Here is a 72,089-nt window from a genome sequence, read left to right on the forward strand (position 1 = left end):
CAACATAAAAATACAACAACAAAAAAAAAAAAAAGAGAAAAGGATGGAAGATGTGAGACATTGAACAAATATCAAATCCAAGACAGTCTGGTTCATTGTCCTATCCTCAGGTGTTCTACCACCCCTCTCCTTCTTCCATTCCCTCCCAGGCAGGTAGAAACAGAAAGAGTGATTGGTGATGTTGGCTGGTAAAAAACAGAGAGTCGGTCATTACATGTCAATTCAGGGCAGGAGCTGATTTTCTAAATGTTTTAATGTAAATAATGTAAAGTTTGGCTGGTTTGTTGTCATGACAACTCCTGCACCAGCTAGGGCCAGAGACATATATTAATCAGTATGGTTCTGACTAGGGCTGTGTCCTACTAATGGACCTTAACTAGGGCAAGTCATTTTATGCAAGCAATAGCACTACAAAAAACTGTGATGCCAAGTAGAAAATAATATACTACTTCTTATCAGTAACGTTCTAATGAAAAGGGGAATTGCATCACAAGCTAAATAAATGAAACAGTCAGTAGGACAGCCGTTACAGTAGTAGTTAAGTTAAAAACGCCACAAATTAGTTCAGGGAACGGAAAACAAATAAGGTTTTAATTACTTTGTGGTGACCAACTACAGGTGTTAGCAACTTAGCTATCTAGAAGCATAGCTTGAATGATTGGAGCTTTCCCGTCTATGATGGAACGACGGTGGGAATAGATCCCGGCCACAAAGTGATCACTGGACACGGTGAACCGCAGCTGATCAATGACTTCAGGCATCGTATCGACACCATAAGCTCAGACACGAGACTTACACAACCGTTCAAAAATGTCCTTGTTTTTTAAAGAAAAACTATGTTTTTTGTCCATTTAAAATAACATCAAATTTATCAGAAATACAGTGTAGACAATGTTAATGTTGTAAATGACTATTGTAGCTGGAAACGGCTGATTTTTTTATGGAATATCTACATAGGCGTACAGAGGCCCATTATCAGCAACCATCACTCCTGTGTTCCAATGGCACGTTGTGTTAGCTAATCCAAGTGTATAATTTTGAAGACAAATTTAAAAGGCAAATTGATCAACATCAACAGCCTCTTCACTGTTGACATTGAGACTGGTGTTTTACGGGTACTATTTAATGAAGCTGCCAGTCTGTTTCTCAAACCAGACACTAATGTTCTTGTCCTCTTGCTCAGTTGTGCACCGGGGCCTCCCACTCCTCTTTCTATTCTGGTTAGAGCCAGTTTGCGCTGTTCTGTGAAGGGATTAGTACACAGCGTTGTACGAGATCTTCAGTTTCTTGGCAATTTCTAGCATGGAATAGCCTTCATTTCTCACAACAGAATAGACTGATGAGATTCAGAAGAAAGGTCTTTGTTTCTGGACATTTTGAGGCTGTAATCGAACCCACAAATGCTAATGCTCCAGATACTCAACTAGACTATGAAGGCCAGTTTAATTTCTTTAATTGGTTTTCTAATGATCAGGAAGCCTTTTAAATTATAAACTTGGATTAGCTAACACAACGTGCCATTGGCACACAGGAGTGATGGTTGCTGATAATGGGCCTCTATGCGCCTATGTAGATATTCCATTAAACATCAGTCGTTTCCAGCTACAATAGTGATTTACAACATTAACAATGTCTACACTGTATAAAATGTATGTTATTGTAATGGACAAAAAATATGCTTTTCTTTAAAAGACAAGGACATTTCTAAGTGACCCCAAACTTTTGAACAGTAGTGTATTTGGTAGGGTCTACAGACAATCACGGATTACAAAGGGAAAACCAGCCAAGTCGATGTCTTGCTCCCGGACAAGATAAACACCCTTTTCACCTGCTCTGAGGATAACACAGTGCCACCGACACGGCCCGCTCTCAAGGACTGTGGGCTCTCGATCTCCTTGACTGACGTGAATAAGACATTTAAGCGTGTTAACCCTCGCAAGTCTGCCGGCCCAGACGGCATCCCTAGCCGCATCTTGAGAGCATGGTGCAGACCAGCTAGCTGGTGTGTTTACGAACATATTCAATCTCCCTATACCAGTCTGCTGTCCCCACTTGCTTCAAGATGACCACCATTGTTCCTGTACCCTAGAAAGCAAAGGTAACTAAACTAAATGACTATCGTCTCGTAGCACTTACTTCCGTCATCATGAAGTGCTTTGAGAGGCTAGTTAAGGATCATATCACCTCTACCTAACCTGACACCCTAGAGCCACTTCAAGTTGCATATCCGCCCAATAGGTCCACAGACGATGCAATAGCCATCAACTGCACACTGCCCTATCCCATCTGGACAAGAGCAATACCTATGTAAGAATGCTGTTCATTGACTATAGCTCAGCCTTCAACACCATAGTACCCTCCAAGCTCATCATTAAGCTCAGAGCCCTGGGTCTGAACTCCGCCCTGTGCAACTGGGTCCTGGACTTCCTGACGGGCCACCCCCAGCTGGTGAAGGTAGGAAACAACACCTTCACTTCGCTGATCCTCAACACAGGGGCCCCACAAGTATGCATGCTCAGCTGTACTCCTGTACTCCCTGTTCACCCATGACTGCGTGGCCATGCATGCCTGAACTCAATCATCGAGTTTGCAGATGACACATCAGTTGTAGGCCTGATTACCAACAATGACGAGACAGCCTACAGGGAGGAGGTGAGGGTCCTAGCAGAGTGGTGCCATGAAAATAACCTCTCAACAAAATGAAGGAGCTGATCGGGGTCTTCAGGAAACCGCAGAAAGAGCACGTCTCTATCCACATCGACTGGACCGCATTGGAGAACGTGAAAAGCTTCAAGTTCCTCTGCGTACACATCACTGACGATCTGAAATGGTCCAACCACACAGACAGTGTGGTGAAGAAGGAGCAACAGCGTCTCTTCAACCTCAGGAGGCTGAATAAATCTGGCTTGGCCCCTAAGACCCTCAGCAACTTTTTGAGAACATCCTGTCGGAATGTATCAGTGCTTGCTATGGAAACTGCACTGCCCGCAACCACAGGACTCTCCAGAGGGTGGTGCGGTCTGCCCAACGCATCACCAGGGGTATACTGCCTGCCGTCCAGGATTTTGTGTCCCGCCACCCACCACCCGCCAACCCCTCTTTTACGCTACTGCTACTCTCTGTTCATCATATATGCATAGTCACTTTAACCATATCTAATACCTTTTTTGCACTATTGGTTAGAGCCTGTATGTAAGCATTTCATTCGGTGCACGTGACAAATAAACTTTGATTTTATTTGATCCTTGTTTTCTTACTTTCGTTTTGATTTCCTTTCTGATTTCCTTTCTTGAACACTGAACACTCCTTCATCCTGCCTCCCGTAATTATCCATTTTAGAACCACGAAGAAGAGTATTACGGATTACGGACTAGAAGAGTATCTGCTGGATTACGGACTAGAAGAGTATCTGATGGATTACGGATTAGAAGAGTATCTGCTAGATTACTGACTAGAAGAGTATCTGCTAGATTACTGACAAGATGAGTATCTGCTGGATTACTGACAAGATGAGTATCTGCTGGATTACGGACTAGAAGATTATCTGATGGATTACGGACTAGAATAGTATCTGCTGGATTACGGACTAGAAGATTATCTGATGGATTACGGAATAGAAGATTATCTGATGGATTACGGATTAGAAGATTATCTGATGGATTACGGATTAGAAGAGTATCTGATGGATTACGGATTAGAAGATTATCTGATGGTTTACGGACTAGAAGAGTATCTGATGGATTACGGACTAGAAGATTATCTGATGGATTGCGGACTAGAAGATTATCTGATGGATTACGGATTAGAAGATTATCTGATGGATTACGGACTAGAAGATTATCTGATGGATTACGGATTAGAAGATTATCTGATGGATTACAGACTAGAAGATTATCTGATGGATTACGGACTAGAAGATTATCTGATGGATTACGGACTAGTAGATTATTTGATGGATTACGGACTAGAAGATTATCTGATGGATTACGGACTAGAAGATTATCTGATGGATTACGGACTAGAATATTATCTGATGGATTACGGACTAGAAAATTATCTGATGGATTACGGATTAGACGATTATCTGATGGATTATGGACTAGAAGATTATCTGATGGATTACGGACTAGAAGATTATCTGATGGATTACGGATTAGAAGATTATCTGACGGATTACGGATTAGAAGATTATCTGATGGATTACGGACTAAAAGATTATCTGATGGATTACGGATTAGAAGATTATCTGATGGATTACGGACTATATGGAAGACTTTGCACTAGCATGAAGTAGGACTTTGTTTTTTTAATACTTTTTACATTAAACTGGGGTACTGACAAACAGCCAGGCAAGTGTTATAAAGGGCTTTTGGGGTGAACTTCCCCTTTAATTAAAGACAAAAAATCTGATCAATGCCTCAGAAATAGGAGAGGGGACAATCTTGCAATTTTCAATACCGCTTTAGTTGAAATATGGCAGGAGTGTGTACAAGGCCCAGGGGCAGGTGAAGAATAGAAAACTTCATATCCACTGAGATTGAAGGAAACAATGAGAGGTCAAAGAGGAGGAAGTGGTAGTGGAAAGATTGTGAGAATTGTATTTACTCTCCTTGCCTTATCCAAACCTTATAAATGGTTTGACCATACTTTTACCTCAACAGCGCATTTGTTGCTTGTTTTTCTGCTTCTAAATAGATTAGCTACCTATTTACCTATCTAACTATCTACCTATTTACCTATCTACCTATTTACCTATTTCCCTATCTAACTATCTACCTATTTACCTATCTACCTATTTACCTATTTACCTATCTAACTATCTACCTATTTACCTATCTACCTATTTACCTATTTCCCTATCTAACTATCTACCTATTTACCTATCTAACTATCTACCTATTTACCTATTTACCTATCTAACTATCTACCTATTTACCTATTTACCTATCTAACTATCTACCTATTTACCTATCTAACTATCTACCTATTTACCTATCTACCTATTTACCTATTTCCCTATCTAACTATCTACCTATTTACCTATCTAACTATCTACCTATTTACCTATTTACCTATCTAACTATCTACCTATTTACCTATCTAACTATCTACCTATTTACCTATCTAACTATCTACCTATTTACCTATCTACCTATTTACATATTTCCCTATCTAACTATCTACCTATTTGCCTATCTAACTATCTACCTATTTACCTATTTACCTATCTAACTATCTACCTATTTACCTATTTACCTATTTAACTATCTACCTATTTACCTATCTAACTATCTACCTATTTACCTATCTACCTATTTACCTATTTCCCTATCTAACTATCTACCTATTTACCTATTTACCTATTTAACTATCTACCTATTTACCTATCTAACTATCTACCTATTTACCTATCTACCTATTTACCTATTTCCCTATCTAACTATCTACCTATTTACATATTTCCCTATCTAACTATCTACCTATTTGCCTATCTAACTATCTACCTATTTACCTATTTACCTATCTAACTATCTACCTATTTACCTATTTACCTATTTAACTATCTACCTATTTACCTATCTAACTATCTACCTATTTACCTATCTAACTATCTACCTATTTACTACAAATCCATATTTCTTTAGTAACAATTTATTATATTACCAGATTGGAATGGATTCCTTAAAGTGCTTTAGAGTGCATATACCTGTCATGTTTCTCTCTGGTGGGATTCAAAAGTTGCTGTGAATCCTGCAAAGCATCTATTTCACTGCAGACATGTCTCCACACTCCTCCACTTTAAATGTAAATCTAATTGCATATATTCACTTCCACCCTTAGAGGTTGAGAGAGAGAGAGAGAGAGAGAGGAAGAGAAGAACCACCTAAAAGGAAGCGATTCCCAAACCTTCCATAACAAAGCCATCACCTACTGAGAGATGAACCTGGAGAAGAGTCCCCTAAGCAAGCTGGTCCTGGGGTTCTGTTCACAAACACAAACACACCCTACAGAGCCCCAGGACAGCAGCACAATTAGACCCAACCAAATCATGAGAAAACAAAAAGATAATTACTTGACACATTGGAAAGAATTAACAACAAAAAAAAGAGCAAACTAGAATGTTATTTGGCCCTAAACAGAGAGTACACAGTGGCAGAAAACCTGACCACTGTGACTGACTGAATAAGGAAAGCTTTGACTATGTACAGACTCAGTGAGCATAGCCTTGCTATTGAGAAAGGCCGCCGTAGGCAGACATGGCCCACGCTGGCAGACACTGCCCACAAAATGAGGTGGAAACTGAGCTGCACTTCCTAACCTCCTGCCCAATGTATGACCATATTAGAGAGACATATTTCCCTCAGATTACACAGATCCACAAAGAACTTGAAAACAAATCCAATTTTGATAAACTCCCATATCTACTGGGTGAAATTTCACAATGTGCATCACATCAGCAAGATTTGTGACCTGTTGCCACGAGAAAAGGGCAACCAGTAAAGAACAAACACCATTGTTTGAGAGAGAGGGGGGGAGAGAGAGAGAGAGAGAGAAGGAGAGAGAGAGAGAGAGAGAGAGAAGGGGAGAGAGAGAGAGAGAGAGAGAGAGAGAGAGAGAGAAGGGGAGAGAGAGAGAGAGAGAGAGAGAGAGAGAAGAGAGAGAGAAGGGGAGAGAGAGAGAGAGAGAGAGAGAGAGAGAGAGAGAGAAGGGAGAGAGAGAGAGAGAGAGAGAGAGAGAGAGAGAAGGGAGAGAGAGAGAGAGAGAGAGAGAGAGAGAGAAGGGGAGAGAGAGAGAGAGAGAGAGAGAGAGAGAGAGAGAGAAGGGGGGAAAGAGAGAGGAGTTGTTCACATGAATTTGATATATTACCATAGTTGTCAAATCAGTAAAGTCAGAAAACTACAACAATTACAAACCGCAAGATGAAACATATCTACAAATCACAAATCGGATTTATGTCCGTGTGAACGAGCTGCACAAGCCGTGATTTTGACTTGCCTCAGCATGGTTGTTACTGTGATTATAGTTGCGTGTTTATTTGAGGTTCAACATTCTTATTGATTTAGACTGAAGTTTGGAAATGTTACAAAACGTTTAACTTTGTTTCTGTTGTGATCTGTTACTTCAATCACATATAAAAGCTGGAGATTGACTGGGAGAGGATTAGGAAAGACTGTTAGAACTGATAACTGCACAAACAGTTCTTCTGGCTCCATTTTCTCACATGCCAGTAAATTAAAGTTTTCTCTGTGGGGGTGAGTACATATTTGCATTGGCAAAATGATAAGGTGATGGGAGAAAGGTGATGGGAGAAAGGTGATGGGAGAAAGGTGATGGGAGAAAGGTGATGGGAGAAAGGTGATGGGAGAAAGGTGATGGGAGAAAGATGATGGGAGAAAGATGATGGGAGAAAATCACTTCATTGATAGGACAGAGATTCTTTATGTTGACAGCAGCTGTTAGATACTGTAGATAGGCTGCATTTTCAGTCTTCATTGCAAACTAATAACATGTCGGAGGTCAGACTCCAGACCTGGGTTCAAATACTATTAAAAATCTTTCTAATAGTATTTGAACCCAGGTCTGGCAGGCAAACAGAAAACCAAGAGGAAATGTGGAGGGCTAGGATTCAGCAGTATGTCACTGTGTGAGTGGACGTGATGACAAGACAACAGCCCTACTCATGCCTGGCTGGGCTTTCACTCTCACATAGTGATTCTGTCCATAGGATGTAAATCACATAGACGTGGGCAGAAAATGACTCTCCCAGTCTCACGGAGTTTGGCACAAAAGCTGTCTCATTTGAGGGCGGTCAAGTCATGATGTCGGAGGCCTATTTTAGTAAATAAATAATAAACATGATGAAAAGATGAGTTGGTTCTGTAACCCTTTGCTTGTGTAAGTAAGATTGTGTTGATTACATCCTAGGTGTCTGCTGTGGTATTACATCTGGCATTAAGAAAGCTGTTCAGATCCTCTGACTACGACTCAAACAGCATCCTATTCCTATTGGGTAGGCAATTAAGGAGCAGCCTAAGAAAGCATTACAGCGTTTTCTCTCATCTATCGCCACATCATGAGAACCAATCCCAGAATGCATTGTGTTATAGCCCAATAACCCTCCCTCCAAAATCTACTGCACTATCCCCTGGCGACACTCAGAGAGCACAGAGATTCAGAGGACTTAATGGGAATGTATATGGTTTTATCCATATAAAATAACTTCCGGACATCAGGAATGTGATTACTCACCATGGACAAGCAGAATCCTTTTTTTTCCTTTAACAAGTCTGACGAGCCGACGCAAATGATATACTGCTTTCTCGGGAACAGGCCCAGATCCCCGTGATTTGCATGAAGAGGAGACAGAGAAAAAGGGGCCAGAGGGGGCAGCTTTCTGAGAATTTGTAGGCGATCGAATACAACCCCACTTCCTTCCATTCTGCTATCAAACGTGAGAGAGAGAGAGAGCGAGAGGGGGAGAGAGAGAGAGAGAGAGAGAGAGAGAGGGGAGAGGGGGAGAGAGAGAGAGAGAGCGAGAGGGGGAGAGAGAGAGAGAGAGCGAGAGGGGGGAGAGATTTTTTCTGATTTTACTCCCATAACCAATTATAAAAAGGAAACTAATTTTGAGAATGTTAGCTTTCGAAGTAAGATTTTTATTATGGTCCTGTTGTTTTGAAATTAAATTCCCAACCATTGCCATTCGTGTTTTATTATAAAGAGTGACACTAATGAAAATGGGAGAGAGAAAGGGACAGAGCTTATGGAGAATCTGCATTGGAAAAAAATAATGACTTTTTTACAGGGAGGTGGTATCACTGACGAAGCTGTTGCATCTGCTGCTGCTTGGCATCTGAGGTCAAAGTGGAAGTCCCTCCAGGATTCCGCAGTTGCAAAATCAACAATTCCCTTCATATTATGGACAAAATCATTGCATATTGTCAAATGTCAGATTGCCGCAGCAAAATCAAGCATGTGTTGCTCGCAAATATCCCCAAAAATCCCAGCCAAATCCTGTGGGGAGAGAGGGGGAGATAGAGAGGGGGAGGATAGGGCGAAAGATAGAGAGAGGGTCTGTGTGCATCAAACAAACGTTTGAATAATGGGTCATTATTTTCTCTCCCTCTGTCCCTCTCTTCTATTTCCCCTGCTTCTCTGTCCTTCACTCAGGAGGATGAATGAATAATCAGGAAACAGAAAGTGAGCGTTTTTGATAGTCCATCTTTCAGGAGAAAACGTCTGATGTGTACTTTGTCCGTCCATGGTCCATTTAGTGTGTCCTTGAAAAGCTAGCTGAAATAATAGTTGCATGGAGATAATGAAGATATGGATTGCTGTCTACCCACTAAAGTATTCTAAAGGGTTATGTTATGCAGTCTGGCTGGGCCTAAATGTCACGGCTTGAAGTTCAACCATTTTATGACTAATTGAACAAAGTGCAGTATTTGGAAATATATTTATCTTTACCGTCAGATGTATGAAAAACACGTAAGACTGTAGTGTGAAATCGTTCTACTTCTCTGCTTCTTGTCATCAGAGACACAAAGTCAATACCATAAAATCTTAAAATAATCATACAAAACTTTTCCCATCAGCCCACTCGTCCACTTTTGTGCTTTGCTATAATGCGTATGTGTGTGCTTGTGTGCGTGTGTGTGCGTCATACTTTAGATGGTTGTCATCATACTTTAGATGGTTGTCATCATACTTCAAATGTTATGTGTTATCTGCAGTCAGGGCCCGTCTATAAAAATGTAATTTCAAGAGCCCTTTTATGACATTATTAAAGATGAATAAACACAACATATTCAGGGTTCTGTTTCTATAGGGACAGCTGCATCACAGCTGCAGCAAGGTCCTTTTTTGGTTTGTAAGTACGCAATACGCTGTTCCTTGTTCCTCTGTGTGTGTGTGTGTGTGTGTGTGTGTGTGTGTGTGTGTGTGTGTGTGTGTGTGTGTGTGTGTGTGTGTGTGTGTGTGCGTGTGCGTGTGTGCGCGCAACTAATGCGGGTGGCTTCATAAGAACTTGGAGATTGTGGTTAAATGAAAGCAGAATTGAACAGGGCGTGCTACCAAAAGCCTGGAAGGGATGAGAGAGCCAAGACTATGGGTTCGTAGCTTTAACCCCGCAGAACACACACACACTCATTAATGGACGGCTGAATGTATATTGTTTTCTCTTGCTTTGTTCGTTTCCGTATTATGTCTAACGCTGACAAGCAATGCCCAGCATTGTCTCAGGGTAGTAGGTTGGTAGTCTGCTGATATCCCTCTAGTGGTGTGGGGGCTGTGCTTTGGCAAAGTGGGTGGGGTTATATCCTGCCTTGTTGGCCCTGTCTGGGGGTATCGTTGGACGGGGCCACAGTGTCTCCTGACCCCCTCTGTCTCAGCCTCCAGTATCTATGCTGCAATAGTCTATGTGCCGGGGGGCTAGAGTCAGCCTGTTATATCTGGTGTAATTCTCCTGTCTTACCTGGTGTAAATTTAAGTATGCTCCCTCTATGGACCATGCCTCAGGACTACCTGGCCTGATGACTCCTTGGTTGTCCCCAGTCCTCTGAATGCCCGGCTATGAAAAGCCAAGTGACATTTACTCCTGATGTACTGACCTGTTGCACCCTCTACAACTACTGTGATTATTGTTTGACCAGGCTGGTCATCTATGGATGTCAAATCAAATTGTATTAGTCACATGCGCCGAATACAACAGCCTTACAGTGAAATGCTTAACCAGTGAGCCCCTAACAGTGAGCCCCTAACAGTGAGCCCCTAACAGTGAGCCCCCAACAGTGAGCCCCTAACAGTGAGCCCCTAACCAACAATACAGTTTAAGAATATGGATAAGAATAAGAATTAAAAGTAACTATTAATTAAAGAGCAGCTGTAAAATAACAATAGCGAGACTATATACAGGGGGGTATCAGTACAGAGTCAATGTGCGGAGGATCCAGTTAGTTGAGGTAATATATAGGTAGAGTGACTACGCATAGATGATAACAACAGAGAGTAGCAGCAGTGTAAAAGGGGGGAATAGCCTGGGTAGCCATTTGATTTGTTGCTCATTTTTGTATTCGGGAGTAATGACATTGTACTAGTAATATCAATGCAGATTTCAGGTTATGGGTTAGATTTCAGGTTATATTTAAAATGCTGTCTCTGTCCTCATCAAATTAAATACAAGAACACTGGATTGACAGGTTTGACTTGTGATATATCAGGAACAAGTAGTAAGAAAGGTTGTTGTATTCACTCCTGTAAATCATTTGGCCACAACAGCCAACAAATATACACCTGCTTGCTTTTGCTTTAATTAAAGGTTACAAGTAAGTAATTACACAATGCTTGGCACTCAATTTTACAGTGTTCATATTGTCAAGTTAAAGGTTAGTGTGTGTGTGTGTGTGTGTGTGTGTGTGTGTGTGTGTGTGTGTGTGTGTGTGTGTGTGTGTGTGTGTGTGTGTGTGTGTGTGTGTGTGTGTGTGTGTGTGTGTGTGTGTGTCTGTCCTTCTCAGGTACAGAATGACAGAGCAAGGGCATTTTCCTCAACTACTCGGTCAAACAGAGTAATAGGATGAACAGCTTACATTCAGCCCATGGCAGCATTTCTATATACTGAAGAGAGACTCTGAGTACCCCCCTGTGGAAAGGACCTTGTACAGTATGTACTACATGAGAAATACTTGAGTACTACATGAGAATACTGTCTTCCTCATGTCATAATGCGTTGCTATTGGTTACTCCACATTGTTGTATTGTTCGTGTCTATTTCGAGGAGAAGGTTGACATGGAATATAAAATAAAACAGTTTTTCTCTGCCATTTTCCTCCCTAGTGAGTGGACCTGGCTCCCTAGTGGGTGGACCTGGCTCCCTAGTGGGTGGACCTGGCTCCCTAGTGGGTGGACCTGGCTCCCTAGTGGGTGGACCTGGCTCCCTAGTGAGTGGACCTGGCTCCCTAGTGGGTGGACCTGGCTCCCTAGTGGGTGGACCTGGCTCCCTAGTGAGTGGACCTGGCTCCCTAGTGGGTGGACCTGGCTCCCTAGTGGGTGGACCTGGCTCCCTAGTGGGTGGACCTGGCTCCCTAGTGGGTGGACCTGGCTCCCTAGTGAGTGGACCTGGCTCCCCAGTGGGTGGACCTGGCTCCCTAGTGAGTGGACCTGGCTCCCTAGTGGGTGTACCTGGCTCCCTAGTGAGTGTACCTGGCTCCCCAGTGGGTGGACCTGGCTCCCTAGTGAGTGTACCTGGCTCCCCAGTGGGTGGACCTGGCTCCCTAGTGGGTGTACCTGTGCCCTCCCAGGCCCACCCATGGCAGCACCCCTGCCCAGTCTTGTGATATCCAGAGATTAGTACCTAATGAATTTATTTATGACTGATATATTTATATGAACTGAAACTCAGTCAAATCTTAGAAATGGTTGCATGTGCATTTATATTTTTTGGTCAGTATATAGTCTGGCGGTCTCCATAAGAAGATAAGGTAACATAAACCTACAGTCGGATAGCCCAAATTTGACAGTGTGTTAACCACCTTCTTCACCTGTTTCTTGAATGTCAAGTTGGAGTCCAAAATGATGGCGAGATACAACTTTCCGTTTCTCCCCATTGATAAGAACAGATCGTTGGGAAGAGTCAATGCTCTTCTTGGAGAATAACATACAAACAGTCTTGTCAATATTTAAATATAGGCATGAAGAGAATTATACACAAATCATTCAACATTAATGCCTCTCATGACTGCTATCTGGTTACATGAGACATTACTAATCTAATGCAAAGGTATTAGCCAGGTGGAATGAGCCTGATCGCTGTGTATATTGTTATTAGAAACTGATTGATAGGAGGCCATTTCATTGGAGAGACCTGACCTCCTCTGGTGATTATGACCTGTAGAAATGACCTTCAGTGGCACATCAACACAACCCACACAACCCACACAACCCACACAACCCACACTGCCATTACCTGTCCCTTTCACAATAATACTTTTATACATGCTTTATGTGAATGGGCTAACTATTCCTTTCATCTGGAGAAAGAGAGAGAGAGAGAGAGAGAAAGAGAAAGCGAGTGAATGAGGTTATAGAGAGTGGTATATTCTGTGAGACTGACCTCGAGGGGTGAGCGCTTGGATCAACAGAGAGAGACGCCTACGTTGCCAGCGGAGCAGTCACCAAGGGGGATATAGCTAGATACAAACCAATAGCCCAAATCAAGGTGGGGAATCAATTGCTATGTTGGATTTGACCATGTTTGTCCTTAGGAAAATCATTAGGAAAAAAGGCTGCTTAAAAGGAGTGGAATAATCACTCATGGCCCTCTTAGGAACTATATCCCTGGCAAATCCCTGACACATCTTTGATGGGCTTTGACTGAGCTATTTTGGACCACTTTATTGTAGGGGAAAGACAAAGTATAGTCAAGGAAGAAAGAAAGAAAGAAAGAAAGAAAGAGAGAAAGAAAGAAAGAAAGAAAGAAAGAAAGAAAGAAAGAAAGAAAGACAGAAAGAAAGGAAGAAAGACAGAAAGAAAGATAGAAGAAAAGGGTTACAGTAGTTTTGTGCTTGTGTTTTTTTTACACATGAATTCCAATAACGATCTTCGCATCTGACATGTCCTACCGTGCTGTACGATATAAGAGGTTGATAATGTAGTGAAAGGAGCGGCACATACCCATGTCTTGAAAACAGCCATTGGCCATTCCCATTTTTTACACCAGTGAAATATATTCAGAGTACATCCCAAGTGGCACCGTATTCCCTATTATAGTACACTACTTTTGACCTGGGCCAATAGGACTGTAGTACACTACTTTTGACCTGGGCCAATAGGACTGTAGTACACTACTTTTGACCTGGGCCAATAGGACTGTAGTACACTACTTTTGACCTGGGCCAATGGGGTGTAGTACACTACTTTTGACCTGGGCCAATAGGACTGTAGTACACTACTTTTGACCTGGGCCAATAGGACTGTAGTACACTACTTTTGACCTGGGCCAATGGGGTGTAGTACACTACTTTTGACCTGGGCCAATAGGACTGTAGTACACTACTTTTGACCTGGGCCAATAGGACTGTAGTACACTACTTTTGACCTGGGCCAATAGGACTGTAGTACACTACTTTTGACCTGGGCCAATAGGACTGTAGTACACTACTTTTGACCTGGGCCAATAGGACTGTAGTACACTACTTTTGACCTGGGCCAATAGGACTGTAGTACACTACTTTTGACCTGGGCCAATGGGGTGTAGTACACTACTTTTGACCTGGGCCAATAGGACTGTAGTACACTACTTTTGACCTGGGCCAATAGGACTGTAGTACACTACTTTTGACCTGGGCCAATAGGACTGTAGTACACTACTTTTGACCTGGGCCAATAGGACTGTAGTACACTACTTTTGACCTGGGCCAATAGGACTGTAGTACACTACTTTTGACCTGGGCCAATGGGGTGTAGGGTGCTATTTGGGATTCAGACAGAGTATCTCAATTCAAGCTGCTATGATGGACAGGAACAACTGATCTGGGAGAAGGTAAATAACAAATGGGAGGCAACATCTGTTCTCTTTACAACTTTATCTTCTGGTTTTAAAAGAGACCAAATAACAGAGAAAAGAGAATATATCTTAATTTTGCCTTGCCATCTTCCGGCAGATTCATTGTTTGTAGCCACTACATGATAAGAGAACAAACATCTCACTTTGGGCAACGGCTGTTATGTTTTGAGGAAAATATGGATACCCGCAGATCCACTCAATGCTGAATACCCCATGGTATATGCCTAAATTACAACGAAAATAAGAGAGAGAACATGTTTAATTCTTCATTTGTTTTGATGTCAATTTGTCTCACCATTCATTCGGTATGGAACAATCAGAATGACTGATTAGAGATGGGAACAGATGTTGCTATAGGAACTAGTTTTGATTAACTTCAGTCTTCAGTCACTGCAGTCTCTCACTTGGTCTTTTAGCAGGAGGATTGTTGACATCATACTTCCCTCACTTCAACCCACTGATCAAGCTGCTAATCCTTCCTGTCTGTCAGGCAAAGCAAAGCCATGTTCTCACTCACCACTCTGCATTAGAGATCCATTTGCACCTGCTGGCTTCCCTCAGCAGTCCAGCAGGTCTGTGGTATCTTCTGTATCATATCCAAATCAAAAGAAAAATGCTGTTTGTCACATGCTTCGTAAACAGGCGTGGAATAACAGTGAAATGCTTACTTACGGGGCCTTCCCAGCAATGCAGAGAGAAAGAAAATAGAGAAACAATAGAAAAGTAATAACACAAAATAATACAAATAATAATAGATACATAATTCGTAAGGATAACTTGGCTATATACACTGAGTGTAGAAAATACCTGCTTTTTCCAGGACATACACTGACCAGGTGAATCCAGGTGAAGCTATGATCCATAATTGATGTCAACTGTTAAATCCACTTCAGTCAGTGTAGATGAAGGGGAAGAGACAGGTAAAATAAAGATTGTTAAGCCTTGAGACCATTGAGACATGGATTGTGTGCCATTCAGAGGGTGAACGGGCGAGACAAAAGATTGAAGTGTCTTTGAACAGGACATGGTAGCAGGTGTCAGGGTCAGGGTCATCTACACTGACCTGTTTGAGTGTGTGAAGAACTACAGCGCTGCTGGGTTTTCACGCTCAAAAGTTTCCTGTGTGACATGCAGCCAACTTGACACAACTGTGGGGAGCATTGGAGTCAACATCGGCCTGCATTCCTGGGGAACACTTTTGACACCTTGTGGAGTCCATGCCCGAGGATTTGATCAAAAGGGGGGTGCAACTCAATATTAGGAAAGTGTGTCTCATTTTTTTACACTCAGTGTATACGAGGTACCAGTACCAAGTTGATGTTCAGGGTCATGAGGTATTTGTACATATAACGAGGAGTAAAGAGAGAGATTATAAACAGTAGAGCAATGTGTTTTATGAGTCATTTAACCAGGCAAGTCAGTTATTAAGAACAAATTCTTATTTTCAATGACAGCCTAGGAACAGTGGGTTAACTGCCTGTTCAGGGGCAGAAGGACAGATTTGTACCTTGTCAGCTTGGGGGTTTGAACTTGCAACATTCTGGTTACTAGTCCAATGGTCTAACCACTAGGCTACCCTGCCACCTATTTGGTGAACTATTTAACTAACTATTTATCAGACTGATGGCTTAGTGATAGAAGCTGTTCAGGGTCCTGGTAACTGTTTGTTAACTATTTAACTAACTATTTATCAATCTCATGGCTTAGCGCTAGAAGCTGTTCAGGGTCCTGATAACTATTGGTTAACTATTTAACTAACTATTTATCAGTCCGATGGCTTAGTGATAGAAGCTGTTCAGGGTCCTATTGGTTCTAGACTTGGTGTATCAGTACAGCTTTCCATGCTGTAGCAGAGAGAACAGTCTATGTCTATGACTGGAGTCTTTGACAATTTGTAGGACCTTCCCCTGACACCGCCTGGTGTAGAGGTCCTGGATGGCAGGAAGCTTGGCCCCAGTGATGTACTGGGTCGTTCACATTACCTTCTGTGGTGCCTTGTGGTCAGAGGCCAGACAGTTGCCAGGCCAGGCAGATGCCATACCAGGCAGTGATGCAACCAGTCAGGATGCTCTCGATGGTGCAGCTGTAGAACCTTTTGAGGATCTGAGGACCCATGCCAAATCTTTTCAGTCTCCTGAGGGGGAAGAGGTGTTGTCGTGCCCTCTTTACGACTGTGTTGGTGTGGTTGGACCATGATAGATCCTTAGTGAAGTTGGCACAGAGGAACTTGAAGCTCTCGACCCACTCCACTTCAGCCCCATCAATCTGAACTCCTCCCTACAGGCAGTCTCATCATCGCCGGTGATCAGGCCTACAACCTTCTCGTTGTCGGTAAACATAAGGATGGTGTTGGAGTCGTGCACGGCCACACAGTCGTGGATGAACAGCGAGTACAGGAGGGGACTAAGAACCGCACCCCTGAGAGGCCCCCGTGTTGAGGATCAGCGCGGCGGATGTGTTGTTGCCTACTATCACCACCTGAGGGCATCCTGTCAGAAAGTCCAGGATCCAGTTGCAAAGAGAGGTGTTCAGTCCCAGGGTCCATAGCTTAGTGATGAGCTCCAAGGACACTATGGTGTTGAACGCTGAGCTGTAGTCAATGAACAGCATTTACACGTAGGTGTTCATTTTGTCCAGGTGGGAAAGGGCAGTGTGGAGTGCAATAGGGATTGCATCATCTGTGGATCTGTTTGGGCGGTATGCGAATTAGAGTGGGTCCAGGGTATATGGGATGATGGTGTTGATGTGAGCCATGACCAGCCTTTCAAAGCATTTCATGGCCACAGATGTGAGTGCTACGGGACGATAGTCATTTAGACAGGTTACCTTGACGTTCTTGTATGTGTGTGTAGGAGCAATCTTCCTATGATGTGATATAGTACGTGATTGGGGGAGAGCAGCTATGACAAGCTGTGTGATCCAGTGCGGAAGCTTCCTGTCTCTCACTGACCCAAGGCTGCTAAAAGAAGGGAGGTCATTAAAACACACAGCAACGGGGATCATGGATTGGATCACCGTGCCCAATGAGAAGCTTCATCTGAAAGGAAAGGGTGCCATTTACAGGAAAACAAGCAGACAGACAATATGTAGGCATCTAGTTGCTTCATATGATCATGTGGGATGATTTTCTAGTTGTTTTCTATTGCAAAATGCTGTACAAAATATGAATTCTCTCAAAACCCCTTGCGTCACAGCATAGCTCAAACAGTTCATATACTGTAGCTTACAGTATGTACTTGGCCCATAGTTACTTCATATCATCATGGGATGAACCCCCATTTGCTGGTTTGTTATTCTATTGTAAACTGAAAATGCTCTCTCTTTGCAGTAAACAAAATATATGTTTTTGTTTATTGAAGTGATTGGCCTGAACATCAGAGACATGAAACACAGTAAACGAATCTGTAGAGACTACAGCTAATCGGCTTGCTGTGTTGTGTGGCAGAGACACAAATCCCTAACAAGTTTAGGCAGCAGCCACTATCACCAACCCAGCAAGTGGTCCCGATTGTTTTGTTTGTTTGTATTTTTGGAGGGGGGGGTTGGATGCTGTTCCGTTCTCCTCATCTCTGGCCATGAGATTAAACAACTCTCATTTATGAGCGAAAAGAGACAAAGAGTTCCCTCTCAAATCAAATTATAGGAGCCTGTTACTTTGTCAAGCATTTCCCCTTTTATCTGGAGCTGATTAAACTCCCGTTGGAATCGTCTGAAGACACACGGCTGTGATTGCTGATAAAGTTTTGAAGTCGCTGCGGTGAGTGAGGAAGCAGGGAATCAAGGAGGGAGGGAGTGAGGGAGGGAGGAAGGAAGGAAGGAAGGAAGGAAGGGAAGGAAGGAAGGAAGGAAGGAAGGAAGGAAGGAAGGAAGGAAGGAAGGAAGGAAGGAAGGAAGGAAGGAAGGAAGGAAGGAAGGAAGGAAGGAAGGAAGGAAGGAAGGAAGGAAGGAAGGAAGGAAGGAAGGAAGGAAGGAAGGAAGGAAGGAAGGAAGGAAGGAAGGAAGGAAGGAAGGAAGGAAGGAAGGAAGGAAGGAAGGAAGGGGCAACGATTTTATATGGCAATCAGAAATTTGGGATTTATGTTTTTGTCCCTGTAGGCAACAAAAAAAGGGTTAGCTCATGTCCATCAATGGTAGTAGAGCAAAATACTCCACTAGCTAGATATCATTATACATAGTGCATCTTAAGGATACAATTGTTAAGTAGGGAGTTGAGTGTTCTAAATAAAACACAACACTCAATCTTATTGTTTCTATTGTTGACAGCAGGGTTTACTTATCTCAACTATGTTCAAGTCTGTTATTGCATAGACATTGTGTCGCTTGAGAGAAAGAGAGAGAGAGAAAGAAAAAGAGAGCAAGAGAAAGAAAAAGAGAGACAGAGATAGAGGGTGTGAGAGAGACAGAGAGATAGAGGGTATAAGAGAGAGACAGAGAAAGACAGAGAGAGACAGAGAAAGACAGAGAGAGACAGAGAAAGACAGAGAGAGACAGAGAGAGAGAAAGACAGAGAGATAGAGGGTATAAGAGAGAGACAGAGAAAGACAGAGAGAGACAGAGAGAGAGAAAGACAGAGAGATAGAGGGTGTGAGAGAGACAGAGAGAGACAGAGAGATAGAGGGTGTGAGAGAGACAGAGAGAGAGAGAGACAGAGAGATAGAGGGTATAAGAGAGAGACAGAGAAAGACAGAGAGAGACAGAGACAGAGAGAGACAGAAAGAGACTGGGAGATAGAGGGTATAAGAGAGAGACAGAGAGAGACAGAGAGATAGAGGGTGTGAGAGAGACAGAGAGATAGAGGGTGTGAGAGAGACAGAGAGATAGAGGGTATAAGAGAGAGACAGAGAAAGACAGAGAGAGACAGAGAGATAGAGGGTGTGAGAGAGACAGAGAGAGACAGAGAGAGACAGAGACAGAGAAAGACAGAGAGATAGAGGGTATAAGAGAGAGACAGAGAAAGACAGAGAGAGACAGAGAGATAGAGGGTGTGAGAGAGACAGAGAGAGACAGAGACAGAGAAAGACAGAGAGAGACAGAGAGATAGGGGGGTGAGAGAGACAGAGACAGAGAGAGACAGAGAAAGACAGAGAGATAGAGGGTGTGAGAGAGACAGAGACAGAGAGAGATAGAGGGTGTGAGAGAGACAGAGAGAGACAGAAAGAGACTGGGAGATAGAGGGTATAAGAGAGAGACGGAGAAAGACAGAGAGAGACAGAGAGATAGAGGGTGTGAGAGAGACAGAGACAGAGAGAGACAGAGAGAGACAGGGAGATAGAGGGTGTGATAGATACAGAGACAGAGAGACAGAGAGAGATAGAGGGTGTGAGAGAGACAGAGACAGAGAGAGACAGAGAGATAGAGGGTGTGAGAGAGACAGAGAGAGACAGAGAGATAGAGGGTGTGAGAGAGACAGAGAAAGACAGATACAGAGAGATAGAGGGTCTGAGAGAGACAGAGAAAGACAGAGAGAGACAAAGAGATAGAGGGTGTGAGAGAGACAGAGAGAGAGACAGACAGAGACAGAGAGATAGAGGGTGTGAGAGAGACAGAAACAGAGAAAGACAGAGAGAGACAGAGAGAGGGTGTGAGAGAGAATAGAGACAGAGAGAGACAGAGAGAGACAGAGAGATAGAGAGATAGAGGGTGTGAGAGAGAGACAGAGAGATAGAGGGTGTGAGAGAGAGAGAGACAGAGAGATCGAGGGTGTGAGAAAGATAGAGAAATAGAGACAGAAAGACAGAGAGAGAGAGAGAGACAGAAAGAGACTGGGAGATAGAGGGTATAAGAGAGAGAGACAGAGAAAGACAGAGAGAGACAGAGAGATAGAGGGTGTGGGAGAGACAGAGACAGAGAGAGACAGGGAGATAGAGGGTGTGAGAGAGACAGAGACAGAGAGACAGAGAGAGATAGAGGGTGTGAGAGAGACAGAGACAGAGAGAGACAGAGAGATAGAGGGTGTGAGAGAGAGATAGAGGGTGTGAGAGAGACAGAGAAAGACAGAGACAGAGAGATAGAGGGTGTGAGAGAGACAGAGAGATAGAGGGTGTGAGAGAGAGAGAAAGACAGAGAGAGACAAAGAGATAGAGGGTGTGAGAGACAGAGAGAGAGACAGAGAGAGACAGAGAGATAGAGGGTTTGAGAGAGACAGAATCAGAGAAAGACAGAGAGAGACAGAGAGACAGCAGCACAATTAGACCCAACCAAATTATGAGAAAACAAAAAGATAACTACTTAACACATTGGAAAGAATTAACAAAAAAACAGAGCAAACTAGAATGCTATTTGGCCCTACACAGAGAGTACACAGCGGCAGAATACCTGACCACTGTGACTGACCCAAAATTAAGGAAAGCCTTGACTATGTACAGACTCAGTGAGCATAGCCTTGCTATTGAGAAAGGCCGCCGTAGGCAGACATGGCTCTCAAGAGAAGACAGGCTATGTGCTCACTGCCCACAAAATGAGGTGGAAACTGAGCTGCACTTCCTAACCTCCTGCCCAATGTATGACCATATTAGAGAGACATATTTCCCTCAGATTACACAGATCCACAAAGAATTTGAAAACAAATCCAATTTTGAAAAACTCCCATATCTACTGGGTGAAATTCCACAGTGTGCCATCACAGCAGCAAGATTTGTGACCTGTTGCCACGAGAAAAGGGCAACCAGTGAAGAACAAACACCATTGTAAATACAACCCATATTTATGCTTATTTATTTTATCTTGTGTCCTTTAGCCATTTGTACATTGTTAGAACACTGTATATATATATAATATGACATTTGTAATGTCTTTACTGTTTTGAAACTTCTGTATGTGTAATGTTTACTGTTAATTTTTGTTGTTTTTCACTTTATATATTCACTTTGTATGTTGTCTACCTCACTTGCTTTGGCAATGTTAACACATGTTTCCCATGCCAATAAAGCCCTTGAATTGAATTGAATTGAATTGACAGAGAGAGGGTGTGAGAGAGAATAGAGACAGAGAGAGACAGAGAGATAGAGAGATAGAGGGTGTGAGAGAAAGAGAGAGAGAGAGGCAGAGAGATCGAGGGTGTGAGAAAGATAGAGAGATAGAGACAGAAAGACAGAGAGAGATAGAGAGATAGAGAGTGTGAGAGAGACTGAGACAGAGAGAGACAGAGAGAGACAGAGATAGAGGGTGTGAGAGAGCTAGAGAGACAGCAGCACAATTAGACCCAACCAAATCATGAGAAAACAAAAAGATAATTACTTCACACATTGGAAAGAATTAACAAAAAAACAGAGCAAACTAGAATGCTATTTGGCCCTAAACAGAGAGTACACAGTGGCAGAATACCTGACCACTGTGACTGACCCAAACTTAAGGAAAGCTTTGACAATGTACAGACTCAGTGAGCATAGCCTTGCTATTGAGAAAGGCTGCCGTAGGCAGACCTGGCTCTCAAGAGAAGACAGGCTATGTGCACACTGCCCACAAAATGAGGTGGAAACTGAGCTGCACTTCCTAACCTCCTGCCCAATGTATGACCATATTAGAGACACATATTTCCCTCAGATTACACAGATCAACAAAGAATTCAAAAACAAACCCAATTTTGATAAACTCCCATATCTACTAGGTGAAATTCCACAGTGTGCCATCACAGCAGCAAGATTTGTGACCTGTTGCCACAAGAAAAGGGCAACCAGTGAAGAACAAACACCATTGTAAATACAACCCATATTTATGCTTATTTATTTTGCCTTGTGTACCCTTAACCATTTGTACATCGTTGCAACACTGTATATATACATAATATGACATTTGTAATGTCTTTATTGTTTTGAAACTTACTGTTAATTTTTATTGTTTATTTCACTTTTGTATATTATCTACCTCACTTGCTTTGGCAATGTTAACACATGTTTTCCATGCCAATAAAGCCCCTTGAATTGAATTGAATAGAGAGATAGAGGGTGTGAGAGCAGAGAGATAGAGGGTGTGAGAGAGATGGGGGGGAGACTGACATATTTATAAATAGTGTAATAAAAACAATAATTCTTTGTAATTTAATCTCTGTGAATGTGGAACACAGGCTATTATTTGAAGGGTGAAAAAAAACAGTTACCTTTTTTCCTCATCAATCTACACACAATACCCCATACTGACAAAGCAAAAACAGGTTTTTAGAAATGTTTCCAAAAATCAATAAAATAAAAACTGAAATATCACATTCACATAAGCATTCAAATCCTTTACTCAGTACTTTGTTAACGTAGGAAAATGTGGGGAAAGGGAAGAGGTCTGAATGCACTGTAGGCCTACGTATAAAGCAGAGCCATAGGCCTACAGTATAGGATCAACAAATTATAGATTATATATTCATTTATAAGACCATGCAGATGGGAGGAACATCTCCAACATCCCTCAAGTGTGTGCCAAGGATTCGGGAGAAGCAGCTGGCTTTAAGGTCATAAAGTTGATTCATATATTGTCTTCAAATCACATCAAATCAAATTTGATTTGTCACATACACATGGTTAGCAGATGTTAATGCGAGTGTAGCGAAATGCTTGTGCTTCTAGTTCCGACAATGCAGTAATAACCAACAAGTAATCTAACTAACCATTTCAAAACTACTGTCTTATACACAGTGTAAGGGGATAAAGAATATGTACATAAAGATATATGAATGAGTGATGGTACAGAGCAGCATAGGCAAGATACAGTAGATGGTATCGAGTACAGTATATACATATGAGATGAGTATGTAAACAAAGTGGCATAGTTAAAGTGGCTAGTGATACATGTATTACATAAGGATGCAGTAGATGATATAGAGTACAGTATATACGTATGCATATGAGATGAATAATGTAGGGTATGTAACATTATATTAGGTAGCATTGTTTAAAGTGGCTAGTGATATATTTTACATAATTTCCCATCAATTCCCATTATTAAAGTGGCTGGAGTTGAGTCAGTGTCAGGGTCAGTATGTTGGCAGCAGCCACTCAATGTTAGTGGTGGCTGTTTAACAGTCTGATGGCCTTGAGATAGAAGCTGTTTTTCAGTCTCTCGGTCCCAGCTTTGATGCACCTGTACTGACCTCGCCTTCTGGATGATAGAGGGGTGAACAGGCAGTGGCTCGGGTGGTTGTTGTCCTTGATGATCTTTATGGCCTTCCTGTAACATCGGGTGGTGTAGGTGTCCTGGAGGGCAGGTAGTTTGCCCCCGGTGATGCGTTGTGCAGACCTCACTACCCTCTGGAGAGCCTTACGGTTGTGGGCGGAGCAGTTGCCGTACCAGGCGGTGATGCAGCCCGCCAGGATGCTCTCGATTGTGCATCTGTAGAAGTTTGTGAGTGCTTTTGGTCACAAGCCGAATTTCTTCAGCCTCCTGAGGTTGAAGAGGCGCTGCTGCGCCTTCTTCACGATGCTGTCTGTGTGAGTGGACCAATTCAGTTTGTCTGTGATGTGTATGCCGAGGAACTTAAAACTTGCTACCCTCTCCACTACTGTTCCATCGATGTGGATATGGGGGTGTTCCCTCTGCTGTTTCCTGAAGTCCACAATCATCTCCTTAGTTTTGTTGACGTTGAGTGTGAGGTTATTTTCCTGACAGCACACTCCGAGGGCCCTCACCTCCTCCCTGTAGTGTGTCGTCCGCAAACTTGATGATTGAGTTGGAGGCGTGCATGGCCACGCAGTCGTGGGTGAACAGGGAGTACAGGAGAGGGCTCAGAACACACCCTTGTGGGGCCCCAGTGTTGAGGATCAGCGGGGTGGAGATGTTGTTGCCTACCCTCACCACCTGGGGGCGGCCCGTCAGGAAGTCCAGTACCCAGTTGCACAGGGCGGGGTCGAGACCCAGGGTCTCGAGCTTGATGACGAGCTTGGAGGGTACTATGGTGTTGAATGCCGAGCTGTAGTCGATGAACAGCATTCTCACATATGTATTCCTCTTGTCCAGATGGGTTAGGGCAGTGTGCAGTGTGGTTGAGATTGCATCGTCTGTGGACCTATTTGGGCGGTAAGCAAATTGGAGTGGGTCTAGGGTGTCAGGTAGGGTGGAGGTGATATGGTCCTTGACTAGTCTCTCAAAGCACTTCATGATGACGGAAGTGAGTGCTACGGGGCGGTAGTCGTTTAGCTCAGTTACCTTAGCTTTCTTGGGAACAGGAACAATGGTGGCCCTCTTGAAGCATGTGGGAACAGCAGACTGGTATAGGGATTGATTGAATATGTCCGTAAACACACCGGCCAGCTGGTCTGCGCATGCTTTGAGGGCGCGGCTGGGGATGCCGTCTGGGCCTGCAGCCTTGCGAGTTAACACGTTTAAATGTCTTACTCACCTCGGCTGCAGTGAAGGAGAGTCCGCATGTTTTCGTTGCAGGCCGTGTCAGTGGCACTGTATTGTCCTCAAAGCGGGCAAAAAAAGTTATTTAGTCTGCCTGGGAGCAAGACATCCTGGTCCGTGACTGGGCTGGTTTTCTTCTTGTAGTCCGTGATTGACTGTAGACCCTGCCACATACCTCTTGTGTCTGAGCCGTTGAATTGAGATTCTACTTTGTCTCTGTACTGGCGCTTAGCTTGTTTGATAGCCTTGCGGAGGGAATAGCTGCACTGTTTGTATTCGGTCATGTTACCAGTCACCTTGCCCTGATTAAAAGCAGTGGTTCGCGATTTCAGTTTCACGCGAATGCTGCCATCAATCCACGGTTCGAGGAACAGAAACAAGCAAGTGCTCAAGGAAAACAAGGTGACGAGCCGATTGCAACAGCACCGGCGTCTCTATCCTTGGCGCTGAAATTCTGTGAGAGCATTCGATTCAAGTCAATAGACTTTATTGACATGGCAAGTTAAATGACTTTCATTGTCAAAGTACACATATAACAAAAATGGTGGGACCATCAGCATTCTTTATCTCCACACCGCACTTCAAGGGTGCTATCTATTTCAGTGAGTTATCAGTAGGGACAGGAGGAAGTGGTATATATCTAAGAGTGTTCCGTGGGAATTAACAGGAATATATGAGAATTAACAGGAAATATATGAACATGAATATTAATACCCTTTAAATGTAGATGTTTTTTGCATTGGATAAATTTACCATATCATATGGAGACAGAAACAGAAACCTTTTACCTCATCATAAGTAGATATAATTACAAATGATTAAATCCTTCCAATAGAAAAATACATATATTTAGTAACGAATTGAACTTTAATTAAATGAGTTGACTCTTCACATGGGATGATTTCACTGAACAGCAAAATAAAGAGAATATTGAATGTTATCCAATGATCCATCGCATCTCCCAAAAATGTTTTCAACATACATCTGTAAAATGATAGTCTAGAAACTAATGCTTTGGTTGTCTTCCTCTCAGGCTTCCATGTCTTCTCCCTGGACCTCCTCAATGTCTACCTCTTGAACATCAGAGGCTTCACTGTCACTTTCCAACCTTATTGAGAATGGCTCGTGGTCAAGCTCAAAAAGCCTCAAATTTGCATGGATGGACACCAATTTTTCAACCCCTGTATTGGTTAGCCTGTTGCGTGCGGTGGTTTGTGTGTTCCCAAACAAGGACCAGTTGTGCTCTGAGGAGGCTGATGTTGGTGCAATTTGGAGGATGATGGAGGCAACAGGGGAAACAAAGTCCACAAAGTCCCTTCCACCAGGTGGCTGATGCGATAAGTTGTTTTGTTTTCAGTGCCATTATGTCCCTGAGGAGCAGATTCAATGCATGAGCAGCACAGCCAATGGGTGTGATGTGAGGGTAGGACTCCTCCACTTTAGACCAAGCAGCCTTCATGTTCCCAGCATTGTCTGTCACCAGTGCAAATACCTTCTGTGGTCCAAGGTCATTGATGACTGCCTTCAGCTAAGCTGCAGTGTAGAGACCGGTGTGTCTGTTGTCCCTTGTGTCTGTGCTCCTGTAGAATACTGGTTGAGGGGTGGAGATTATGTAGTTAATTATTCCTTGCCCACAAACATTCAACCAACCTTCAGAGATGATTGCAATGCAGTCTGCTTTCTCTATGATTTGCTTGACCTTCATGCATCCAGCAATTGCGTAGATAAAGCATGTCTGGTTGGAGGGGTGTATGCTGGGTTAAGAACATTCAGAAATCTCTTCCAATACACATTGCCTGGGAGCATCAGAGGTGAACCAGGTGCATACACAGCTCGAGCAAAACATTCATCAGCATTTCTCTGAATACATTCTTCCATTGAGTAAAAAAAAAACTTCTGATTCCAGGAGGACCATGAGCTGTTGCTATCGATAAGGTGTCTGATTCCAGGAGGACCATGAGCTGTTGCTATCAATAAGGTGTCTGATTCCAGGAGGACCATAAGCTGTTGCTATCGATAAGGTGTCTGATTCTAGGAGGACCATGAGCTGTTGCTATCGATAAGGTGTCTGATTCCAGGAGGACCATGAGCTGTTGCTATCGATAAGGTGTCTGATTCCAGGAGGACCGTGAGCTGTTGCTATCGAAAAGGTGTCTGATTCCAGGAGGACCATGAGCTGTTGCTATCGATAAGGTGTCTGATTCCAGGAGGACCATGAGCTGTTGCTATCGATAAGGTGTCTGATTCCAGGAGGACCATGAGCTGTTGCTATCGAAAAGGTGTCTGATTCCAGGAGGACCATGAGCTGTTGCTATCGATAAGGTGTCTGATTCCAGGAGGACCATGAGCTATTGCTATCAATAAGGTGTCTGATTCCAGGAGGACCATGAGCTATTGCTATCAATAAGGTATCTGATTCATCATTTCCACCTCGAATAGAAGTAGAGGGACTTTTGAGAGAGGTTGCTGGTTGTGAGCACTGAGGGAACTTTATGCACTTGGCCAGATGATTCTGCATCTGTTTTGCGTTCTTTAAATATGATTTGGCACAGTATTTGCAAATGTAGACAGCTTTTTCTTCTACATTAGCTGCAGTGAAAAGTCTCCACACATCAGATAGTGCCATGGCATTTTCCTGTAAATATTAGAAAAAAAATGTTTAAAAAGCCCAAATACAATTCCATGTACATATAAATAGTTAAGCAGTTAGATTAAACAGCTCCTTTGTAAGATGGAAACAGGTAAATTAACACCCTTCAGTTAGCAGGCTCAAGCAAGCTAAATGGTAGCATAAACTAACTATCAGAAATTGTAAAAAAGTTAGAAATGATTTAAACACACTTTGTTGTAGGCTACTATTTACTAGTTAACAAAAAATAATGTAAAATCATATAAAAAATATATGCACCCCACCCAGTATTGTCAACAAAAACTTACCAGAAAGCATGTAGTCCTTGGCTCAGACAGTGTAGTAGTGTGGGCTCAATAGCATCTCATTAGTGTGCAATATCTTGAGAATCAGCTGTACATGTGATGGAAGAATGCACTGTGCATTCAGAGGGTTGCAATTCCATTGAATTTGTTAACCTAGGACAATGTGGGAAAAGGGAAGAGGTCTGAATGCACTGTAGGCAAATTCCACAAGACCTAGAATTTCCTTATGTGTATCCCACAAAAAAGGTTCACTGTTATAAGCTAACTTGTTTTAATGAATTTAAGCAAAATTCCCCAAATTCCTGGGCTTAACTTTCCATGGAAAATTTCCAGTAAAATTCTGGACATTTACCGGAAAGTTTCCGACCCTTTGCAACCCTAATTGCAAGGTTTATTTCCATCTAGTTTAATCTGCTCTGAAATATGCAGTTGTTGAAACTGTTGCTGCTGGTTTCTGAAGAGCATGCAACAACAACCAAAAAGACCTAAAACAAATGACTAATTCACCTTAAATAGTGGCAACGGGTGGTACCCGGCTAGCACATAATGTTTTGAGAACTATACGTTTCTTAGAGTTTGGTGAGAGTGTGGTTGTCTTATGGTTATTTTGCATACCACTTTCTCGCAACTTTCTGGGAATGGTGCAGGATAATCGCACAGTTTTGGAATATTTTCAGCACATTTAAGGAACTTGACAAAGTTCTTGGTATTTCATTACCATATCCTAAAAGTTCTAACATGGTACGATTACATTCTCATGTTTTCATATTTTAATAAAAAATGTATGTTCTAGGAACGTTCTCCAAATGGTTTGACATTAAGAATGTTCTGGAATAGTTCAGAGAATGTTAAGAAACAGTGTTCTTCAGTGGGAATTTCAGTACTTCAGCATAACATTTCCTACAGGTTTCCTCACATGGTTCTATTTAAAGTAAAGTTCTCAAATTTTTTCCTAGAATTCTAAGAGAACTTTCCATAAAAAAAACACAAGAAAACTTTAGTAATGTTCATAAGAATGTTCTAAAAATGTTATTTGAAAACACATTATACATTATTTTCTCAGCATCAACAAAACTCTCTATATCCTCTATCTTGTTAAGTGTGTTCAGGAGTGTTGGGCACACCTACTAATTGGCCACACCTGATGTTAATGAGTGCTTGTTTCCTCCCAAACAGAATTGCGGTCTGTTTGAATAGACTAAAATGAACAGCTTTGTACAAGTTTTTTTTTTAAACATGGCATGGTAGCTTCATCCTGGTGGCACAATGGACTAACTCTGTGGATGAAGAACAGAAGATCATAGGTTCAAATCTCACTGATAAAAAATAAAGGTGTTGTTTAAGTTTTAAGGTAGTTATTAAAAGACCTCCAAATAAGCCATCATTTCTGTTCTTAGAGTGTTAAAAAAACCTCTCTGGAAGGAACCAGAGTAAAATGTTCTTAAAACCCTCCTGCAACCTTAAAATAAACATTCCCAGAAGAGACTAAATGTTTACTTCTGTTCTCAGAAAGCTTAAAAAAAGTTCAATTTTACCGGTCAGAAAACGAATGGCTTCGTTCACAGAACCAATGTGAAACCAAAAACATACATTCCAACAACTTCCAAGGAACCAAGTGTGCTAGCTGGGTATATAGCCTATCTATCCATTTAGCCAAAACTCTCCCAGAGTAGCTAAATAGACTGGCAGGAGATTGTTGGCAATTTAGCATGGCTGTTTACTCCATTTTACAGTTTACAAAAACTAAGGCTTTCAATTGACTTTCTAAGTGAATAAAGATGTGGTCATGCTCGTATTCTAGAAATGTTCAGCATTAGATATTAATCAGAGATCTGGTTCTGCAGATTCAATGATAAAAGATGTCATCTGAAACAGCACACATTAATGTATTCCTTCCCTCGGGTTGCGCGTGGTGGGGGTTCTTTGGGAGTGATAATTGCCCTTATCACACATGAGAGATTATTTGCCCTGATATTGGTATTCTTAAATGGGATACTTTCAGTAATACTGTCATTCTAGTGGAGTGTTGAATGTTGATTACGTTGTAGGCTCACATGCTTCTATATGCAGCCACAAAGCTATGCTTTAGGCTACTATATGGTCAGTATGTTCTCTGCATACGTTTTTAAAGATCAAAGTATTATAAGCAAGTAATGCATACCTGCAGGCTAAGGCTATTCTGTATAAGCTATACGTTACTGCATAAATGCAAATGTATAGACAACTGAATTACTGTAAAAGCAATAAGGCTATGGGCTGGCTTGTTTATTAACAGACCAACACAGAAAACCTACCCGTGTCTGTGTCCAGCAAACATAGTTAGCCTGCATTTTGAGCCTGCCAAGATCGATCAATGAAGGTATGATTCATCTAATCTAACACAGAAGACAAAATGATTTATCAGAGTTGATGCATTGTCCCTTCGCTTAAACATTCAGACAAAGGGGCCTAAATCTGCTACAAAGCAAATATCCTTTAAATGAATAATAATGAGTTAGGGACAAAGGCTAATGATGCTGCTGCTGGCTTTTCTTTTCACAGATAGGTGGGAAATAGTCCAATAATGTGGAGCGTGTAATTAGGAATCTCTCTGCCATCAGTCATGCTAATGTCCAGAGTTAGGCTTACAGACCTGGGGAGTATTCACACAGGAGGACTGAAGGCAGGCTGGGAGGCTTACAGACCCGGGGAGTATTCACACAGGAGGACTGAAGGCAGGCTGGGAGGCTTACAGACCCGGGGAGTATTCACACAGGAGGACTGAAGGCAGGCTGGGAGGCTTACAGACCCGGGGAGTATTCACACAGCAGGACTGAAGGCAGGCTGGGAGGCTTACAGACCTGGGGAGTATTCACACAGGAGGACTGAAGGCAGACTGGGAGACTTACAGACCCGGGAGTATTCACACAGGAGGACTGAAGGCAGGCTGGGAGGCTTACAGACCTGGGGAGTATTCACACAGGAGGAATGAAGGCAGGCTGGGAGGCTTACAGACCCGGGGAGTATTCACACAGGAGGACTGAAGGCAGGCTGGGAGGCTTACAGACCCGGGGAGTATTCACACAGGAGGACTGAAGGCAGACTGGGAGGCTTACTAGCCTGTGAAGTATTCACACATGAGGACTGGTGGTTTAGGGTTACAGGCCCGACTACGATTAATCGGTGTCCAAGAAACCATTCCACAAAGTCATTACAGAACGGGAATTCAACACAAACAGGTGTAAAGGTTGAAGGAGTTAAACATACTGTATATCTGTCTGTCCTATAACGTTCACCCTTCAGATGCTTTCACAGGGAGGGTGGTCATACAGATGTAGGATCTTAATTTGATCCCTCTTTTGCTGCTGAAAAATGTTCCTGCACTGTGGGAAATGAAAACTTCTAGTGTATTCAAGGTTTAAAAAGGCTTCTAAAGTTTGTAATTTCCACTTTAAAATGTCAGACTTGATTTGTCCTAACAAAAAATGTATGTATCCCTACATAAATGTCCATTCATTATAATCCACAAAATAATTTCCATCGCCTGTTCCATTTCCTGATTATTTTAATCCTGCAGAAAACGGGCTCAAATTAAGAACCTTCATCTGTAGCTCACTACAATCACAACCCCCTTATTGTCTTATTACATGATCTTTGATTTTACAGAGGTGTCTGAAGGGGAAAACCATGGATGTGCGCTGCATCTTACATCTATGCATGGACATTTACAAAAACAATTATCTTCAGCCTGAACGTCAATGAATCTATTTAATCACCATAATTTTATTAGAGGAATATACACAACTATGTAGGACATATGGCTAAGAATAAAGGCATGGCATATGTACTGTCTCTATATATACGGTATGGTGATAGCTTTGTTTAATGTACCATGTTCACAGCCAGCGCAGTGGACAGGCAGGCTGGCGAGAATAGAACACAAACACCAGTGTCATTTCACACAGTAAACACAGCCAAGTGCTTCCACTGCATATAAACAACATCCTTTTGCACCCGTGTCAACCACCATTACACAGCATTGTGTGAGTGAGTGAGTGAGTGAGTGAGTGAGTGAGTGAGTGAGTGAGTGAGTGAGTGAGTGAGTGAGTGAGTGAGTGAGTGAGTGTGAGTGTGTGTGTGTGTGTGTGTGTGTGTGTGTGTGTGTGTGTGTGTGTGTGTGTGTGTGTGTGTGTGTGTGTGTGTGTGTGTGTGTGTGTGTGTGTGTGTGATATACGCATACAAGTAATTCCATACATATGAAGAATAGCATTGATAAACCACTCATGAAGCAGAAAATTATAGAAAGGAAACATTTGACATTTTTATTACTAATGCCTTTCAAAAGTCTATATAAGAAAGCATGTTAAAGGTGTACACTACAGATGTCGGATCTTAACTTGATCACTCTTTTGTCATAGAGAACTTTCTCGTCAGTCCCTAAAAAAAAGAGCAGTTTTCTTTCTCTCCATGCGGTGGCAGTCGAGTCAGTGCAATCAGGGCTTTCGATCAAAATTATGTTCTCTCTCGCTCGCTCACACGCTAGGCCTAGGTCCAAATACTGCAACATTCAAATGTACAAAAATCTGTCTGAAACACAGCCATGCACATCACCAACCGTCGTTTCATATACAGTAGCTTAATAACACAAGATAGAAATTGGTTCCAACTAGGCTACGACATACTAGTGTCAACATCCCAAGGTCAAAGTTAGGGTCGCTGCTTTCACCTGGCACATAGGCCTACTGTATCGATGTGGGTTCGATACCAGTCCATGCCATTCTGGCACGAAGAACTGAATCCCCCCGATATATTTACTTACACAGTTCAAATATGGACAGTGCAGGGATATTTTACCTCCGATCTTGATAAGAAGTGATCATACCAGACACTGTTGAATAGCATAAACAGGAAACCAATAGAATAATAACAGTAGGCTACACCAACATTAGTTTCCATTCCTACAAAGTGTCGGGTAATTTGCCACAGCAGACTTGCCATGGTAAACAATTAAATACTTTACTTATATTGTACGGAATGCTTGTCAAATACATAAATCGCTCTTAGTCTAAATTGTTTCCGATTACAACACCAACCAGAGGGTGAACATGTCTTTTTTATTTACCTTTATTTAACCAGGCAAGTCAGTTAAGAACAAATTCTTATTTTCAATGACGGCCTAGGAACAGTGGGTTAACTGCCTGTTCAGGGGCAAAACAACAGATTTGTACCTTATCAGCTTGGGGGTTTGAACTTGCAACCTTGCGGTTACTAGTCCAACACTCTAACCACTAGGCTACCCTGGTAGCACGACTAAGGTAACACTGACATTATCTTTTAGGGAGAGGTAATGAGATGACCATTAACGGTTGCCATTGAGGTCAGCTGTGTGGGTGAATTTAGCACGTATTGATGGTTTAACTAGACATCATCTGGTGATAATATAGTGCCATTGATGGTTGAAATAGGCCCCTTGTTGTTTAATTGTATTACAATACATTCTGTAGTCAACTCATTAGCATAATGACATCCCATAATAGGCTACAGTGGCTGAGTTGATGAGCTGATTTGGGCCATCAGTTGACTGACAGATTTAGGCCTACTGTAGAACGATATATTTTCCTCCAGTGTGGATGCTCGCCCATGTTTAAGTTAGGCTATGTATAATTTCTCAGTACATTAAAATAAATGCAATGAACCTGTGGGTTTAATGTATGTTCACGGTCACTATATCGTCCAGCACTGGGAGAAACTCATGCAGCTCAGAGCCAGAGCTCGCTGCTCAGACCACTGCGTTACGGCACTTCACCATTCTCTATCAAGCACTAAGAATGCTATGAAAACTGATGATACATAGGCAATTGTTTTTAATTATTTTGTTTTAAGCCTTCCCTAAACCATAGCCCTAACCTTAACCACTCAGAATGAATGCTTAAACGGTTCATCTTTGAGTTGTTTCAAATCAAATCAAATGTTGTTGGTCACATACACATATTTAATGGATGTTATTGGTCACATACACATATTTAATGGATGTTATTGGTCACATACACATATTTAATGGATGTTATTGGTCACATACACATATTTAATGGATGTTATTGGTCACATACACATATTTAATGGATGTTATTGGTCACATACACATATTTAATGGATGTTATTGGTCACATACACATATTTAATGGATGTTATTGGTCACATACACATATTTAATGGATGTTATTGCAGGTGTAGCGAAATGTTTGTGCTCCTAGTATCTAACAGTGCAGTAATGTCTAAAAGGGCAGTAGTATCTAACAGTGCAGTAGTATCTAACAGTGCAGTAGTATCTAACAGTGCAGTAGTATCTAACAGTAGTATCTAACAGTGCAGTAGTATCTAACATTGCAGAAGTATCTAACAGTGCAGTAATATCTAACAGTGCAGTAGTATCTAACAGTAGTATCTAACAGTGCAGTAGTATCTAACAGTGCAGTAGTATCTAACAGTAGTATCTAACAGTAGTATCTACCAGTGCAGTAGTATCTAACAGTGCAGTAGTATCTAACAGTAGTAATTAACAGTGCAGTAGTATCTAACAGTGCAGTAGTATCTAACAGTGCAGTAGTATCTAACAGTGCAGTAGTATCTAACAGTGCAGTAGTATCTAACAGTGCAGTAGTATCTAACAGTAGTATCTAACAGTGCAGTAGTATCTAACAGTGCAGTAGTATCTAACAGTGCAGTAGTATCTACCAGTGCAGTAGTATCTAACAGCACAGTAGTATCTAACAGTGCAGTAGTATCTAACAGTGCAGTAGTATCTAACAGTGCAGTAGTATCTAACAGTAGTATCTAACAGTGCAGTAGTATCTAACAGTGCAGTAATATCTAACAGTAGTATCTAACAGTAGTATCTACCAGTGCAGTAGTATCTAACAGTGCAGTAGTATCTAACAGTAGTAATTAACAGTGCAGTAGTATCTAACAGTGCAGTAGTATCTAACATTGCAGTAGTATCTAACAGTGCAGTAGTATCTAACCGTGCAGTAGTATCTAACAGTGCAGTAGTATCTAACAGTAGTATCTAACAGTGCAGTAGTATCTAACAGTGCAGTAGTATCTACCAGTGCAGTAGTATCTAACAGTACAGTAGTATCTAACAGTTCAGTAGTATCTAACAGCAGTAGCATCTAACAGCAGTAGCATCTAACAGTAGTATCCAACAGCAGTAGCATCCAACAGCAGTAGTATCTAACAGCAGCAGTAGCATCTAACAGTAGCATCTAACAGCAGCAGTATCTCCAACAGCACAGCAGCATCTAACAGCAGTAGTATCTAACAGCAGTAGCATCTAACAGCAGTAGCATCTAACAGCAGTAGCATCCAACAGCAGTAGTATCCAACAGTGCAGTAGCATCCAACAGTAGTATCTAACAGCAGCATCCACCAGTGCAGTAGCATCCAACAGCAGTAGTATCAACAGTAGTAATTAACAGTGCAGTAGCATCTAACAGCAGTAGCATCTAACATTGCAGTAGTATCTAACATTGCAGTAGTATCTAACAGTGCAGTAGCATCTAACAGTGCAGTAGTATCTAACAGTAGTATCTCTAACAGTGCAGTAGTATCTAACAGTGCAGTAGCATCTAACAGTGCAGTAGTATCTAACAGTGCAGTAGTATCCAACAGCAGTAGCATCCAACAGTGCAGTAGCATCCAACAGCAGTAGCATCCAAAGCAGCATCCAACAGTGCAGTAGCATCCAACAGCAGCAGCATCCAACAGCAGTAGCATCCAACAGCAGTAGCATCCAACAGTGCAGCAGCATCCAACAGCAGCAGCATCCAACAGCAGTAGCATCCAACAGCAGTAGCATCCAACAGCAGCAGCATCCAACAGCAGCATCCAACAGCAGTAGCATCCAACAGCAGTAGCATCCAACAGCAGTAGCATCCAACAGCAGTATCCAACAGCAGTAGCATCCAACAGCAGCAGCATCCAACAGCAGCATCCAACAGCAGCAGCATCCAACAGCAGCAGCATCCAACAGCGCAGTAGCATCCAACAGCAGCATCAACAGTGCAGGTAACAGCAGCAGCAGCATCCAACAGCAGCATCCAACAGCAGTAGCATCCAACAGCAGCAGTAGCATCCAACAGCGCAGTAGCATCCAACAGTGCAGTAGCATCCAACAGCGCAGTAGCATCCAACAGCAGCAGCATCCAACAGCAGCAGTAGCATCCAACAGCAGTAGCATCCAACAGCGCAGTAGCATCCAACAGCAGTAGCATCCAACAGCAGTAGCATCCAACAGCGCAGTAGCATCCAACAGCAGTAGCATCCAACAGCAGCAGCATCCAACAGCAGCAGCATCCAACAGCAGTAGCATCCAACAGCGCAGTAGCATCCAACAGCAGCAGCATCCAACAGCAGCATCCAACAGCAGCATCCAACAGCAGTAGCATCCAACAGCAGCTAGCATCCAACAGCAGCATCCAACAGCAGTAGCATCCAACAGCAGTAGCATCCAACAGCAGCAGCATCCAACAGCAGCAGCATCCAACAGCAGCAGCATCCAACAGTGCAGCAGCATCCAACAGCAGCAGCAGCATCCAACAGCAGCAGCATCCAACAGCAGCAGCATCCAACAGCAGCAGCATCCAACAGCAGTAGCATCCAACAGCAGCATCCAACAGCAGCAGCATCCAACAGTGCAGCAGCATCCAACAGCGCAGCAGCATCCAACAGCAGCATCCAACAGCAGCAGCATCCAACAGCAGCAGCATCCAACAGCAGCAGCATCCAACAGCAGCAGCATCCAACAGCAGCATCCAACAGCAGCAGCATCCAACAGCAGCATCCATCCAACAGCAGCATCCAACAGCAGCAGCATCCAACAGCAGTAGCATCCAACAGCAGCAGCATCCAACAGCAGCAGCATCCAACAGCAGCAGCATCCAACAGCAGCATCCAACAGCAGCAGCATCCAACAGCAGCAGCATCCAACAGCAGCAGCATCCAACAGCAGCAGCATCCAACAGCACAGCAGCATCCAACAGCAGCAGCAGCATCCAACAGCAGCAGCATCCAACAGCAGCAGCATCCAACAGCAGCATCCAACAGCAGCAGCATCCAACAGCAGCAGTCCAACAGCAGCATCCAACAGCAGCAACAGCAGTAGCCATCCAAGTGCAGCAGTATCTAACAGCAGCATCCAACAGTGCAGTAGCATCCAACAGCAGTAGCATCCAACAGCAGTAGCATCCAACAGTGCAGTAGCATCCAACAGCAGTAGCATCCAACAGCAGTAGTATCCAACAGCAGCCAACAGCAGTAGCATCCAACAGCGCAGTAGCATCCAACAGCATCCAACAGCAGTAGCATCCAACAGCAGTAGCATCCAACAGCAGTAGCATCCAACAGCAGCAGCATCCAACAGCAGCAGCATCCAACAGCAGCAGCATCCAACAGCAGCAGCAGCATCCAACAGCAGCAGCATCCAACAGCAGCAGCATCCAACAGCAGCAGCATCCAACAGCAGCATCCAACAGCAGCAGCATCCAACAGCAGCAGCATCCAACAGCAGCAGCATCCAACAGCAGCATCCAACAGCAGCAGCATCCAACAGCAGCATCCAACAGCAGCAGCATCCAACAGCAGCATCCAACAGCAGTAGCATCCAACAGCAGCAGCATCCAACAGCAGCAGCATCCAACAGCAGAAGCATCCAACAGTGCAGCAGCATCCAACAGTGCAGCAGCATCCAACAGCAGCATCCAACAGCAGTAGCATCCAACAGCAGTAGCATCCAACAGCAGCATCCAACAGCGCAGTAGCATCCAACAGCAGTAGCATCCAACAGCAGCAGCATCCAACAGCAGCAGCATCCAACAGCAGCAGCATCCAACAGCAGCAGTAGCATCCAACAGCAGCAGCATCCAACAGCAGCAGCATCCAACAGCAGCAGCATCCAACAGCGCAGCAGCATCCAACAGCAGCAGCATCCAACAGCAGCAGCATCCAACAGCAGCATCCAACAGCAGCAGCATCCAACAGCAGCAGCATCCAACAGCAGCAGCATCCAACAGCAGCAGCATCCAACAGCAGCAGCATCCAACAGCAGCAGCATCCAACAGCAGTAGCATCCAACAGCAGCAGCAGCATCCAACAGCAGCAGCATCCAACAGCAGCAGCATCCAACAGCAGCAGCAGCATCCAACAGCAGTAGCATCCAACAGCAGCAGCATCCAACAGCAGCATCCAACAGCAGCAGCATCCAACAGCAGCAGCATCCAACAGCAGCAGCATCCAACAGCAGCAGCATCCAACAGCAGCAGCATCCAACAGCAGCAGCATCCAACAGCAGTGATCCAACAGCAGCAGCAGCATCCAACAGCAGTAGCATCCAACAGCAGCAGCAGCATCCAACAGCAGCAGCAGCATCCAACAGTGCAGTAGCATCCAACAGCAGCAGCATCCAACAGCAGCAGCATCCAACAGCAGCAGCAGCATCCAACAGTAGCATCCAACAGCAGCAGCATCCAACAGCAGCAGCATCCAACAGCGCAGCAGCATCCAACAGCAGCAGCATCCAACAGCAGCATCCAACAGCAGCATCCAACAGCAGCATCCAACAGCGCAGCAGCATCCAACAGTAGCAGCATCCAACAGCAGCAGCATCCAACAGCAGCAGCATCCAACAGCAGCAGCATCCAACAGCAGCAGCATCCAACAGCAGTAGCATCCAACAGCAGCAGCATCCAACAGCAGCATCCAACAGCAGTAGCATCCAACAGCAGCAGCATCCAACAGCAGTAGCATCCAACAGCAGCATCCAACAGCAGTAGCATCCAACAGCAGCAGTAGCATCCAACAGTAGCATCTAACAGCAGCAGCATCCAACAGCAGTAGCATCCAACAGCAGTAGCATCCAACAGCAGCATCCAACAGTGCAGTAGTATCCAACAGCAGTGGCATCCAACAGCAGCAGCAGCATCCAACAGCAGCAGCATCCAACAGCAGCAGCATCCAACAGCAGTCAACAGCAGCATCCAACAGCATCCAACAGCAGCATCCAACAGCAGCAGCATCCAACAGCAGCATCCAACAGCAGCAGCATCCAACAGCAGCAGCATCCAACAGCAGCAGCATCCAACAGCAGCCAGCAGCAGCATCCAACAGCGCAGCAGCATCCAACAGCAGCATCCAACAGCAGCAGCATCCAACAGCAGCAGCATCCAACAGCAGTAGCATCCAACAGCAGCATCCAACAGCAGCAGCATCCAACAGCAGTAGCATCCAACAGTGCAGTAGCATCCAACAGCAGTAGCATCCAACAGCAGTAGCATCCAACAGCAGTAGCATCCAACAGCAGCAGCATCCAACAGCAGTAGTATCCAACAGCAGCAGCATCCAAAGCAGCAGCATCCAACAGCAGCAGCATCCAACAGCAGTAGCATCCAACAGCAGTATCATCCAACAGCAGTAGCATCCAACAGCAGCATCCAACAGCAGCAGCATCCAACAGCAGTAGCATCCAACAGCAGCATCCAACAGCAGCAGCATCCAACAGCAGCAGCATCCAACAGCAGCATCCAACAGCAGTAGCATCCAACAGCAGCAGCATCCAACAGCAGCAGCATCCAACAGCAGTAGCATCCAACAGCAGCATCAACAGCAGCAGCATCCAACAGCAGCAGCATCAACAGCATCCAACAGCAGCATCCAACAGCAGTAGCATCCAACAGCAGCAGCATCCAACAGCAGCAGCATCCAACAGCAGCAGCATCCAACAGCAGCAGCATCCAACAGCAGCAGCATCCAACAGCAGCAGCATCCAACAGCAGCAGCATCCAACAGCGCAGCAGCATCCAACAGCAGCAGCAGCATCCAACAGCAGCAGCATCCAACAGCAGCAGCAGCATCCAACAGCAGCAGCATCCAACAGCAGCAGCATCCAACAGCAGCAGCATCCAACAGCAGCAGCATCCAACAGCAGCAGCATCCAACAGCAGCATCCAACAGCAGTAGCATCCAACAGCAGCAGCAGTAGCATCCAACAGCAGCAGCATCCAACAGCAGTAGCATCCAACAGCAGCAGCATCCAACAGCAGCAGCATCCAACAGCAGCAGCAGCATCCAACAGCAGCAGCAGCATCCAACAGCAGCAGCATCCAACAGCAGCAGCATCCAACAGCAACAGCAGCAGCATCCAACAGCAGCAGCATCCAACAGCAGCAGCATCCAACAGCAGCAGCATCCAACAGCAGCATCCAACAGCAGCAGCATCCAACAGCAGCAGCATCCAACAGCAGCAGCATCCAACAGCAGCAGCATCCAACAGCGCAGTAGCATCCAACAGCAGCAGCATCCAACAGCAGCAGCATCCAACAGCAGCAGCATCCAACAGCAGTCATCCAACAGCAGTAGCATCCAACAGCAGTAGCATCCAACAGCAGTAGCATCCAACAGCAGTCCAACAGTCAGTAGCATCCAACAGCAGCAGCATCCAACAGCAGTAGCATCTAACAGCAGTAGCATCTAACAGTGCAGTAGTCCAACAGCACAGCATCAGTAACAAACAGTAGCATCCAACAGTAGCAACAGTGCAGTAGCATCCAACAGTGCAGTAGCATCCAACAGCAGCAGCATCCAACAGCAGCAGCATCCAACAGCAGCAGCATCCAACAGCAGTAGCATCCAACAGCAGCAGCATCCAACAGCAGCAGCATCCAACAGCAGTAGCATCCAACAGCAGCAGCATCCAACAGCAGCAGCATCCAACAGCAGCAGCATCCAACAGCAGCATCCAACAGCAGCAGCATCCAACAGCAGCAGCATCCAACAGCAGCAGCATCCAACATTCAACAGCAGCATCCAACAGCAGCAGCAGCAGCATCCAACAGCAGCAGCATCCAACAGCAGCAGCATCCAACAGCAGCAGCATCCAACAGCGCAGCAGCATCCAACAGCAGCAGCATCCAACAGCAGCAGCATCCAACAGCAGCAGCATCCAACAGCGCAGCAGCATCCAACAGCAGCAGCATCCAAGAGCGCAGCGCAGCAGCATCCAACAGCAGCAGCATCCAACAGCAGCATCCAACAGCAGCAGCATCCAACAGCAGCAGCATCCAACAGCAGCAGCATCCAACAGCAGCAGCAGCATCCAACAGCGCAGCATCCAACAGCAGCAGCATCCAACAGCAGCATCCAACAGCAGCAGCATCCAACAGCAGCAGCATCCAACAGCAGCAGCAGCATCCAACAGCAGCATCCAACAGCGCAGCAGCATCCAACAGCAGCAGCATCCAACAGCAGCAGCATCCAACAGCAGCAGCATCCAACAGCAGCAGCATCCAACAGCAGCAGCATCCAACAGCAGCAGCATCCAACAGCAGCAGCATCCAACAGCAGCAGCAGCAGCATCCAACAGCAGCAGCATCCAACAGCAGCAGCAGCAGCATCCAACAGCAGCAGCATCCAACAGCAGCAGCATCCAACAGCAGCAGCATCCAACAGCAGCAGCATCCAACAGCAGCATCCAACAGCAGCAGCATCCAACAGCAGCAGCATCCAACAGCAGCAGCATCCAACAGCAGCAGCATCCAACAGCAGCAGCATCCAACAGCAGCAGCAGCATCCAACAGCAGCAGCATCCAACAGCAGTAGCATCCAACAGCAGCAGCATCCAACAGCAGCAGCATCCAACAGCAGCATCCAACAGCAGCATCCAACAGCAGCAGCATCCAACAGCAGCAGCATCCAACAGCAGCAGCATCCAACAGCAGCAGCATCCAACAGCAGCAGCATCCAACAGCAGCAGCATCCAACAGCAGCAGCATCCAACAGCAGCAGCATCCAACAGCAGCAGCAGCATCCAACAGCAGCATCCAACAGCAGCAGCATCCAACAGCAGCATCCAACAGCAGCATCCAACAGCAGCAGCATCCAACAGCAGCATCCAACAGCAGCAGCATCCAACAGCAGCATCCAACAGCAGCAGCATCCAACAGCAGCAGCATCCAACAGCGCAGCAGCATCCAACAGCAGCAGCATCCAACAGCGCAGCAGCATCCAACAGCAGCAGCATCCAACAGCAGCAGCAGCATCCAACAGCAGCAGCATCCAACAGCAGCAGCATCCAACAGCAGCAGCATCCAACAGCAGCATCCAACAGCAGCAGCATCCAACAGCAGCAGCATCCAACAGCAGCAGCATCCAACAGCAGCAGCAGCAGCATCCAACAGCAGCAGCATCCAACAGCAGCAGCAGCATCCAACAGCAGCAGCAGCATCCAACAGCAGCAGCATCCAACAGCAGCAGCATCCAACAGCAGCAGCATCCAACAGCAGCATCCAACAGCAGCAGCATCCAACAGCAGCAACAGCAGCATCCAACAGCAGCAGCAGCATCCAACAGCAGCAGCATCCAACAGCAGCATCCAACAGCAGCAGCATCCAACAGCAGCAGCATCCAACAGCGCAGCAGCATCCAACAGCAGCATCCAACAGCAGCAGCATCCAACAGCAGCAGCATCCAACAGCAGCAGCATCCAACAGCAGCATCCAACAGCGCAGCAGCATCCAACAGCAGCAGCATCCAACAGCAGCAGCATCCAACAGCAGCAGCATCCAACAGCAGCATCCAACAGCAGCAGCATCCAACAGCAGCATCCAACAGCAGCAGCATCCAACAGCAGCAGCATCCAACAGCAGCAGCATCCAACAGCAGCAGCATCCAACAGCAGCAGCATCCAACAGCAGCAGCATCCAACAGCAGCAGCATCCAACAGCAGCATCCAACAGCAGCAGCATCCAACAGCAGCAGCATCCAACAGCAGCAGCAGCAGCATCCAACAGCAGCAGCATCCAACAGCAGCAGCATCCAACAGCAGCATCCAACAGCAGCAGCATCCAACAGCAGCATCCAACAGCAGCAGCATCCAACAGCAGCAACAGCAGCATCCAACAGCAGCAGCATCCAACAGCAGCAGCATCCAACAGCAGTAGCATCCAACAGCAGCAGCATCCAACAGCAGCATCCAACAGCAGCAGCATCCAACAGCAGCAGCATCCAACAGCAGCAGCATCCAACAGCAGCAGCATCCAACAGCAGTAGCATCCAACAGTAGCAGCATCCAACAGCAGCATCCAACAGCAGCAGCATCCAACAGCAGCAGCATCCAACAGCAGTAGCATCCAACAGCAGCAGCATCCAACAGCAGTAGCATCCAACAGCAGCAGTAGCATCCAACAGCAGTAGCATCCAACAGCAGCAGCATCCAACAGCAGCAGCAGCAGCATCCAACAGCAGTAGCATCCAACAGCAGCAGTAGCATCCAACAGCAGTAGCATCCAACAGCAGCAGCATCCAACAGCAGCAGCATCCAACAGCCAACAGCAGCAACAGCAGCCAACAGCAGCAGCATCCAACAGCAGCAGCATCCAACAGCAGCATCCAACAGCATCCAACAGCAGCAGCATCCAACAGCAGCAGCATCCAACAACAGCAGCAGCATCCAACAGCAGCAGCATCCAACAGCAGCAGCAGCATCCAACAGCAGCAGCATCCAACAGCAGCAGCATCCAACAGCAGCATCCAACAGCAGCAGCATCCAACAGCAGCAGCATCCAACAGCAGTAGCATCCAACAGCAGTAGCATCCAACAGCAGCAGCATCCAACAGCAGCAGCATCCAACAGCAGCAGCATCCAACAGCAGCAGCATCCAACAGCAGCAGCATCCAACAGCAGCATCCAACAGCAGCAGCATCCAACAGCAGCAGCATCCAACAGCAGCAGCATCCAACAGCGCAGCAGCATCCAACAGCAGCAGCATCCAACAGCAGCATCCAACAGCAGCAGCATCCAACAGCAGCATCCAACAGCAGTAGCATCCAACAGCAGCAGCATCCAACAGCAGCATCCAACAGCAGTAGCATCCAACAGCAGCAGCATCCAACAGCAGCATCCAACAGCGCAGCAGCATCCAACAGCAGCATCCAACAGCAGCAGCATCCAACAGCAGCAGCATCCAACAGCAGCAGCATCCAACAGCAGCAGCATCCAACAGCAGCAGCAGCATCCAACAGCAGCATCCAACAGCAGCAGCATCCAACAGCAGCAGCAGCATCCAACAGCAGCAGCAGCATCCAACAGCAGCAGCATCCAACAGCAGCAGCAGCATCCAACAGCAGCAGCATCCAACAGCAGCAGTAGCATCCAACAGCGCAGCAGCATCCAACAGCAGCAGCATCCAACAGCAGTAGCATCCAACAGCAGCATCCAACAGCAGCAGCATCCAACAGCAGCAGCATCCAACAGCAGCAGCATCCAACAGCAGCAGCATCCAACAGCGCAGCAGCATCCAACAGCAGCATCCAACAGCAGTAGCATCCAACAGCAGCATCCAACAGCGCAGCAGCATCCAACAGCAGCAGCATCCAACAGCAGCAGCATCCAACAGCAGCAGCATCCAACAGCAGCAGCATCCAACAGCAGCAGCATCCAACAGCAGCATCCAACAGCAGCAGCATCCAACAGCAGCAGCATCCAACAGCAGCAGCATCCAACAGCAGCAGCATCCAACAGCAGCAGCAGCATCCAACAGCAGTAGCATCCAACAGCAGTAGCATCCAACAGCAGCAGCATCCAACAGCAGCAGCATCCAACAGCAGCAGCATCCAACAGCAGCAGCATCCAACAGCAGCAGCAGCATCCAACAACAGCAGCATCCAACAGCAGCAGCATCCAACAGCAGCAGCATCCAACAGCAGCATCCAACAGCAGCAGCATCCAACAGCAGCAGCATCCAACAGCAGCAGCATCCAACAGCAGCAGCATCCAACAGCAGCATCCAACAGCAGCAGCATCCAACAGCAGTAGCATCCAACAGCAGCATCCAACAGCAGCAGCATCCAACAGCAGCAGCATCCAACAGCAGCAGCAGCATCCAACAGCAGCAGCATCCAACAGCAGCAGCATCCAACAGCAGCAGCAGCATCCAACAGCAGCAGCATCCAACAGCAGCAGCATCCAACAGCAGCAGCATCCAACAGCAGCAGCAGCATCCAACAGCAGCAGCATCCAACAGCAGCAGCATCCAACAGCGCAGCAGCATCCAACAGCAGCAGCAGCATCCAACAGCAGCAGCATCCAACAGCAGCATCCAACAGCAGCAGCATCCAACAGCAGCAGCATCCAACAGCAGCAGCATCCAACAGCAGCAGCATCCAACAGCCAGCAGCATCCAACAGCAGCAGCAGCATCCAACAGCAGCATCCAACAGCAGCAGCATCCAACAGCAGCAGCATCCAAACAGCAGCATCCAACAGCAGCAGCATCCAACAGCGCATCCAACAGCAGCATCCAACAGCAGCAGCAGCATCCAACAGCAGCAGCATCCAACAGCAGCAGCATCCAACAGCAGCAGCATCCAACAGCAGCAGCAGCATCCAACAGCAGCAGCATCCAACAGCATCCAACAACAGCAGCATCCAACAGCGCAGCAGCATCCAACAGCAGCAGCATCCAACAGCAGCAGCAGCATCCAACAGCAGCAGCATCCAACAGCAGCAGCATCCAACAGCGCAGCAGCATCCAACAGCAGCATCCAAACAGCAGCAGCAGCATCCAACAGCAGCATCCAACAGCAGCAGCATCCAACAGCAGCAGCATCCAACAGCAGCAGCATCCAACAGCAGCAGCATCCAACAGCAGCAGCATCCAACAGCATCCAACAGCAGCATCCAACAGCAGCAGCATCCAACAGCAGCAGCATCCAACAACAGCAGCAGCATCCAACAGCGCAGCAGCATCCAACAGCAGCATCCAACAGCAGCAGCATCCAACAGCAGCAGCATCCAACAGCAGCAGCATCCAACAGCAGCAGCATCCAACAGCAGCAGCAGCATCCAACAGCAGCATCCAACAGCGCAGCAGCATCCAACAGCAGCAGCAGCATCCAACAGCAGCATCCAACAGCAGCATCCAACAGCAGCAGCATCCAACAGCAGCAGCATCCAACAGCAGCAGCAGCATCCAACAGCAGCAGCATCCAACAGCAGCAGCATCCAACAGCAGCAGCATCCAACAGCAGCAGCATCCAACAGCAGCAGCATCCAACAGCAGCAGCATCCAACAGCAGCAGCATCCAACAGCAGCAGCATCCAACAGCAGCAGCATCCAACAGCAGCAGCATCCAACAGCAGCATCCAACAGCAGCAGCATCCAACAGCAGCAGCATCCAACAGCAGCAGCATCCAACAGCAGCAGCATCCAACAGCAGCAGCAGCATCCAACAGCAGCAGCATCCAACAGCAGCAGCATCCAACAGCAGCAGCATCCAACAGCAGCAGCATCCAACAGCAGCAGCATCCAACAGCAGCAGCATCCAACAGCAGCAGCATCCAACAGCAGCAGCATCCAACAGCAGCATCCAACAGCAGCAGCATCCAACAGCAGCAGCATCCAACAGCAGCATCCAACAGCAGCAGCATCCAACAGCAGCAGCATCCAACAGCAGCAGCATCCAACAGCAGCATCCAACAGCATCCAAACAGCAGCAGCATCCAACAGCAGCATCCAACAGCATCCAACAGCAGCATCCAACAGCAGCAGCATCCAACAGCAGCAGCATCCAACAGCAGCATCCAACAGCAGCAGCATCCAACAGCAGCAGCATCCAACAGCAGCAGCATCCAACAGCAGCATCCAACAGCAGCAGCATCCAACAGCAGCAGCATCCAACCAGCAGCATCCAACAGCAGCAGCATCCAACAGCAGCAGCAGCATCCAACAGCAGCAGCAGCATCCAACAGCAGCATCCAACAGCAGCAGCATCCAACAGCAGCAGCAGCCATCCAACAGCAGCAGCATCCAACAGCAGCAGCATCCAACAGCAGCATCCAACAGCAGCATCCAACAGCAGCATCCAACAGCGCAGCAGCATCCAACAGCAGCAGCATCCAACAGCAGCAGCATCCAACAGCAGCATCCAACAGCAGCAGCATCCAACAGCAGCATCCAACAGCAGCAGCATCCAACAGCAGCAGCATCCAACAGCAGCAGCATCCAACAGCAGCAGCATCCAACAGCAGCAGCATCCAACAGCAGCAGCATCCAACAGCAGCAGCATCCAACAGCAGCAGCATCCAACAGCAGCAGCATCCAACAGCAGCAGCATCCAACAGCAGCAGCAGCAGCATCCAACAGCGCAGCAGCATCCAACAGCAGCATCCAACAGCAGCAGCATCCAACAGCGCAGCAGCATCCAACAGCAGCAGCATCCAACAGCAGCAGCATCCAACAGCAGCAGCAGCATCCAACAGCAGCAGCATCCAACAGCAGCATCCAACAGCAGCAGCATCCAACAGCAGCAGCATCCAACAGCAGCAGCATCCAACAGCAGCAGCATCCAACAGCAGCAGCATCCAACAGCAGCATCCAAGCAGCAGCAGCATCCAACAGCAGCAGCATCCAACAGCAGCAGCATCCAACAGCAGCAGCATCCAACAGCAGCAGCATCCAACAGCAGCAGCATCCAACAGCAGCAGCATCCAACAGCAGTAGCATCCAACAGCAGCAGCATCCAACAGCAGCAGCATCCAACAGCAGCATCCAACAGCAGCAGCATCCAACAGCAGCAGCATCCAACAGCATCATCCAACAGCAGCATCCAACAGCAGCAGCATCCAACAGCAGCAGCATCCAACAGCAGTAGCATCCAACAGCAGCAGCATCCAACAGCAGCAGCATCCAACAGCAGCAGCATCCAACAGCAGCAGCATCCAACAGCAGCAGCATCCAACAGCAGCAGCATCCAACAGCAGCATCCAACAGCAGCAGCAGCATCCAACAGCAGCAGCATCCAACAGCAGCAGCATCCAACAGCAGCAGCATCCAACAGCAGCAGCAGCAACAGCAGCAGCATCCAACAGCAGCAGCATCCAACAGCAGCAGCATCCAACAGCAGCAGCATCCAACAGCAGCAGCATCCAACAGCAGCAGCATCCAACAGCAGCAGCATCCAACAGCAGCAGCATCCAACAGCAGCAGCATCCAACAGCAGCAGCATCCAACAGCAGCAGCATCCAACAGCAGCAGCATCCAACAGCAGCAGCATCCAACAGCATCCAACAGCAGCAGCATCCAACAGCAGCAGCATCCAACAGCAGCAGCATCCAACAGCAGCATCCAACAGCAGCAGCATCCAACAGCAGCAGCATCCAACAGCAGCATCCAACAGCAGCAGCATCCAACAGCAGCATCCAACAGCAGCAGCATCCAACAGCAGCATCCAACAGCAGCAGCATCCAACAGCAGCAGCAGCATCCAACAGCAGCATCCAACAGCAGCAGCATCCAACAGCAGCAGCATCCAACAGCAGCAGCCATCCAACAGCAGCAGCATCCAACAGCAGCAGCATCCAACAGCAGCAGCATCCAACAGCGCAGCAGCATCCAACAGCAGCATCCAACAGCAGCATCCAACAGCAGCATCCAACAGCAGCAGCATCCAACAGCAGCAGCATCCAACAGCAGCAGCATCCAACAGCAGCAGCAGCATCCAACAGCAGCAGCATCCAACAGCAGCAGCATCCAACAGCAGCAGCATCCAACAGCAGCAGCATCCAACAGCAGCAGCAGCATCCAACAGCAGCATCCAACAGCAGCATCCAACAGCAGCAGCATCCAACAGCAGCAGCATCCAACAGCAGCAGCATCCAACAGCAGCATCCAACAGCAGCAGCATCCAACAGCAGCAGCATCCAACAGCAGCAGCATCCAACAGCAGCAGCATCCAACAGCAGCAGCATCCACAGCAGCAGCAGCATCCAACAGCAGCAGCATCCAACAGCAGCAGCCAACAGCAGCAGCATCCAACAGCAGCAGCATCCAACAGCAGCAGCATCCAACAGCAGCAGCATCCAACAGCAGCAACAGCAGCATCCAACAGCAGCAGCATCCAACAGCAGCAGCATCCAACAGCAGCAGCAGCATCCAACAGCAGCAGCATCCAACAGCAGCAGCATCCAACAGCAGCAGCATCCAACAGCAGCAGCATCCAACAGCAGCAGCATCCAACAGCAGCAGCATCCAACAGCGCAGCAGCATCCAACAGCAGCAGCATCCAACAGCAGCATCCAACAGCAGCATCCATCCAACAGCAGCAGCATCCAACAGCAGCAGCATCCAACAGCAGCAGCATCCAACAGCAGCAGCATCCAACAGCAGCAGCATCCAACAGCGCAGCAGCATCCAACAGCAGCAGCATCCAACAGCAGCAGCATCCAACAGCAGCAGCATCCAACAGCAGTAGCATCCAACAGCAGCATCCAACAGCAGCAGCATCCAACAGCAGCAGCATCCAACAGCAGCAGCATCCAACAGCAGCATCCAACAGCAGCAGCATCCAACAGCAGCAGCATCCAACAGCAGCAGCATCCAACAGCAGCATCCAACAGCAGCAGCATCCAACAGCAGCAGCATCCAGCATCCAACAGCAGCAGCATCCAACAGCATCCAACAGCAGCAGCATCCAACAGCAGCAGCATCCAACAGCAGCAGCATCCAACAGCGCAGCAGATCCAACAGCAGCATCCAACAGCATCCAACAGCAGCAGCATCCAACAGCAGCAGCATCCAACAGCAGCATCCAACAGCAGCAGCATCCAACAGCAGCAGCATCCAACAGCAGCAGCATCCAACAGCAGTAGCATCCAACAGCAGCAGCATCCAACAGCAGCAGCATCCAACAGCAGCATCCAACAGCAGCAGCATCCAACAGCAGCAGCATCCAACAGCAGCAGCATCCAACAGCAGCAGCATCCAACAGCAGCAGCATCCAACAGCAGCAGCATCCAACAGCAGCAGCATCCAACAGCAGCAGCATCCAACAGCAGCAGCATCCAACAGCAGCAGCATCCAACAGCAGCAGCATCCAACAGCAGCAGCATCCAACAGCAGCAGCATCCAACAGCAGCAGCATCCAACAGCAGCAGCAGCATCCAACAGCAGCAGCATCCAACAGCAGCAGCATCCAACAGCAGCAGCATCCAACAGCAGCAGCATCCAACAGCGCAGCAGCATCCAACAGCAGCCATCCAACAGCAGCATCCAACAGCCAGCAGCAGCAGTAGCATCCAACAGCAGCAGCATCCAACAGCAGCAGCATCCAACAGCAGCAGCATCCAACAGCAGCAGCATCCAACAGCAGCAGCAGCATCCAACAGCAGCATCCAACAGCAGCAGCATCCAACAGCAGCAGCATCCAACAGCAGCAGCATCCAACAGCAGCAGCATCCAACAGCAGCAGCATCCAACAGCAGCAGCATCCAACAGCAGCAGCATCCAACAGCAGCAGCAGCATCCAACAGCAGCAGCATCCAACAGCAGCAGCATCCAACAGCAGCAGCATCCAACAGCAGCATCCAACAGCAGCATCCAACAGCAGTAGCATCCAACAGCAGCAGCATCCAACAGCAGCATCCAACAGCAGCAGCATCCAACAGCAGCAGCATCCATCCAACAGCAGCATCCAACAGCAGCAGCATCCAACAGCAGCATCCAACAGCAGCAGCATCCAACAGCAGCAGCATCCAACAGCAGCAGCATCCAACAGCAGCAGCAGCATCCAACAGCAGCATCCAACAGCAGCAGCATCCAACAGCAGCAGCAGCATCCAACAGCAGCAGCATCCAACAGCAGCAGCATCCAACAGCAGCAGCATCCAACAGCAGCAGCATCCAACAACAGCAGCAGCAGCAGCATCCAACAGCAGCAGCATCCAACAGCGCAGCAGCATCCAACAGCAGCAGCATCCAACAGCAGCATCCAACAGCAGCAGCATCCAACAGCAGCATCCAACAGCAGCATCCAACAGCAGCAGCAGCATCCAACAGCAGCAGCATCCAACAGCAGCAGCATCCAACAGCAGCAGCATCCAACAGCGCAGCAGCATCCAACAGCAGCATCCAACAGCAGCAGCATCCAACAGCAGCAGCATCCAACAGCAGTCATCCAACAGCAGCAGCATCCAACAGCAGCAGCATCCAACAGCAGCAGCATCCAACAGCAGCAGCATCCAACAGCAGCAGCATCCAACAGCAGCAGCATCCAACAGCAGCAGCATCCAACAGCAGCAGCAGCATCCAACAGCAGCAGCATCCAACAGCAGCAGCATCCAACAGCAGCATCCAACAGCAGCAGCATCCAACAGCAGCAGCATCCAACAGCAGCAGCAGCAGCATCCAACAGCAGCAGCATCCAACAGCAGCAGCATCCAACAGCAGCAGCATCCAACAGCAGCAGCATCCAACAGCAGCAGCATCCAACAGCAGCAGCATCCAACAGCGCAGCATCCAACAGCAGCAGCATCCAACAGCAGCATCCAACAGCCAGCAGCATCCAACAGCAGCAGCATCCAACAGCAGCAGCAGCATCCAACAGCAGCATCCAACAGCAGCAGCATCCAACAGCAGCAGCATCCAACAGCAGCAGCATCCAACAGCAGCAGCATCCAACAGCAGCAGCAGCATCCAACAGCAGCAGCATCCAACAGCAGCAGCATCCAACAGCAGCAGCATCCAACAGCAGCAGCATCCAACAGCAGCAGCATCCAACAGCAGCAGCATCCAACAGCAGCAGCAGCATCCAACAGCAGCAGCATCCAACAGCAGCAGCAGCATCCAACAGCAGCAGCATCCAACAGCAGCAGCATCCAACAGCAGCAGCATCCAACAGCAGCAGCATCCAACAGCAGCAGCATCCAACAGCAGCAGCATCCAACAGCAGCAGCATCCAACAGCAGCAGCAGCAGCATCCAACAGCAGCAGCATCCAACAGCAGCCAACAGCAGCAGCATCCAACAGCAGCAGCATCCAACAGCAGCATCCAACCAACAGCAGCAGCATCCAACAGCAGCAGCATCCAACAGCAGCAGCATCCAACAGCGCAGCAGCATCCAACAGCAGCAGCATCCAACAGCAGCAGCATCCAACAGCAGCAGCATCCAACAGCAGCAGCATCCAACAGCAGCAGCATCCAACAGCAGCAGCATCCAACAGCAGCAGCATCCAACAGCAGCAGCAGCATCCAACAGCAGCAGCATCCAACAGCATCCAACAGCAGCAGCATCCAACAGCAGCAGCAGCATCCAACAGCATCAGCAGCATCCAACAGCAGCAGCATCCAACAGCAGCAGCATCCAACAGCAGCAGCATCCAACAGCAGCATCCAACAGCAGCAGCATCCAACAGCAGCAGCATCCAACAGCAGCAGCATCCAACAGCAGCAGCATCCAACAGCAGCATCCAACAGCAGCAGCATCCAACAGCAGCAGCATCCAACAGCAGCAGCATCCAACAGCAGCAGCATCCAACAGCAGCAGCATCCAACAGCAGCAGCATCCAACAGCGCAGCAGCATCCAACAGCAGCATCCAACAGCAGCAGCATCCAACAGCAGCAGCCATCCAACAGCAGCATCCAACAGCAGCAGCATCCAACAGCAGCATCCAACAGCAGCAGCATCCAACAGCAGCAGCATCCAACAGCGCAGCAGCATCCAACAGCAGCAGCATCCAACAGCATCCAACAGCAGCAGCATCCAACAGCAGCAGCAGCATCCAGCATCCAACAGCAGCAGCAGCATCCAACAGCAGCAGCATCCAACAGCAGCAGCATCCAACAGCAGCAGCAGCATCCAACAGCAGCAGCATCCAACAGCAGCAGCAGCATCCAACAGCAGCAGCAGCATCCAACAGCAGCATCCAGCAGCAGCATCCAACAGCGCAGCAGCATCCAACAGCAGCAGCATCCAACAGCAGCATCCAACAGCAGCAGCATCCAACAGCAGCAGCATCCAACAGCAGCAGCATCCAACAGCAGCAGCATCCAACAGCAGCAGCATCCAACAGCAGCAGCATCCAACAGCGCAGCAGCATCCAACAGCAGCAGCATCCAACAGCAGCAGCATCCAACAGCAGCATCCAACAGCAGCAGCATCCAACAGCAGCAGCAGCATCCAACAGCAGCAGCATCCAACAGCAGCAGCATCCAACAGCAGCAGCATCCAACAGCAGCATCCAACAGCAGCAGCATCCAACAGCGCAGCAGCATCCAACAGCAGCAGCATCCAACAGCAGCAGCATCCAACAGCAGCATCCAACAGCAGCAGCAGCATCCAACAGCAGCAGCATCCAACAGCAGCATCCAACAGCAGCAGCATCCAACAGCAGCAGCATCCAACAGCAGCAGCATCCAACAGCAGCAGCATCCATCCAACAGCAGCAGCATCCAACAGCAGCAGCAGCATCCAACAGCAGCATCCAACAGCAGCAGCATCCAACAGCAGCAGCATCCAACAGCAGCATCCAACAGCAGCATCCAACAGCAGCAGCATCCAACAGCAGCAGCATCCAACAGCAGCAGCATCCAACAGCAGCATCCAACAGCAGCAGCATCCAACAGCAGCAGCAGCATCCAACAGCAGCAGCATCCAACAGCGCAGCAGCATCCAACAGCAGCAGCATCCAACAGCAGCAGCATCCAACAGCAGCAGCATCCAACAGCAGCAGCATCCAACAGCAGCAGCATCCAACAGCAGCAGCATCCAACAGCAGCAGCATCCAACAGCAGCAGCAGCATCCAACAGCGCAGCAGCATCCAACAGCAGCAGCATCCAACAGCAGCAGCATCCAACAGCAGCAGCAGCATCCAACAGCAGCAGCATCCAACAGCAGCAGCATCCAACAAGCAGCATCCAACAGCAGCAGCATCCAACAGCAGCAGCATCCAACAGCAGCAGTAGCATCCAACAGCAGCATCCAACAGCAGCAGCATCCAACAGCAGCAGCATCCAACAGCAGCATCCAACAGCAGCAGCATCCAACAGCAGCAGCAGCCAACAACAGCAGCATCCAACAGCAGCATCCAACAGCAGCAGCATCCAACAGCAGCAGCATCCAACAGCAGCAGCATCCAACAGCAGCAGCATCCAACAGCAGCAGCAGCATCCAACAGCAGCATCCAACAGCAGCAGCATCCAACAGCAGTAGCATCCAACAGCAGCAGCATCCAACAGCATCCAACAGCAGCAGCATCCAACAGCAGCAGCATCCAACAGCAGCAGCATCCAACAGCAGCAGCATCCAACAGCAGCAGCATCCAACAGCAGCAGCAGCATCCAACAGCAGTAGCATCCAACAGCAGCAGCATCCAACAGCGCAGTAGCATCCAACAGCAGCAGCAGCATCCAACAGCAGCAGCATCCAACAGCAGCATCCAACAGCAGTAGCATCCAACAGTGCAGCAGCATCCAACAGCAGCATCCAACAGCAGCATCCAACAGCAGCAGCATCCAACAGCAGCAGCATCCAACAGCAGCATCCAACAGCAGCAGCATCCAACAGCAGCAGCATCCAACAGCAGCAGCATCCAACAGCAGCAGCAGCATCCAACAGCAGCAGCCAGCAGCAGCATCCAACAGCAGTAGCATCCAACAGCAGCAGCATCCAACAGCAGCATCCAACAGCAGTAGCATCCAACAGCAGCAGCATCCAACAGCAGCAGCATCCAACAGCAGCAGCATCCAACAGCAGCAGCATCCAACAGCAGCAGCATCCAACAGCAGCAGCATCCAACAGCAGCAGCATCCAACAGCAGCAGCATCCAACAGCAGCAGCATCCAACAGCAGCAGCATCCAACAGCAGCAGCATCCAACAGCAGCAGCATCCAACAGCAGCATCAACAGCAGTAGCATCCAACAGCAGCAGCATCCAACAGCAGCCAACAGCAGCAGCATCCAACAGCAGCAGCATCCAACAGCAGCAGCATCCAACAGCAGCATCCAACAGCAGCAGCATCCAACAGCAGCAGCATCCAACAGCAGCAGCAGCATCCAACAGCAGCAGCATCCAACAGCAGCAGCATCCAACAGCAGCAGCATCCAACAGCAGCAGCATCCAACAGCAGCAGCATCCAACAGCAGCAGCATCCAACAGCAGCAGCATCCAACAGCAGCAGCATCCAACAGCAGCAGCAGCATCCAACAGCAGCAGCATCCAACAGCAGCAGCATCCAACAGCAGCAGCATCCAACACAGCAGCATCCAACAGCAGCATCCAACAGCAGCAGCATCCAACAGCAGCAGCATCCAACAGCAGCAGCATCCAACAGCAGCAGCATCCAACAGCAGCAGCATCCAACAGCAGCAGCATCCAACAGCAGCAGCATCCAACAGCAGCATCCAACAGCAGCATCCAACAGCGCAGCAGCATCCAACAGCGCAGCAGCATCCAACAGCAGCAGCATCCAACAGCAGCAGCATCCAACAGCAGCAGCATCCAACAGCAGCAGCATCCAACAGCAGCAGCAGCAGCATCCAACAGCAGCAGCAGCATCCAACAGCAGCAGCAGCATCCAACAGCAGCAGCATCCAACAGCAGTAGCATCCAACAGCAGCAGCATCCAACAGCAGCATCCAACAGCAGCATCCAACAGCAGCAGCAGCATCCAACAGCAGCAGCAGCATCCAACAGCAGCAGCATCCAACAGCAGCAGCATCCAACAGCAGCAGCAGCATCCAACAGCAGCAGCATCCAACAGCAGCAGCATCCAACAGCAGCAGCATCCAACAGCAGCAGCAGCATCCAACAGCAGCAGCATCCAACAGCAGTAGCATCCAACAGCAGCAGCAGCATCCAACAGCAGCAGCATCCAACAGCAGCAGCAGCATCCAACAGCAGCAGCATCCAACAGCAGCATCCAACAGCAGCATCCAACAGCATCCAACAGCAGCAGCCATCCAACAGCAGCAGCATCCAACAGCAGCATCCAACAGCAGCAACAGCAGCATCCAACAGCAGCAGCATCCAACAGCAGCAGCAGCAGCATCCAACAGCAGCAGCATCCAACAGCAGCATCCAACAGCAGCAGCAGCAGCATCCAACAGCAGCATCCAACAGCAGCAGCATCCAACAGCAGCAGCATCCAACAGCAGCAGCATCCAACAGCAGCAGCATCCAACAGCAGCAGCATCCAACAGCAGCAGCATCCAACAGCAGCAGCATCCAACAGCAGCAGCATCCAACAGCAGCAGCATCCAACAGCAGCAGCATCCAACAGCAGCATCCAACAGCAGCATCAACAGCAGCATCCAACAGCAGCAGCATCCAACAGCAGCAGCATCCAACAGCAGCAGCAGCATCCAACAGCAGCAGCATCCAACAGCAGCAGCATCCAACAGCAGCAGCATCCAACAGCAGCATCCAACAGCAGCATCCAACAGCAGCAGCATCCAACAGCAGCAGCATCCAACAGCAGCAGCATCCAACAGCAGCAGCATCCAACAGCAGCATCCAACAGCAGCATCCAACAGCAGCAGCAGCATCCAACAGCAGCAGCATCCAACAGCAGCAGCATCCAACAGCAGCAGCATCCAACAGCAGCAGCATCCAACAGCAGCAGCATCCAACAGCAGCATCCAACAGCAGCAGCATCCAACAGCAGCAGCATCCAACAGCAGCAGCATCCAACAGCAGCAGCATCCAACAGCAGCAGCATCCAGCATCCAACAGCAGCAGCATCCAACAGCAGCAGCATCCAACAGCGCAGCAGCATCCAACAGCAGCAGCATCCAACAGCAGCAGCATCCAACAGCAGCAGCATCCAACAGCAGCAGCATCCAACAGCAGCAGCATCCAACAGCAGCAGCATCCAACAGCAGTCCAACAGCAGCAGCATCCAACAGCAGCAGCATCCAACAGCAGCAGCATCCAACAGCAGCAGCATCCAACAGCAGCAGCATCCAACAGCAGCAGCATCCAACAGCAGCAGCATCCAACAGCAGCAGCATCCAACAGCAGCAGCATCCAACAGCAGCATCCAACAGCAGCAGCATCCAACAGCAGCAGCATCCAACAGCAGCAGCAGCAGCAGCATCAACAGCAGCAGCATCCAACAGCAGCAGTAGCATCCAACAGCAGCAGCATCCAACAGCAGCAGCAGCATCCAACAGCAGCAGCATCCAACAGCAGTAGCATCCAACAGCAGCAGCATCCAACAGCAGCAGCATCCAACAGCGCAGCAGCATCCAACAGCAGCATCCAACAGCAGCAGCATCCAACAGCAGCAGCATCCAACAGCAGCATCCAACAGCAGCAGCATCCAACAGCAGCAACAGCAGCATCCAACAGCAGCAGCATCCAACAGCAGCAGCAGCAGCATCCAACAGCAGCATCCAACAGCAGCAGCATCCAACAGCAGCAGCATCCAACAGCAGCAGCATCCAACAGCAGCAGCATCCAACAGCGCAGCAGCATCCAACAGCAGCATCCAACAGCAGCATCCAACAGCAGCAGCATCCAACAGCACAGCAGCAGCATCCAACAGCAGCAGCATCCAACAGCAGCATCCAACAGCAGCAGCATCCAACAGCAGCAGCATCCAACAGCAGCAGCATCCAACAGCAGCAGCATCCAACAGCAGTAGCATCCAACAGCAGCAGCATCCAACAGCAGCAGTAGCATCCAACAGCAGCAGCATCCAACAGCAGCAGCAGCATCCAACAGCAGCATCCAACAGCAGCAGCAGCATCCAACAGCAGCAGCATCCAACAGCAGCATCCAACAGCAGCAGCATCCAACAGCAGCAGCATCCAACAGCAGCAGCATCCAACAGCAGCAGCATCCAACAGCAGCAGCATCCAACAGCAGCAGCATCCAACAGCAGCAGCATCCAACAGCAGCAGCATCCAACAGCAGCAGCATCCAACAGCAGCAGCATCCATCCAACAGCAGCAGCATCCAACAGCAGCAGCATCCAACAGCAGCAGCATCCAACAGCAGTAGCATCCAACAGCAGCAGCATCCAACAGCAGCATCCAACAGCAGCAGCATCCAACAGCAGCAGCATCCAACAGCAGCAGCATCCAGCATCCAACAGCAGCAGCATCCAACAGCATCCCAACAGCAGCAGCATCCAACAGCAGCAGCATCCAACAGCAGCAGCATCCAACAGCAGCATCCAACAGCAGCAGCATCCAACAGCAGCAGCATCCAACAGCAGCAGCATCCAACAGCAGCAGCATCCAACAGCAGCATCCAACAGCAGCATCCAACAGCAGCAGCATCCAACAGCAGCAGCAGCATCCAACAGCAGCAGCATCCAACAGCAGCATCCAACAGCAGCAGCATCCAACAGCAGCAGCATCCAACAGCAGCAGCATCCAACAGCAGCAGCATCCAACAGCAGCAGCATCCAACAGCAGCAGCATCCAACAGCAGCATCCAAGCAGCATCCAACAGCAGCATCCAACAGCAGCAGCATCCAACAGCAGCAGCAGCATCCAACAGCAGCAGCATCCAACAGCAGCAGCATCCAACAGCAGCAGCATCCAACAGCAGCAGCATCATCCAACAGCAGCATCCCAACAGCAGCAGCATCCAACAGCAGCAGCATCCAACAGCAGTAGCATCCAACAGCAGCAGCAGCATCCAACAGCAGCAGCATCCAACAGCAGCATCCAACAGCAGCAGCATCCAACAGCAGCAGCAGCATCCAACAGCAGCAGCATCCAACAGCAGCAGCATCCAACAGCAGTAGCAGCAGCATCCAACAGCAGTAGCATCCAACAGCAGCAGCATCCAACAGCAGCAGCATCCAACAGCAGCAGCATCCAACAGCAGTAGCATCCAACAGCAGCAGCATCCAACAGCAGCAGCATCCAACAGCAGCAGCATCCAACAGCAGCAGCATCCAACAGCAGCAGCATCCAACAGCAGCAGCAGCATCCAACAGCAGCAGCATCCAACAGCAGCATCCAACAGCAGCAGCATCCAACAGCAGCAGCATCCAACAGCAGCAGCATCCAACAGCAGCAGCATCCAACAGCAGCAGCATCCAACAGCAGTAGCAGCAGCATCCAACAGCAGCAGCATCCAACAGCAGTAGCATCCAACAGCAGCAGCATCCAACAGCAGCAGCAGCATCCAACAGTAGCAGTATCCAACAGTGCAGTAGCATCCAACAGCAGTAGCATCCAACAGTGCAGTATCCAACAGTGCAGTAGCATCTAACAGTAGCAGTAGCATCCAACAGTGCAGTAGCATCCAACAGCAGCAGTAGCATCCAACAGCAGCAGCATCCAACAGCAGTAGCATCCAACAGCAGCAGCATCCAACAGCAGTAGCATCCAACAGTGCAGTAGCATCCAACAGCAGCAGCATCCAACAGCAGCAGCAGTAGCATCCAACAGCAGCAGCATCCAACAGCAGCAGCATCCAACAGCAGCAGCATCCAACAGCAGCATCCAACAGCAGCAGTAGCATCCAACAGCAGCAGCATCCAACAGCAGCAGCAGCATCCAACAGCAGCAGCATCCAACAGCAGCAGTAGCATCCAACAGCATCCAACAGCAGCATCCAACAGCAGCAGCAGCAGCATCAACAGCAGCAGCATCCAACAGCAGCAGCATCCAACAGCAGCAGCAGCCAACAGCAGCAGCATCCAACAGCAGCAGCATCCAACAGCAGCAGCATCCAACAGCAGCAGCATCCAACAGCAGCAGCATCCAACAGCAGCAGCATCCAACAGCGCAGCAGCATCCAACAGCAGCAGCAGTATCCAACAGCAGCAGCATCCAACAGCAGCAGCATCCAACAGCAGCATCCAACAGCAGCAGCATCCAACAGCAGCAGCATCCAACAGCAGCAGCATCCAACAGCAGCAGCATCCAACAGCAGTAGCATCCAACAGCAGCATCCAACAGCAGTAGCATCCAACAGCAGCAGCATCCAACAGCAGCAGCATCCAACAGCGCAGCAGCATCCAACAGCAGCAGCATCCAACAGCAGCAGCATCCAACAGCAGCAGCATCCAACAGCAGCAGCATCCAACAGCAGTAGCATCCAACAGCAGCAGTCCAGCAGCATCCAACAGCAGTATCCAACAGCATCCAACAGCAGCATCCAACAGCAGCATCCAACAGCAGCATCCAACAGCAGTAGCATCCAACAGCAGCAGCATCCAACAGCAGCAGCAGCATCCAACAGCAGCAGCAGCATCCAACAGCAGCAGCATCCAACAGCAGCAGCATCCAACAGCAGCAGCAGCATCCAACAGCATCCAACAGCAGCATCCAACAGCAACAGCAGCATCCAACAGCAGCAGCATCCAACAGCAGCATCCAACAGCAGCAGCATCCAACAGCAGCAGCATCCAACAGCAGTAGCATCCAACAGCAGCAGCATCCAACAGTGCAGCAGCATCCAACAGCAGCAGCATCCAACAGCAGTAGCATCCAACAGCAGCATCCAACAGCATCCAACAGCATCCAACAGCAGTATCCAACAGCAGCAGTAGCATCCAACAGCAGCAGCATCCAACAGCAGCAGCATCCAACAGCAGCAGCATCCAACAGCAGCAGCATCCAACAGCAGCAGCATCCAACAGCAGCAGCAGCATCCAACAGCAGTAGCATCCAACAGCAGCAGCATCCAACAGCAGCAGCATCCAACAGCAGCAGCAGCATCCATCCAACAGCAGCAGCATCCAACAGCAGTAGCATCCAACAGTGCAGTAGCATCCAACAGCAGCATCCAACAGCAGCAGCATCCAACAGCGCAGCAGCATCCAACAGTCAACAGCAGTATCCAACAGCGCAGCAGCATCCAACAGCAGCAGCATCCAACAGCAGCAGCATCCAACAGCAGCAGCATCCAACAGCCAACAGCAGCATCCAACAGCAGCCATCCAACAGCAGCATCCAACAGCAGCAGCATCCACAGCAGCATCCAACAGCAGCATCCAACAGCGCAGCAGCATCCAACAGCATCCAACAGCAGCATCCAACAGCAGCAGCAGCATCCAACAGCAGCAGCATCCAACAGCAGCATCCAACAGCAGCAGCATCCAACAGCAGCAGCATCCAACAGCATCCAACAGCAGCAGCATCCAACAGCAGCATCCAACAGCATCCAGCAGCATCCAACAGCAGCAGCATCCAACAGCAGCAGCATCCAACAGCAGCAGCATCCAACAGCAGCAGCATCCAACAGCAGCAGCAGCATCCAACAGCGCAGCAGCATCCAACAGCAGCATCCAACAGCAGCATCCAACAGCAGCAGCATCCAACAGCAGCATCCAACAGCAGCAGCATCCAACAGCGCAGCAGCATCCAACAGCAGTAGCATCCAACAGCAGCATCCAGCATCCAACAGCAGTAGCAGCAGCATCCAACAGTGCAGTAGCATCCAACAGCAGCATCCAACAGCAGCAGCATCCAACAGCAGCAGCAGCATCCAACAGCAGCAGCATCCAACAGCAGCAGCATCCAACATCCAACAGCAGCAGCATCCAACAGCAGCATCCAACAGCAGCCAACAGCAGCATCATCCAACAGCGCAGCAGCATCCAACAGCAGCAGCAGCATCCAACAGCGCAGCAGCATCCAACAGCAGTAGCATCCAACAGCAGCAGCATCCAACAGCAGCAGCATCCAACATCCAACAGCAGCATCCAACAGCAGCAGCATCCAACAGCAGCATCCAACAGCAGCAGCATCCAACAGCAGCAGCATCCAACAGCAGCATCCAACAGCAGCAGCAGCATCCAACAGCGCAGCATCCAACAGCAGCAGCATCCAACAGCGCAGCAGCATCCAACAGCATCCAACAGCAGTAGCATCCAACAGCAGCAGCATCCAACAGCAGCATCCAACAGCAGCATCCAACAGCAGCAGCATCCAACAGCAGCAGCATCCAACAGCAGCAGCATCCAACAGCAGCAGCATCCAACAGCAGCAGCATCCAACAGCAGCAGCATCCAACAGCAGCAGCATCCAACAGCAGCAGCAGCAGCAGCATCCAACAGCAGCAGCATCCAACAGCAGCATCCAACAGCAGCAGCATCCAACAGCAGCAGCATCCAACAGCAGCAGCATCCAACAGCAGCAGCATCCAACAGCAGCAGCATCCAACAGCAGCATCCAACAGCAGCATCCAACAGCAGCAGCAGCATCCAACAGCAGCATCCAACAGCAGCAGCATCCAACAGCAGCAGCATCCAACAGCAGCATCCAACAGCAGCAGCATCCAACAGCAGCAGCATCCAACAGCAGTAGCATCCAACAGCAGCAGCATCCAACAGCAGCAGCATCCAACAGCAGCAGCATCCAACAGCAGCAGCATCCAACAGCAGTAGCATCCAACAGCAGCAGCATCCAACAGCAGCAGCATCCAACAGCAGTAGCATCCAACAGCAGCAGCATCCAACAGCAGCAGCATCCAACAGCAGCATCCAACAGCAGTAGCATCCAACAGCAGCAGCATCCAACAGCAGCAGCATCCAACAGCAGCAGCATCCAACAGCAGTAGCATCCAACAGCAGCAGCAGCATCCAACAGCAGCAGCATCCAACAGCAGCAGCATCCAACAGCAGCAGCATCCAACAGCAGCAGCATCCAACAGCAGCATCCAACAGCAGCATCCAACAGCAGCAGCATCCAACAGCAGCAGCATCCAACAGCAGTAGCATCCAACAGCAGCATCCAACAGCAGCAGCATCCAACAGCAGTAGCATCCAACAGCAGCATCCAACAGTGCAGTAGCATCCAACAGCAGTAGCATCCAACAGCAGCATCCAACAGCGCAGCAGCATCCAACAGCAGCAGCAGCATCCAACAGCAGCAGCATCCAACAGCAGCAGCATCCAACAGCAGCAGCATCCAACAGCAGCAGCATCCAACAGCAGCAGCATCCAACAGCAGCAGCATCCAACAGCAGCAGCATCCAACAGCAGCAGCATCCAACAGCATCCAACAGCAGCAGCATCCAACAGCGCAGCATCCAACAGCAGCAGCATCCAACAGCAGCAGCATCCAACAGCAGCATCCAACAGCAGCAGCATCCAACAGCAGCAGCAACAGCAGCATCCAACAGTGCAGCAGCATCCAACAGCAGCAGCATCCAACAGCAGCAGCATCCAACAGCAGCAGCATCCAACAGCAGCAGCAGCATCCAACAGCAGCAGCATCCAACAGCAGCATCCAACAGCAGCATCCAACAGCAGCATCAGCATCCAACAGCGCAGCAGCATCCAACAGCAGCATCCAACAGCAGCAGCATCCAACAGCAGCAGCATCCAACAGCAGCAGCATCCAACAGCAGCAGCAGCATCCAACAGCAGCAGCATCCAACAGCAGCAGCATCCAACAGCAGCAGCATCCAACAGCAGCAGCAGCATCCAACAGCAGCATCCAACAGCAGCAGCAGCATCCAACAGCAGCAGCATCCAACAGCAGCATCCAACAGCAGCATCCAACAGCAGCAGCATCCAACAGCAGCAGCATCCAACAGCAGCAGCATCCAACAGCAGCAGCATCCAACAGCAGCAGCATCCAACAGCAGCAGCATCCAACAGCAGCAGCATCCAACAGCAGCAGCATCCAACAGCAGCAGCATCCAACAGCAGCAGCATCCAACAGCAGCAGCATCCAACAGCAGCAGCATCCAACAGCAGCAGCATCCAACAGCAGCAGCAGCAGCATCCAACAGCAGCATCCAACAGCAGCATCCAACAGCAGCAGCATCCAACAGCACATCGCAGCAGCATCCAACAGCAGCAGCAGCATCCAACAGCAGCAGCATCCAACAGCAGCAGCCAACCAACACAGCAGCATCCAACAGCAGCATCCAACAGCAGCATCCAACAGCAGCATCCAACAGCAGCAGCATCCAACAGCAGCAGCATCCAACAGCGCAGCAGCATCCAACAGCAATCAACAGCAGTAGCATCCAACAGCAGCAGCATCCAACAGCAGCATCCAACAGCAGCATCCAACAGCAGCAGCATCCAACAGCATCCAACAGCAGCAGCATCCAACAGCAGCATCCAACAGCAGCAGCATCCAACAGCAGCAGCATCCAACAGCAGCAGCATCCAACAGCAGCAGCAGCATCCAACAGCAGCATCCAATCCAACAGCAGCAGCATCCAACAGCAGCATCCAACAGCAGCATCCAACAGCAGCAGCATCCAACAGCAGCAGCATCCAACAGCAGCAGCATCCAACAGCAGCATCCAACAGCAGCAGCAGCAGCATCCAACAGCAGCAGCATCCAACAGCAGCAGCAGCATCCAACAGCAGCAGCATCCAACAGCAGCAGCAGCATCCAACAGCAGCAGCATCCAACAGCAGCAGCATCCAACAGCAGCATCCAACAGCAGCAGCATCCAACAGCAGCAGCATCCAACAGCAGCAGCATCCAACAGCAGCAGCATCCAACAGCAGCAGCATCCAACAGCAGCAGCATCCAACAGCAGCAGCATCCAACAGCAGCATCCAACAGCAGCAGCATCCAACAGCAGCAGCATCCAACAGCAGCAGCATCCAACAGCGCAGCAGCATCCAACAGCAGCAGCAGCATCCAACAGCAGCAGCATCCAACAGCAGCAGCATCCAACAGCAGCATCCAACAGCGCAGCAGCATCCAACAGCAGCAGCATCCAACAGCAGCAGCATCCAACAGCAGCAGCAGCATCCAACAGCAGCAGCATCCAACAGCAGCATCCAACAGCAGCAGCAGCATCCAACAGCAGCATCCAACAGCAGCAGCATCCAACAGCAGCAGCATCCAACAGCAGCATCCAACAGCAGCAGCAGCATCCAACAGCGCAGCATCCAACAGCAGCAGCATCCAACAGCAGCAGCATCCAACAGCAGCAGCATCCAACAGCAGCAGCATCCAACAGCAGCAGCAGCATCCAACAGCAGCAGCATCCAACAGCAGCAGCATCCAACAGCAGCAGCATCCAACAGCGCAGCAGCATCCAACAGCAGCAGCATCCAACAGCAGCAGTAACATCCAACAGCAGCAGCATCCAACAGCAGCATCCAACAGCAGCATCCAACAGCGCAGTAGCATCCAACAGCAGCATCCAACAGCAGCAGCATCCAACAGCATCCATCCAACAGCAGCATCCAACAGCAGCATCCAACAGCAGCATCCAACAGCAGCAGCATCCAACAGCGCAGCAGCATCCAAGCAGCAGCAGCATCCAACAGCAGCAGCATCCAACAGCAGCATCAGCAGCATCCAGCAGCATCCAACAGCAGCAGCATCCAACAGCAGCAGCATCCAACAGCAGCATCCAACAGCAGCAGCAGCATCCAACAGCAGCAGCATCCAACAGCAGCATCCAACAGCAGCAGCATCCAACAGCAGCATCCAACAGCAGCAGCATCCAACAGCAGCATCCAACAGCAGCAGCATCCAACAGCAGCAGCATCCAACAGCAGCAGCATCCAACAGCAGCATCCAACAGCGCAGCAGCATCCAACAGCAGCAGCATCCAACAGCAGCAGCATCCAACAGCAGCAGCATCCAACAGCAGTAGCATCCAACAGCAGTAGCATCCAACAGCAGCATCCAACAGCAGCAGCATCCAACAGCAGCATCCAACAGCAGCAGCATCCAACAGCAGCAGCATCCAACAGCAGTAGCATCCAACAGCAGCAGCATCCAACAGCAGTAGCATCCAACAGCAGTAGCATCCAACAGCAGTAGCATCCAACAGCAGCAGCATCCAACAGCAGCATCCAACAGCAGCAGCATCCAACAGCAGCATCCAACAGCAGCAGCATCCAACAGCAGCAGCATCCAACAGCAGCAGCATCCAACAGCAGCAGCATCCAACAGCGCAGCAGCATCCAACAGCGCAGCAGCATCCAACAGCGCAGCAGCATCCAACAGCAGCAGCATCCAACAGCAGCAGCATCCAACAGCAGCAGCATCCAACAGCAGCAGCATCCAACAGCAGCATCCAACAGCAGCAGCATCCAACAGCAGTAGCATCCAACAGCAGTAGCATCCAACAGCAGCAGCATCCAACAGCAGTAGCATCCAACAGCAGCAGCATCCAACAGCAGCAGCAGCATCCAACAGCAGCAGCATCCAACAGCAGCATCCAACAGCAGCAGCATCCAACAGCAGCAGCATCCAACAGCAGCAGCATCCAACAGCGCAGCATCCAACAGCGCAGCATCCAACAGCAGCATCCAACAGCAGCAGTATCCAACAGCGCAGCAGCATCCAACAGCAGCATCCAACAGCAGCAGCATCCAACAGCATCCAACAGCAGTAGCATCCAACAGCAGCAGCATCCAACAGCAGCAGCATCCAACAGCAGTAGCATCAGCAGCATCCAACAGCGCAGTAGCATCCAACAGCAGCAGCATCCAACAGTGCAGCAGCATCCAACAGCAGCAGCATCCAACAGCAGCAGCATCCAACAGCAGCAGCATCCAACAGCAGTAGCATCCAACAGCAGCAGCATCCAACAGCAGCAGCATCCAACAGCAGCATCAGCAGTATCCACCAACAGCAGCAGCATCCAACAGCAGCAGCATCCAACAGCAGCATCCAACAGCAGCAGCATCCAACAGCGCAGCAGCATCCAACAGCGCAGCAGCATCCAACAGCAGCATCCAACAGCAGTAGCATCCAACAGCAGCATCCAACAGCAGCAGCACAGCATCCATCCAACAGCAGCATCCAACAGCAGCAGCAGCATCCAACAGCAGCAGCATCCAACAGCAGCATCCAACAGCAGCAGCATCCAACAGCGCAGCAGCATCCAACAGCGCAGCAGCATCCAACAGCAGCAGCATCCAACAGCAGCAGCATCCAACAGCAGCAGCAGCATCCAACAGCAGCATCCAACAGCAGCAGCATCCAACAGCGCAGCAGCATCCAACAGCAGCATCCAACAGCAGCAGCAGCAGCAGCATCCAACAGCAGCATCCAACAGCAGCAGCATCCAACAGCAGCAGCATCCAACAGCAGCATCAACAGCAGCAGCATCCAACAGCAGCATCCAACAGCGCAGCAGCATCCAACAGCAGTAGCAGCATCCAACAGCAGCATCCAACAGCAGCAGCATCCAACAGCAGCAGCATCCAACAGCAGCATCCAACAGCAGTAGCATCAACAGCAGCATCCAACAGCAGCAGCATCCAACAGCAGCATCCAACAGCAGCAGCATCCAACAGCAGCAGCATCCAACAGCGCAGCAGCATCCAACAGCGCAGTAGCATCCAACAGCAGCAGCAGCATCCAACAGCAGCAGCATCCAACAGCAGCAGCATCCAACAGCAGCAGCATCCAACAGCAGCAGCATCCAACAGCAGCAGCATCCAACAGCAGCAGCATCCAACAGCAGCAGCATCCAACAGCGCAGCAGCATCCAACAGCAGCAGCATCCAACAGCAGCAGCATCCAACAGCAGCAGCATCCAACAGCAGCAGCAGCATCCAACAGCAGCAGTAGCAGCAACAGCAGCAGCATCCAACAGCATCCAACAGCAGCAGCATCCAACAGCGCAGCAGCATCCAACAGCAGCAGCATCCAACAGCAGCAGCATCCAACAGCAGCAGCATCCAACAGCGCAGCAGCATCCAACAGCAGCATCCAACAGCAGCAGCAGCATCCAACAGCAGCAGCATCCAACAGCAGCATCCAACAGCAGCAGCATCCAACAGCAGCAGCATCCAACAGCAGCAGCATCCAACAGCAGCATCCAACAGCAGCATCCAACAGCAGCAGCAGCAGCATCCAACAGCAGTAGCATCCAACAGCAGCAGCATCCAACAGCATCCAACAGCAGCATCCAACAGCGCAGCAGCATCCAACAGCAGCATCAACAGCAGCAGTCCAACAGCAGCAGCATCCAACAGCAGCAGCATCCAACAGCAGCAGTAGCATCCAACAGCAGCATCCAACAGTGCAGCATCCAACAGCAGCATCCAACAGCAGCAGCATCCAACAGCAGCAGCATCCAACAGCAGCAGCATCCAACAGCAGCAGCAGTAGCATCCAACAGCAGCAGCATCCAACAGCAGCAGCATCCAACAGCAGCAGCATCCAACAGCAGCATCCAACAGCAGCAGCATCCAACAGCAGCAGCAGCCAACAGCAATCCAACAGCAGCATCCAACAGCAGCAGCATCCAACAGCAGCAGCATCCAACAGCAGCAGCATCCAACAGCATCCAACAGCAGCAGCATCCAACAGCAGCATCCAACAGCAGCAGCAGCAACAGCATCCAACAGCAGCAGCATCCAACAGCAGCATCCAACAGCAGCATCCAACAGCAGCAGCATCCAACAGCAGCATCCAATGTCCAGCAGCAGCATCCAACAGCAGCATCCAACAGCAGCCAACAGCAGCATCCAACAGCAGCAGCATCCAACAGCAGCATCCAACAGCAGCAGCATCCAACAACAGCAGCAGCATCCAACAGCAGCGCATCCAACAGCAGCATCCAACAGCAGCAGCATCCAACAGCAGCAGCATCCAACAGCAGCAGCATCCAACAGCAGTAGCATCCAACAGCAGCATCCAACAGCAGCAGCAGCATCCAACAGCAGCAGCATCAGCAGCATCCAACAGCAGCAGCAGCATCCAACAGCAGCAGCATCCAACAGCGCAGCAGCATCCAACAGCGCAGCAGCATCCAACAGCGCAGCAGCATCCAACAGCAGCATCCAACAGCAGCATCCAACAGGAAGCAGCATCCAACAGCGCAGCAGCATCCAACAGCAGCCTGCATCCAACAGCAGTAGCATCCAACAGCAGCAGCATCCAACAGCAGCAGCAGCAGCATCCAACAGCAGCAGCATCCAACAGCAGCATCCAACAGCAGCATCCAACAGCAGCATCCAACAGCAGCAGATCCAACAGCAGCATCCAACACTGCAGCATCCAACAGCAGCATCCAACAGCAGCAGCAGCATCCAACAGCAGCAGCATCCAACAGCGCAGCAGCATCCAACAGCAGCAACAGCAGCATCCAACAGCAGCAGCATCCAACAGCGCAGCAGCATCCAACAGCAGCAGCATCCAACAGCAGCAGCATCCAACAGCAGCAGCATCCAACAGCAGCATCCAACAGCAGCATCCAATCAGCAGCAGCATCCAACAGCAGCAGCATCCAACAGCAGCAGCATCCAACAGCAGCAGCATCCAACAGCAGCAGCATCCAACAGCAGTAGCATCCAACAGCAGCAGCATCCAACAGCAGCAGCATCCAACAGTGCATCCAACAGCAGCAGCAGCATCCAACAGCGCAGCAGCATCCAACAGCATCCAACAGCAGTAGCATCCAACAGCAGCATCCAACAGCGCAGCAGCATCCAACAGCAGCAGCAGCATCCAACAGCAGCAGCATCCAACAGCAGCAGCATCCAACAGCGCAGCAGCATCCAACAGCAGTATCCTAACAGCAGCAGCATCCAACAGCAGCACAGCAGCATCCAACAGCAGCAGCATCCAACAGCAGCAGCATCCAACAGCAGCATCCAACAGCGCAGCAGCATCCAACAGCAGCAGCATCCAACAGCAGCAGCATCCAACAGCAGCAGCATCCAACAGCAGTAGCATCCAACAGCAGCAGCATCCAACAGCAGCATCCAACAGCAGCAGCATCCAACAGCAGCAGCATCCAACAGCAGCAGCATCCAACAGCGCAGCAGCATCCAACAGCAGTATCCAACAGCAGCAGCATCCAACAGCAGCGCATCCAACAGCAGTAGCATCCAACAGCAGCAGTAGTATCCAACAGCAGTAGTATCCAACAGCAGCAGCATCCAACAGCAGCATCCAACAGCAGCAGCATCCAACAGCAGCAGCATCCAACAGCAGCATCCAACAGCAGCAGCATCCAACAGCAGCAGCATCCAACAGCAGCATCCAACAGCAGCAGCAGCATCCAACAGCAGCAGCATCCAACAGCAGCAGCATCCAACAGCAGCAGCAGCATCCAACAGCAGCAGCATCCAACAGCAGTGGATCCAACAGCAGCAGCATCCAACAGCAGCAGCATCCAACAGCAGCAGCATCCAACAGCAGCAGCATCCAACAGCAGCATCCAACAGCAGCAGTATCCAACAGCAGCAGCATCCAACAGCAGCAGCATCCAACAGCAGCAACAGCAGCAGCATCCAACAGCAGCAGCATCCAACAGCAGCATCCAACAGCGCAGCAGCATCCAACAGCGCAGTAGTATCCAACAGCAGTAGCATCCAGTGCAGCAGCATCCAACAGCAGTAGCATCCAACAGCAGCAGCATCCAACAGCGCAGTAGCATCCAACAGCAGCAGCAGCATCCAACAGCAGCAGCCCACTAACAGCAGCAGCATCCAACAGCGCAGCAGCATCCAACAGCAGCATCCAACAGCAGCAGCATCCAACAGCAGCAGCATCCAACAGCAGCAGCATCCAACAGCAGCAGCATCCAACAGCAGCAGCATCCAACAGCAGCAACAGCAGCATCCAACAGCAGTACTGTCCAACAGCAGCAGCATCCAACAGCAGCAGCATCCAACAGCAGCAGCATCCAACAGCAGCAGCATCCAACAGCAGCAGCATCCAACAGCAGCAGCATCCAACAGCGCAGCAGCATCCAACAGCAGCAGCATCCAACAGCAGCATCCAACAGCAGCAGCATCCAACAGCGCAGCAGCATCCAACAGCAGCAGCATCCAACAGCAGCAGCATCCAACAGCAGCAGCATCCAACAGCAGCAGCATCCAACAGCAGTAGCATCCAACAGCAGTAGCATCCAACAGCAGCATCCAACAACAGCAGCATCCAACAGCAGTAGTATCCAACAGTGCAGTAGCATCCAACAGTAGCATCCAACAGCAGTAGCATCCAACAGCAGCAGCATCCAACAGCAGCAGCATCCAACAGCGCAGCAGCATCCAACAGCAGCAGCATCCAACAGCAGCAGCATCCAACAGCAGCATCCAACAGCAGCAGCATCCAACAGCGCAGCAGCATCCAACAGCAGCAGTAGCATCCAACAGCAGCAGCATCCAACAGCAGCATCCAACAGCAGCAGCATCCAACAGCAGCAGCATCCAACAGCAGCATCCAACAGCATCCAACAGCGCAGCAGCATCCAACAGCAGTAGTATCCAACAGCAGCAGCATCCAACAGCAGCAGCATCCAACAGCAGCAGCATCCAACAGCAGCAGCATCCAACAGCGCAGCAGCATCCAACAGTGCAGCAGCATCCAACAGCAGTAGCATCCAACAGCAGCAGCATCCAACAGCGCAGCAGCATCCAACAGCAGCAGCATCCAACAGCAGCAGCATCCAACAGCAGTACAACAGCAGCAGCATCCAACAGCAGCATCCAACAGCAGCAGCATCCAACAGCAGCATCCAACAGCAGCAGCATCCAACAGCAGCAGCATCCAACAGCAGCAGCATCCAACAGCAGCAGCATCCAACAGCAGCAGCATCCAACATCCAACAGCAGCAGCATCCAACAGCGCAGTAGCATCCAACAGCAGCAGCAGCATCCAACAGCAGCAGCATCCAACAGCAGCATCCAACAGCAGCAGCATCCAACAGCAGTAGCATCCAACAGCAGCAGCATCCAACAGCAGCAGCATCCAACAGCAGCAGCATCCAACAGCAGCAGCATCCAACAGCAGTAGCATCCAACAGCAGTAGCATCCAACAGCAGCATCCAACAGCAGCAGCATCCAACAGCAGCATCCAACAGCAGCATCCAACAGCAGCATCCAACAGCGCAGCATCCAACAGCAGCAGTCCAACAGCAGTAGCATCCAACAGCAGTAGCATCCAACAGCAGTAGCATCCAACAGCAGCAGCATCCAACAGCAGCAGCATCCAACAGCAGCATCCAACAGCAGCAGCATCCAACAGCAGCAGCATCCAACAGCAGCATCCAACAGTAGCATCCAACAGCAGTAGCATCCAACAGCAGCATCCAACAGCAGCAGCATCCAACAGCGCAGCAGCATCCAACAGCAGCAGCATCCAACAGCAGCATCCAACAGCAGCAGCATCCAACAGCAGCAGCCAACAGCAGCATCCAACAGCAGCATCCAACAGCAGTGCAGCAACAGCGCAGCATCCAACAGCAGTAGCATCCAACAGCAGCATCCAACAGCAGCATCCAACAGCATCCAACAGCAGTATCCAACAGCGCAGCAGCATCCAACAGTGCAGCAGTATCCAACAGCAGTAGCATCCAACAGCAGCAGCAGTAGCATCCAACAGCAGTAGTATCCATCAGCATCAACAGCAGTAGCAGCAGTCCAACAGCGCAGCAGCATCCAACAGCAGCATCAGCGCAGCAGCATCCAACAGCAGCAGCATCCAACAGCAGCAGCATCCAACAGCAGCAGCATCCAACAGCAGCAGCATCCAACAGCAGCAGCATCCAACAGCAGCATCCAACAGCAGTAGCATCCAACAGCAGCAGCATCCAACAGCAGTAGC

Source organism: Oncorhynchus tshawytscha, linkage group LG12 (genome assembly GCF_018296145.1).
Source record: "Oncorhynchus tshawytscha isolate Ot180627B linkage group LG12, Otsh_v2.0, whole genome shotgun sequence".
NCBI classification, from domain to species: Eukaryota; Metazoa; Chordata; class Actinopteri; order Salmoniformes; family Salmonidae; genus Oncorhynchus; species Oncorhynchus tshawytscha.